Source organism: Anolis carolinensis, chromosome 3 (assembly GCF_035594765.1).
Source record: "Anolis carolinensis isolate JA03-04 chromosome 3, rAnoCar3.1.pri, whole genome shotgun sequence".
Lineage (NCBI taxonomy): Eukaryota > Metazoa > Chordata > Lepidosauria > Squamata > Dactyloidae > Anolis > Anolis carolinensis.
Genome location: NC_085843.1, coordinates 223,358,553 through 223,430,641, shown reverse-complemented (window position 1 = coordinate 223,430,641; position 72,089 = coordinate 223,358,553). Strand labels below are relative to the sequence as shown.

General features: G+C 41.1%; 1 long non-coding RNA gene across 1 annotated transcript; it reads left to right on the top strand.

The window, feature by feature from the left end:
- The first annotated feature begins 17,339 nt into the window (after positions 1-17,339).
- LOC134297765 (uncharacterized) lies at positions 17,340-57,232 on the top strand. The gene is made up of 3 exons (XR_010004636.1): positions 17,340-18,373; positions 28,760-28,962; positions 57,027-57,232. It is a non-coding gene; the product is annotated as an uncharacterized LOC134297765 (long non-coding RNA).
- The last annotated feature ends 14,857 nt before the right edge of the window (positions 57,233-72,089 follow it).

The following is a 72,089-nucleotide window of genomic DNA, read 5'->3' as shown; positions in this document are numbered from 1 at the left end:
TCAGTATTGTGCAGACATTAGCCAGAAGTCATGTCAGAGCCCTTCCATACAGTCATATAACCCAAAATATCAAAGCAGATCCACAATATCTTCTTTGAACTGGATTATCTGAGTCCACACTGTCAAATAATCCAGTTCAATGTTAATTTTATATAGCTGTGTGGAAGGAGCCTTAGGGTACTTAGAGATTCTTCAAAAGAACATATTCATCAAATCTGTGATAATAACATCCACAAAAGTTAAAGCATTCAAATGCGGAGGACTGACTATAATTAAAGGTGGACATGATAAAGATTTTAAAAACCAAACATCATGTAGAAGCAGATCTGTGGACTCCTATTTTTGACCCGCATGTTCTCCCACAGTGAGGACATCTGTTTCCAGGTGGAAGGCGGTCCTGGTCAGGGTTGGCCTGACATGCCTTCCTCTTGGCACGTTTCACCCTTTCACCCTCCATTCATGCCTCTTTGAATTCCACAGCACTACTGGTCACAGCTGACCTCCAGCTGGAATGTTCAAGGGCCAGGGCTTCCCAGTACTCAGTGTCTATGCCACAGTTTTTGAGGTTAGCTTTAAGCCTATCTTTAGATCTCTTTTCCTGTCCACCAACATTCCATTTTCCGTTCTTGAGTTGGGAGTATTGTAACTGCTTTGGGAGACAATGATCAGGCATTCGGACAACATGGCCAGTCCAGTGGAGTTGATGGCACAGGAGTATCGCTTCAATGCTGGTGGTCTTTGCTTCTTCCAGCACACTGACATTTGTCTGCCTGTCTTCCCAAGAGATTTGCAGGGTTTTTCAAAGGCAGAACTGATGGAATCATTCCAGGAGTTGAGTGTGACGTTTGTAGACAGTCCACATTTTGCAGGCATATAACAGAGTTGGGAGGACAATAGCTTTATAAACAAGCACCTTGGTATCCCTATGGATGTTTCGATCCTCAAACACTCTCTGCTTCATTCGGAAGTATGCTGCACTCGCAGAGCTCAGTCTGTGTTGTATTTCAATGTCAATGTTGACTTTTGTGGAGAGGTGAATGCCAAGGTAGCAGAAATGGTCAACATTTTCTAAACATTATTTCTGAGATAACATGCCAAAATCCTTCAGCCAGTTACACTGGTGATTGGAGGATAGTTGGCCGCCCACTCCTCCCACACACACCAAACAAAGCTTCCATGTTTTTGGACTGACCTGACATTACCTTGCCTGTATTGACCTTCCAGATGTGTTTTGCTGAGATGCTAGAATGGGCAAGATAAAACAGGTCCTTGAGGTAATGGTCACTGGAGCTAAGAAGAGATGGTGCTCATTCCTGTGCACCTTTGTGTGGACTGTCTGCCTCTCTGCCCAATTCCAAAGCACATTAGCTGGTACCATGATGTTTGCTTTTGCTGCTGTGGTTTTGTCTCCCTTTAATACAATGAATTGGGTTAAAACTGCACTTTCAGGCCTGTATATGGAACATCAACTCTTTCTCCTGTGCCTGCCTGCCAATAGTTCGACAGTGGTTATTAGCTCTTTCAAATCACTCAGGAAAGAGAGTCACCTTTCAATAAGACCCTTTACTTAATCAACAGCTGCTTACCTTCTACTTTCTAATGGCTATGCATGGAGGATGCAGCTTTTCTGTTCCTGAGGTCCATTTGGATTTTTAAAGTACACGTATTGTGGTAAGAGATGCTGTGCTTTGGTGGCAAAATAAAAGAGCACTAGGCACCACAGGCAACTGCCTGCTCTGGCTGAAAAACGTCATTGTTATTGTCGTTCTCCCCTACCCAGTTACTGTGATGGGTTGGTAGACCAGCCACATTGCTGAATTATAGCAGTTTGACACCACATTAACTTCCATGGTTCCATCCTATAGAAACCTGACATTTGTAGTATATTATGACCCCAGAGCTCTCTGACAGAGAAGAATAGATATCTCACAAAACTACAAATCTGAGAATTCCATAGTATTGAGCCATGGCAGTTATTGCTGTGTTAAACTGCTATAACGCTGCAGTATGGATTCAGCCTGGGATTCTGGCGATCCAGATTAATACCCATGATGAGTCATGAACCAAACATGGGCCAAGAGATATTATGTTTTTCATCGTATGTGAGTTTACCTGTCTGAGGACACTATCACTTGGCACTCTTAGAGTACTGTAATTTTACCTTAAGTGTAATGGCAACATCATACAAAATCCTGTGATTTGCAGTTTAGGGAAAGGCATTTAGAATTCTCAGACAGAGGTCTCTTCGTTCTTATTAAGCTATAAACCTCAGAAATCCATAGAATGTTTCCATGGCAGTGAAAGTGGAATAACGGTGCAGTGTAATAAGGCCCTGAACTACTTATTTCACTTCTTCCCCTCTAAAATAACAGCATAATGGAGCATTGTTTGCTAGCCCCCAGTTATGGCATATATATTTCAGATGAAAATGGTTTGCAAAATACTTTTTGCTGATGTGTACCATGCTGTACCACCTTTTCTACAGTATTGAAGGAATCACACTGCTGCCTTGGCTGGATGAAAATGCAGCTGTCACCCCATGGTTTAAGCAGAGCAGTGAAAACTTGACAGGCCAGGTGAAACTGGCCACAAAGTGACATCCATTTCTTTTGATGAGAGAAGATAAATGTCACAGAAGTTCAGGCATCAGGGTTTATATAGAGCATACTTTTCTCATTTTTATTTCCTACACTCCTCAACCTCTGTTTTATATGTGTATGAAGAAGGAGAAAGAAGAGAACTAAAACTGAAGGAAGTCTCACGCAGGGTTTCTGCCCACCCTGTCATTTTTTCCTGCTAATGTACAGGTGAAGTTACAGGGAACGTAAGCATCAAAGGCTAAAGTGCTGTATCTTGGGCTCCTGTTAAAGAGGAAGGAATTGGCCTGAGCCAGTAACAGAGCTGGTGGCCTTACCATCAGAGCATAGAAAAGCAGGCATGCTGGCTGAGGGAGTCATAGAATCAAAGAACTATAGAGTCGGCAGAGACCACAAGGGCTATCAAGTCCAACCCCCTGCTATGCAGTAACAAACAATCAAAGCATCCCTAACAGATGACCATCGAGCCTCTGCTTAAAATCTCCAGAGAAAAAGACTCCACCACATTCCCAAGCAGCATATTCCACTTCTGAATAGCTCTTACCATCAAGCTCTTACCATTTTCCTAATGTTGCTTAGGTGGGATTTTCTCCCCCTGCAATTTGAATCCATTTGTCACACCTCAGCCTTGAGTTCACCTTGCTACAGCACACAAACCCCACAACAGGTTTAAGTCTTTATAGTTTATTAAAAATAGATGGAAGAAAGTTCTTCAAAAAGCAAAGTCAGGCACCAAAAGTCAGTTACAAATATTATCTTGTAGTATAAGTCCAGAGCTTACCAGGAATAAACAATATCCAAGAAGAGCATGACAAAAATCCAAGAAACATGAATACATGGCAACAGGGTAACCCAAAGCACAGCAAGGAACACTGGAGCTGCTTCTCCCATAGCAAGAAAGTTGCTTTGACAACCGCTTCTCCCCAAAGCATCCCTTTTAACAATCACTGCAAAACATGAAAGCATTTCTCTGTACCTGCACCTCCTCCTGTTTGTTTGAAATCCTACCACTACGCCGAACCCTTAATTCAAAACGTTGAGCCCTATCTAAAGAGCCCATGCTATCAAGGTCAGCTTGCTCATTATTTTTCTGTGGCTCATTATTCATCTGGGAATCGTCTAACCTCCTTTCTCCCATTCCCATGTCAGTATGCACCTGGCTGGCTTCCGTGGGTTCAGGGCCATCCAGTCCAACCCTATCTGTGGGGAAGTGAACTTGCATCTTCTGTTGCTCCTCTTCCTAAACAGCAGGCCTTTCAGGCCGATTCTGAGCCTGAACCTGTCTTTCCTTATCAGAGTCAATCCTAGAACCAGACCGAGTCACAACACCATTGCACAATGGCCTGTGACCTCATTACACAGGGCTTTTTTTTAGCATCCTAGGATGCTTACCCACCAGTCTAGCTATGGATAGGCATGCTGCCCATAATACAACATCATTGAACTTCTGGCAGAGGCCCCACACACAACTGGAGCCAACACTGATCTGCGCTGCTTCAGCAATTTGTCCCTCATAAGAATCATCCCTCATGCCTGCTGTTTCGCCTCAGAGGATGGTGAAAGGGCGCTGGGGTGGGGTCCACCGTGTGATAAGGTCACTAGTCTCCAGTGCAACAGAAAACAAGCTTGTCCCCTCCTCAATATGACAACCTTTCAAATATTTAAACACAGCTATCATGTCACCTCTCTTCCATCTTTTCTCCAAGCTAAACATACCAAGCTCCCTAAGTTATTCCTCATAGACCTTGGCTTTCAAAACATTAAAATTTTTGGTGGCCCTTCTCTGGACATGTTCCAGCATGTCAATATCCTTCTTGAATTCTGGTGTCCAGAGCTGGACACAGTATTCCAGGTGAGTTCTGATCAAAGCAGAATAGAGTCTCGGAGTCATAGTCCATAAAAAGTACGGTCAACTGTCTCTATCTACAGCTAAACTATCTATGACTTGGGGAAAAAATAATTCCAAAAAGTATCATTCTGGGAAGGGAAAAGGTTGCATTTTAAATCTATGTTTTAGTTGTATTCCTGTGTATGTGACACGTGTAAGCCCCATCCATTCCTGAGCGCGGGAAGAAACCAATTCCTAGATCATCTTCTTATCCCAGATTATATGGCAGTATCCTCCTCCTCCTCCTCCTCCTCCTCCTCCTCCTCCTCCTCCTCCTCCTCCTCCTCCTCCTCCTCCTCCTCCTCCTCCATTTGCAAGATCAGGCTGGATCTACACTGGCCTATATCCCAGGATCTTATCCCAGATTATATGGCTGCAGTGGGGACATATATTTTTCTCCTCCTCCTCCTCCTCCTCCTCCTCCTCCTCCTCCTCCTCCTCATTTGAAAGATCAGGCTGGATCTACACTGGCCTATATCCCAGGATCTTATCCCAGATTATCTGATTTAAACTGGATTATATGAGTGACGGATCTTGGCACACAGCTGGGGGAGTATTGGGAGGGCTGACCCAAGACTTTTGAGAATTGTAGCTCACCCATACACTTTCTCATGGGAGCATTCATAAAAAACAAAAGACTGAGGTTTTAAGCCTCATAGAAAGAAACAGTGACCCCTTGTTGGGACAGCATGGTGGAGTGGAGTGGTTTGCGAGTTGACTACGATTGTGGCTTCATTCCCCACTCAGCCATGGAAACCCACTTGGGCAAGTCACACACTCTCAGCCCCAGAAAACCCAATGAAACAGTTTCAAACCAGGAACAGATTTCTTATTCAGAGGCTGATGGTCATCTGTCAGGAGTGATTTGATGGTGTACTATGATTTCTGTTCCTGGGTGATAAATGTCATCTCCTAATTGGTTCTGTCATAGAAACATGGCAAATTTTTATTACACTGCAAAAAAATTATTTGCGCAAGGGACATGTTGCTATGATAGCACATATGGTTTCCTGGGACATTGTCCACCAATTTAACAAAGTTTCAGCCACAAAAACAAAGTTTCTGAAGTATAACAATGACTGTCAAAGTAAAGACAACCCAATGAAACAGGAAATAAGACTTTCAAACCAGGAACAGATTTCTTCAATTATTAAAAAATTGTTTATTATAAAAGCTATGAAAATTCTCCAAAAATCAGAGGATAAGGGAAATGTTCTGAAATTTGGTGAGCTAACAGTGGTCAATGTGTTCTACCACTTTCGCAAATTTCATTATGATAGCTCAAAAAATGAGGTAGAGAGAGGCCCCTCAATTTTCCCCATTGACGATAATGTTTTCCTTTATGCGCATGTGCATAACTAAGTACATACAAAGTTTCGGAAGTTTCTGAAAGTTTTGAATTTTTTTGCTTCAAAATTCGGAAATGACTTTAGAAATGAAGCGCCAGTATTGAACCATTTTTTTCATGGATCGCACATGCCTAGTAAACAGTGAAATTATGTCTGATTTGGACAGGTCTGCTGTACATATGGGACACCACTGCCATCACTCTTTCCTTTAGTTACCACCTCATCACACAGAGAGAGGGAAGCGTTCTAGCATGCTGCCAGGATGCTTCCTCCACAAAGTCTGCAAGATGCCATCACACGACATAAGGATAGTTCCAGCACGACTGTAGAGGAAGCATCCTGGTAGCATGCTAAGACACTTCCCTGAGAACATGGAGGCTTCCCGTGTTCCATAGAGAAGAACAGAGGGAAGCCGAGCAGCAACGTTTCCCCCCATGGGATAGGGTAAGGGATGCAGTGGTCAATGTGGGGTTGGGGCAATGGTCCAACTGCACTAATTCTGGACCCCAAGTCAAAGCCTTCTTCTGATTTCTTGATTACAATCTTCATTTTGATTTATGATTGAGCCAAGCCATAGAAAATATTTAATTCTTTCAGTGTCCCCCTTCATCTACTTTGAAAATATATGAATAATCTGATGTCACTATTTTCTACCTAGCTCTACCTGGTATCCATTTAATTTGTATGTTTGGTTCATATTAAAGTCAGCTGCCACTCTTTAGAAAAATCTATTCCTTATTCTTATGCACTCAGAGAGAACACCCCCTATGCCTTATTCTGAAAGCAAATGAATATGCAAAGGCAATTAATACTATCAGCTCAGATTATAGAAGGGAGGTAGATAGGCTGACAGTGCTGAGCTAATTTCTACTCCTGCCCCCCAAGTGTAAGAATGAAGGTTAACCCCAAGAAAAAGATGTGGATGTTGTTGGAAACAACTTACTCCCCTACCCACACAAAACTGTCAGTCAGTTTAACCTCAGTAGCGGAAAACAAATTACTGTAAAACTGGTTAATTCATTTTAAACAACAGAGGCCAGGATAATATTTACCCTTGTTTATTTTCATCCAGTTCTCTGTGCGGCAAATTACAGAGGAGGGAAGAGAAATGGGTTGGTAAGCAACCCACAAAGAGAGGTGTGTTTGAATACCAGCCAAATTCTAATTGAACAGATTCCCCTGTGTGGCTTCAATTCGATGTGCTTGTCTTCTCAAAAACTGCTGGTTTTTTGCTACCATGCGTTGTTAAGCAATTGGCATCAGTGAAAGTGAAGTGGGGGTTTTTTCTTGCAGGGTTTATTATATATTACATATGGGATCATTTTTTTAGCCATGCATGGGACAAGCACGTTAATTGTACAATTTACAAATTGCAAAAAGTAGGCTCCTGAGTGTTGTTTTGTTTGATTTGGTTGCCATTGTTGTTGTTAGCTATTTGTAAAACAAGCAGGTGGCACAATGGCAATTCAATTCAAACTTGATGCCAAAGTATGTAGGAAAATTGGATTTAGGTCAAATATTGAGATTTTATCGCTTTTGAACCTGAACCCCTAAATTATGCTCTACCCTGAATATTCTAAATTAAAAAGTCTTCATGGTTTATCCTGCTTGCATATATTAGAATCATAAAATTGTAGAATTGGAAGAGACCACATGGGCCATCTAGTCCTACCCCCCTGCCATGCAGGAAAAGCACAGTCAATGAACCCCTGACCTACAGTATTTCCATCCAACCTCTGTTTAAAAGCCTCCAAGGAGGGAGCTTCCACCACACTCCAAGGCAGAGAATTCCACTCTTTAACAGCTCGTATGGTCAGGAAGTTCTTCCTAATGTTCAGGTGACTAATAATAATAATAATAATAATAATAATAATAATAATAATAATAATAATAATAATAATAATAATTCCAGGCACTTGATGATCCAGGTGTGTCGGAGTGAGTCAAAGGGCTTTTTGTAGTCAATCCACATCATGTGAAGATTAGCTTATCAGCTTTTACAGTTCTCCAGAATCATTTTGTCAATTAATAACTGGTCTTTTGTGCCTCTGTTTTCCGTTTGTTGCCTTTCTGTTCATCTAGCAAGATGTTTTTTTTCTTCAAGATAGTCTTGAATTCTGTCAGCTATGCTGCCAGTCAGTAGTTTAAACATAGTTTAAACATAGGCAGACATGTTATTGGCCTGTAGTTTCCTGGTGCTGCTCTTTTTGCTGGATCCTTTTGTATCAGAAATTTTCTCCCAGTTGTTAACCATTCACTGATAGGGTTGTTGTATGTTTTTCGGGCTGTGTGGCCATGTTCCAGAAGTATTCTCTCCTGACGTTTCGCCCATATCTATGGCAGGCATCCTCAGAGGCTGTGAGGCATGGATAAACTAGGCAAGGAAAGGAAAATATATATATATCTGTGGAGAGTCCAGGGTGTGGCAAGAGTCCTTTGTCACTGGGAAGCCAGCATTAATGTTTCAGTTAATCACCCTAATTAGCATTGGAAAGGTTTTGTCTCTTGCCTGGAGGGCATCCTTTGTTCAGTCATTAGCCATCCTTGGGGGCTCCTCTGCCCTCAGAGTGTTGGTTCCCATCTACTGTTTTGATTTTAGAGTTTTTCAATACTGGTAGCCAGATTTTGTTCATTTTCATGGTTTCCTCCTTTCTGTTGAAGTTGTCCACATGCTTGTAGATTTCTTTTTTTTGTATATATTTTTATTGGAGTGTATAATAAAGAAATAACAACGAAAGAGTGAGAACAATAATTTTGACAGAAAGTGAAGAAAAAGAAGGAGAAAAAAAGAGAAAAAGTAAGAAGAAGAAAAAGTAAAATTTAAAAGAAAAAATAATAATAAAAAAATAATTTAAAAAAGTATAAAAATATAAAAAAGACTTCCATCTTCGCCTTAGCGGTTTCCAGTCCATATAGTTGAGTGAGGGTAATACAATAGAAACTATATTGAATTAACCTCTTTATCTGAAGTAAAGAACGAACCCTACCAAAAGGGAGGGATATTGTCCTTATTTATTAGCTTAGTCATTCCTTCTTTACCTTACTATACACTTACAACAAGTGTCACAGAAATGATTCATCCTTCTTCTTCTTCATCGTTTAACCTTTAATTTCTTTTTCTTACATATTCTTCCACTTTCGACCAATCTGTAAATCTTATCGGGGTCCCCGTGTTTTTCTTTAGTAACACATGCTTGTAGATTTCAATGGCTTCTCTGTGTAGTCTGACATGATAGTTGTTGGAGTGGTCCAGCATTTCTGTGTTCTCAAATAATATACTGTGTCTAGGCTGGTTCATCAAGTGCTCTGCTATGGCTGATTTCTCTGGTTGAATTAGTCTGCAGTGCCTTTCATGTTCTTTGACTCTTGTTTGGGCGCTGCATTTGGTGGTCCCTATGTATACTTGTCCACAACTGCATGGTATCCGATAGACTCCTGCAGAGATGAGAGGATCCCTCTTGTCTTTCGCTGACCGTAGCATTTGTTGGATTTTCTTTGTGGGTCTGTAGATAGTTTGTAGGTTGTGCTTCTTCATCAGTTTGCCTATGCGGTCAGTGGTTCCCTTGATGTATGGTAAGAACACCTTTCCTCTGGGTGGATCTTTGTCTTGACTCTCATGGCTTGTTCTTGGCCTTGCAGCTCTTCTGATGTCTGTGGTAATGTATCCATTCACTGATACTTCCTTTTTACAGCATCTCATTGAATTGTTGGGCCATTTTTCCATGTAAACTAATCAGATATTTCAGCCAAAATCCATGCAGTTGATCACTACCAGGTGATGTCCAGTTCTTGACTTTTTGCACTCGTTTGCTGATCATTTCAGTTGTTATTTCCATCTGTTCCATTTTGTTCTGTGATAATTTTCCTTCAGGATTTAATTTAACATTTGGAAAATGTTCTCTGGAGTATTAGCTATCCCTCCTAATTTGGTGTCATCTGAAAACTTGATAAGCATGCCCTCTAAACCTTCATCCAAGTCAGTGTGGTCCAACCATTACTTACCCGAGGGCCAATCAAACTTTAGTATAGGAATGTGAGGGCCAGAGACATTCCAGAAAAAAAAAACCTGAATTCTTAAAAACTTAAAGCAGTAAGAAGGGTAAATGATTTTTTTCCAAATATTAAATTAAAATATTTTTCCAGTAAGAAGGGCAAGGGCCAACAAAAATGAATTGATGGGCCGCATACCGCCCATGGGCTATGGGTTGGACCACACTGATCTAAGTCATTAATAAAGATGTTGAACAGTACTGGGCTTAGGTCTGAACCCTCTGGCACTCCACTAGTCACTACTTTTCAGGATGAAGTGGAACCATTGGTGAGCACCCATTCCATTGGGTTATTGTTTCTACTCAGTATGGAAGTCATCTTTCCAGGAGTGGATTGTACCTCCATTATGGAACCTGGTATGAGGAAGACAGGGGTTCTAAAGCCCCTCAAGACACCACAAGACTACACCACCCCATGTAATAATATCTCAAAATTGGACTACCTTCATAGTTGATCCTCCTCAGGAATTATCAATTAGAAGAGAACTAAATTATCAAGCACTAAGAAATATTGAGACAGCTAATGTCATGGGCCCTTCTAAGAACAATAAAGGCTGCAATAAATCTCTCTTTGGGGGTATGCTACACTGAACACATGGTAGACTCTTCTAAGGACATACTGTGCTTGGAAGAGTCTTCATCTTTAAGGATGTTTCAGTGATAATGGATGGGGAAGTAATTTGCCCTTCTGCTGCCAGTACCTGCAAACACACAAAAATAATAATAATCTGCCTGCCCATATTGAGCCTCTCTAATAATAATAATAATAATAATAATAATAATAATAATAATAATAACGACGACTACTACTACTACCACTACTTTATTCTTTTATCCCACCCCATCTCCCCAAAGGGACTCAGGATGGCATACATGGGGACCAAACCCAGCAATACACAATAAAATACAATCATGTAAATACATTTAAAACATATAAACACAAAATCATAAAACATATAATACATTAAAACATACTCAAGCAATAACTAATAGTGAGGCACAGTGAACATATTTCACTGGGGCAAGGCAAATGTTGTCTGTATACAATACCTTATAAACCTCTACTGAGTGAACTGGAAGAAGTGCCGTAACTGGGTCTAGGTGGAGATAAAGGACAGTTGTCAATTTATGCCAATTTAATCAAAACCTGGCTATTTAAAGCCAGGTTTTCAGATGTTTACGGAATGTGGCCAGGGTGTAGGCTAGTCATAAAAAAACAGTGGGCATTCCTAGTCTTAATAGACATTTATTGGTAAAGGAAGCACACTGGCAGCAACTAGCTCTTCTGATGTTGGGGAAAACAGTGGTTGTCCTATACCAGGCAAGTGAGGGTAATGGGAGGGTAAACCGCTCTTTTTTGTTGCTGCTGAATTGCAGCTGGATGCTACCTGGACACCTTCCTGCCCTCCTATAGCCATTAACCACTAGCCCCACCATCTGCCAGCTGATATATATAGTTGTGTGGCCATGCACAATTGTCTCTAAAACACATACATTCAAATATATGTACCAGTGGGATTCTAGTCTATATAATTTTGACTCCAAACCAGATGTGATCTGTCTGCTAATCTATGCTGATTCACTATTGCTTTTTTGCATTCGTTTCCCTTTGTATCCTGTTCATATAATGGGGAACGAAAGAATGAAGTCCATCCTCACAGTTTTCATTTTTATTCACCCTTGTTCCATTTTCCATTGCAAGTCGCAATATCACACATTGATTTTGTTGTTTGTTGTTTTAAAAAGATACACACCTTTTCTCTTTTCAGTGTGGAAGGTTTCTGAGCCCCAATCTCAAATCTTCATGGGTAGCCCCTGAATTAGTCTATGTAAAGTGCCTGAGCAGGTGGAAACAATCTTTTGACTACTTGTCTGAATGCTCTCTTCATGTGAACAGTGGAGAAAAATCAGTGAAAATTCGAATAAGCTTCCATAGGTTGTGCTCTCCAAAAATGGAAATATCTGCTCACAGAAGCTGAGTTAGATTTCTAACTGATGCAGAGTGACCTCTCCTCACTTACCTAGAGGCAAGTTTGTCTTGATTACTATACCACAGCAACATAAAGTTGGAAGGAAAGGACATATAATTAAATCCCTAGCTGACGTATAATTAATTCCCAATCTTCCAGCCCAGTATGCAAACCTTTGGAATCTTGCCCTCATCGAAAACAGATGGTACAGGGGTACACTTCTACCACATGGCTTGAAGCCGCATCCAAGCAAGACTAATTTCTAGAACTAAACTGAATCCCCCCTATCTCTCTCTCTCTCAATCTCTCTCTCTCTCTCTCTCTCTCTCACACACACACACACACACACACACACACACACACACACACGCGTACACATGTGTAAACACTCTTCAGTATTTCATACTGAAGTACTGTAGTCAGCTGATGCCTAATATGTAGCAAATGTTTGCTCTTTTGGTGCCAGTATTAGACCTCTATGAAGTTTGCTTTCAATATGCAGTATTTGATTTCAATATTTGACCAGATCTGACCTAAAACTGCATTGATGGGATTTGATTGCTGGCATGCATTTGACTGCATTCTTGCTCACATGTGGAGAGATTGAATATTTCAAAGTTGGCATGCACTGGTTGTTAACTCAAGTGAATTCACTATTGAGAGTGGAACAGGAAGGCTGGGTAGGGAAGCAGGGCACATTCAGGACTGCTGTTTCAGCGGTGACTGTACACACGTTCCTAAGAGGGTGAAGGATGGATATTCCATTGAGCATCACTGTAACCCCTTTCTACATGGCTCTAATAACTCTTTCGCTGGAAGAGTATGACATACTTTCTTAAATAGCTGCTATAATTCAGCAAGTTAGGAGTTTCAAAAAAAGGGCACCATATTCTGAGATAGAGGCTTTGAAAACAATGCACCACAATTAGGCTTTGAAGCCCCTGATTGATTGATTGATTTTGGTGGGATCTTCTTCTCTGGATGTTTTAAAACAAAGGTTGGATGGCCATCTGTCAGGAGTAAATTCATTCATGGCAGAAATGGGCAGGATGGTTTTTGTAGTCTCTTCCAAGTCTATGATTTTATTATTATACTAGCTTGGGTACCTGGCGTTTTCTGGGTTATTTGAAAAAGTCAATTTCAACTGTACAGAATGCATAAGGTTGTGGATTAGCTACAACTAACATCATGCCAGGTTAACCCCAAGAAACTTCATCAGTACTTAAAGGTTGTTACGTTGAGCAAGTTTGCTCTAGATGCATCATGGGTGGGGTTCAGTGTGCTCCCTGGCTGTAGGTTAAACTACAACTCCCACTATGCTGAGTCAGTCCTTTCAAACCCCTCCAGTAGGTTGAGTTAGTCATGGAAGTTCTGTGTGCCAAGTTTGGACCAGATCCATCATCGGTGGAGGTCATGGTCTCTCTGGTTGTGGGTGAACTATAACTCCCAAAATGGAAGGTCAGTTCCCACCAAACCAGTAATCCAATTTTGGCATATCAGGTATGTGTTACAAGTTTGGTCCAGATTCATACAGCATTGAATGTTTGCCATATATGTATGTTCTGTGGTCCGCTCTGAGTCCCCTTTGGGATGAGAAGGACGGAATATAAATACTGTAAAGAATAAATCCATCAGTGTTTGGGTTCACAGTGCCCTCTTGATGTAGGTGAACTACAACCACACCACACCCCCAAATCAAGGTGAATTTTCCCCAAAGACCTCCAGTTTTTTTGCTGGTCATGGGGGCTCTGTGTGCCAAGTTAGTTCCAGGTCCATCATTGGTGGAGTTCAGAGTCCTCATTGATTGCAAGTGAACTATACATTCCAGTACCTACATCTCCAGAATGTCCAGGTCAATTCCCCTTAAAACCCACCAGTATTCAAATTTGGGCATATCGGGTATGCATGCCAAATTTGGTCCAGATCCATCATTGTTTGGTTTCATAGTGCACACTGGATGTAGAAGAACTACAACTCCTGTACATCCCTCCAAAGACCAACATTAAAAAAGTATTTTTGTTGGTCATGGGGGTTTTGTGTGCCAAGTTGGTTCCAGGTCCATCATTGGTGGAGCTCAGAGTACTCTTAGATTGCAGGTGAACTATACATCCCAGTACCTGCAACTCCTATAAATCATGGCAAATTTTCCCCAAACCTCTCTAGAGTGTTCAGTTGCTGATCAATTCCTCTGTTTGCTGTGTGCCATAGATAATAATAGGAAAGGGTTATGGGAGAGGCAGTGGGTGGGGTCATGCAAATTCCATACCAATGGAGAGAGTCAGAACCACTGGGATGTCTGTAGTAGAGGAAAAACAAAAAATCTAGGATGAAATTGTCCTCAAATGAAAGCCTTCACTTGAGTGGTGGGCAGTATGGTGTTTGTGGAGGACATAGCAGAGGTTGGCGGCTCTTGCACATGTTCATGGCGCGCTCTCTATGACCTGCAATGTCATTGAATGGAGGGCCATTGGTGTCTCCTGAGTAGTGGGAGCTATAACTATTTGTGGAAGTGGGAGCTGGTTTGTGTTAGTGGGCACCCCAGCCGCACACTAGCTTATTGGGGGGAGGAGGAGGATCCACACTTTCTGAAATTTATTCTGACTCAGTTAATGGAAATCTATCTCAGCCTTGTGGATCTGCTGCAAATTGTCTTATGCTTCTAATATTTTGTTGCTTACTATTACTTAATTTATTAGTTAAATGTGTCTTAAATGTTACATTTATATATTTAAATTTTTAATCTTTTTACTTTGGGCTACTTTAGAATTATATTTTGATGTTGTTTATTTATTGTTTATGATTTGATCTGTCTTGTTATGTTTTATTGGCTTTGAATGTTTGCCATTTTTCTGTTGTACACTGCCCTGAGTCCCCTTGGGGAGATAGGGAGGGATAAAACCAAATTATTATTATTATTATTATTATTATTATTATTATTATTATTATTAATAATAATAATAAAAGGCTGACAAGGAGAAGAGCTGGCTATGGCTCACGAATGGGACCCTGAAGAAGGAGACAGAAGGCCTGATCCTTGCAGCCCAGGAGCAAGCCATCAGAACAAATGCAATTAAGGCCAAGATCGAAAAATCAGCTGATGACCCAAAATGCAGACTGTGCAAGGAAGCTGACAAAACCATTGATCATATCCTCAGCTGCTGTAAGAAAATCGCACAGACAGACTACAAACAGAGGCACAACTATGTGGCCCAAATGATTCATTGGAACTTATGCCTCAAGTCACACCTCCCAGCAGCAAAGAACTGGTGGGATCACAAACCTGCAAAAGTATTGGAAAATGAGCATGCAAAGATACTGTGGTACTTCCGAATCCAGACTGACAAAGTTCTGGAACACAACACACCAGACATCACAGTTGTGGAAAAGAAAAGGGTTTGGATCATTGATGTTGCCATCCCAGGTGACAGTCGCATTGATGAAAAACAACAGGAAAAACTCAGCCGCTATCAGGACCTCAAGATTGAACTTCAAAGACTCTGGCAGAAACCAGTGCAGGTGGTCCCGGTGGTGATCGGCACATTGGGTGCCATGCCAAAAGATCTCAGCTGGCATTTGGAAACAATAAGCATTGACAAAATTACGATCTGCCACCTGCAAAAGGCCACCCTACTGGGATCTGCACGCATCATCCGAAAATACATCACACAGTCCTAGACACTTGGGAAGTGTTCGACTTGTGATTTTGTGATACGAAATTCATCATATCTATCTTGTTTGCTGTGTCATACAACAACAACAACAACAACAACAATAATAATAATAATCAATTAAAATCTGATTCACACAGCTAAAACATTTTATACAATCCCCTGTCTCAATCTTAAAACCATTCTTCTTCAAGGACCTTATCAGACAGGCCCGGCCCAACACGGGACGCTAGCCACGCCCCCGCGTTGGGCGCCATGTTCCCAGGGGCGCTATCGAGCCCCTGGGAGGCGTGGCCACACTTGGCCCCGCCTCCGGTGCCCTGGCCCTGCCTCCCGCTCTGTGGGAGGCATGGCCGCGTGACGCGGGAGGCGTGGTCAAGTCTGGCCCTGCCTCCTGCGGCGCCTGCCATAGGGACAGGGTGCCCGCCGCGGGAAGCGGGGCTGGCCACGCCTCCCGCGGCGGGCACCCTGTCCCAGCCAAGCTGCAGCGGGCGTGTGCTGTGGGAGGCGTGGCCGGCCACGCCTCCCGCAGCACACACCCACTGCAGCTTGGCTGGGACAGGGTGCCCACTGCGGGAGGCGTGGCCAGCCCTGCTTCCCGCGGCGGGCACCCTGTCCCAGCCAAGCCGCAGCACACGCCCACTGCAGCTTGGCTGGGACAGGGTGCCCGCCGAGGGAGGCGTGGCCAGCCCCGCTTCCCGCTGTGGGGGGCGGGGTCAGGGCACCCGCACGCAGCGTAGGAGGCGGGGCCAGGTCTGGCCCCGCCTCCTGCGATGCCCCACGCCGTGGGGGCGGGGTCAGGGCACCCACGCGTGGTTTGGGAGGCGGGGCCAGATCTGACCATGCCTCCCGCGGCGTGGTGGGGGGGGGCGCAAAATTTTTTTTGCGTACCCCTGAAGATTCCCTTGGGCCGGTCCTGTTATCAGATGGCAGTATTGAGAGGCATCGTTGTTAAGTAAAGAAAGGAATTGGAAGCTGATCATACCTTCCAGTCCTCCCTTGCTCATTTACATTTATTCTCCTCTCATCAGACTTATAGTGCTTCTCTGTAGGCACCCACTATCTTCCTCATCACACATAGGAAATGTCTCCATCCCCAGCTTTTTTTCTTCATGCAAATCTGATAGAATCGCTTTCCATGGGATGCAAAACTGTAGTTCTGCATCTAAACCCATTGGACCCTTGAGACAGGGATGCTGCTTTAAACCATTGCTTTCCTTGGGATCCAGTTGTTTTTCATCAAAACCCATTGGACCTTAAAACAGGGATGCTGTCAGACCACTTCTTTCCATAGGAAGGAGTAATCATGCATTTCTATGAACTGGGATTACAGTTTTTTGCAAAGTACAGTATTATAATTGGAACAAACCAGCAAAGGAAAACCGCCTGCTCTCTGTTCTACAATGCTTCTATTACACTATATCTATCATTAATACTTTTTAAAAAATAAATTTGCGAAGTGAAGGGGTTATTATGTACATTTATAAACAGGGATGACAGCTCGCTGCTAAGGACAGATCACTGCTAAAGACTGCCCATCGGAATGCCTGTTTTCACCATGGTAAGCTCTGAAACAAAACAGAGACTGTGATTGACGCCACCACATTTTGTTTTGAGACAAAATAATGAGTCCTAACACTATTTTGGCCATGTTCACGATATCTCTCCACGATTACCAATCTGCCCAATTTCACGATTGCTCTGTAGTTTTGTGACCACCGGGGGGGGGGGGGGGGGGAGGGGAACGACCAGAAGTCTCTGATAGTAGCCATACTCCCAGTAAATGTATGGTGGCTGCCCGTAAAATGGGGGGAGGGGCGGACTGTAAGTGTGATTAAGTGATGAAAGCCTGCCTGAAAAGAAATATTTTTTATCATCGGCTAGAGGAGAGCAGGGAGTGGGACATTCTGACTTCTGTCTCCTCCAGCACAATAATAAATAATAATAATACTTTATTTTTCTATCCCGCCACCATCTCCCCGAAGGGACTCAGGGCATCTAACATGGGACCAAGCCTAAAACAGAACAAAACAAGTTAAAACAAGTATCAATAACTAAAAACAATGTCAACACAGCAATCAAATAAAATAAACAATTAAATAATTCAATTGCAATTAAAACACAAAATACAATATGCAACCATCATTACTATATGAAATTGAGGTAGTAAAACAAGCATCACCACTGATGGATAAAATGGGGGCAGTTGTATAAAAGTGCATAATTTCAAGACCATTTAAATAAAGTGCATGGACATGAGTCAGAGGATTTCCTGAGAAGATTTGGGATAGAATGGATAGGGAGGAAAATAAAGTGTGAGGAAGCAGCAGATGTTGACCATAGGGTTGCACTGGAGGACCTCTCATATAAGAAAAATAGCAACTCCAGTAAATGTAGAGGACTGATTCAAGTTGCATTCACCATGTGTTAGAGTCAGCTGTCATGGAGGTCTGAATTATTATATCCAAAGCAAATTAGTGGTCTGGAGGCAAATAGAGGAACAAGAGAGAAACATTTTAAGGAGGCGAAGCTGTGTTCCAGTTTCCTGATGTCAAAATGATTAAGTTAGGTAAATCAGGAGGCTACAGCTGCATTTACTGAATATACACAGAAACCTATTTGATCAATCCTTTACACCTGGATTAAATGAGTGCAACATTTCAGCTGACTTAGCATGATACAATTGGCAATCTCTGCACCTTTTCAAACTGTTACTTACAAACACCATCAAATTCTCCTCTCCTGGCTTCAGCACATTCTAACAACTCCATTCCTCCATAGCTCCCTGTTTTCTGCTTCCTACAGGCGGGAGGGCTGATAAACCAGCCCAGGCTCCCGTTCAACAAATTAAGGTCAGTGGAAGTGATATTGCTTTCTCATTTACTATTGCTTTTCCCTTCCTCATTGGCCTGGACATCGCTGTAATTTACAAGAACAATTTGCCAGAGCACTCTGCTTGGTCACCCAGAATTATGAGGCTTAAAGCTACAACTTGCTGATCTGATTTGACAATTCTTTCTCTACATGTGTTGGGCAACAAGAAGTAAACGATAAGATTGATAGTTCCCATTCTCCTGCATGCAAATATACTTTCTTTGGTACAGCAGATGAAAGGTGGTAGGAATGAGATCAATAGCATAAGAAATAGTATGTCACTTTACCAGTTAAATGCTCATTACTCCCTTTTCAGTTGCTTATTTATCAAAATCCACACCCACCATCTTGAACTATATTACTATATGTGGAGTATAGGTTGTCCTTGAAATTACTTCAACATTGAGATGAGAAATTGTGTTTACCTCCACAGGACTGTGTGTGTGCCTTCAAGTCACTTGTTAACTTACAGACCCATTATTTTTTTCCTCTGGTTTTCTTAGGCAGGTATTACTCAGGGGTAGTTTTGTCAGTTCTACAACTCCAATTATTGTCTGCATTAGTGCAGTATTTAGAGCATCAGCAAGTGCTTTGTCTTCTGCTTCTATTTCTGTGTATTGTCTTTATTGCATTTTATCTAACATTGGTATTCTGTTGTTTTAGAAAATATATCCAGAAGTAGCTGGCCTGGCCATGCAGCAAAATCCCAAAAACACAGGCTTCTTTGTGGGTGTTAAAAGTCATTACTGCAGTGGTTCTCAACCTGGTGTTTCCAGATATTTTTGGCCTACAACTCGCAGAAATCCTAGCCAGTTTACCAGTTGTTAGGATTTCTGGGAGTTAATGCAAAACATCTGACGACCCCAGGTTGAGAACCACTGCTCTAGTGGGTTGCAGAGATGTCTTTCTTGAGATTCACAGATTTACTGGTTAGGGATTATGTAAACTGGTGTTCCATAATATCTAAAGAGTATCTTTCCAACCCTGCTTTAAATGAAAAGCTGTCAGCTGAGATAACTGGCCTGCTTAGTTTGGCATTTTCTACTCAACTGGAAACAGCTCTCCAGGGTTTCTGATAGCAGTTTCAGCCATGAGTTCAGACCTACCAAGAAATACCAGTGTTTACACACAGATTGCTGAGACCTTCCCTGAATTAATTCTAAACACGACACAGCTAAGGCAGTGCAATTCACATCATGTGTACAGCCTCTTTATTGCTCCTAATGGGATGTTCCTGCATTCCATTACAAGCATATTTGGTGTTCCTTCCAGCAGACCCATTTTCAGACTAGACACAAAATTGGCTCATTTCTGGTGTGATCTCAGTTCAGTCCAGATGAAATATAAAATGAGAGGTTTCCTGAGATCGAGTATGTCCTAGGGAGATCCTCTGGGATAATAAGACCTCACCACACATTCTGCAAAGTTACAAGCACAGTGGCATCTATTGACTGCAGAGTTTTACCATTGATAGTTATTTCAGAATTACTGTGACAGAGTCTGTTTGTCTGGGGCATATAATTCAAGATATAACATTTCTTCTGTTCATCCCTAGTGGAGCATCAGCTCTGTTATTTCATCTTACTTCTATATAGCTCTCTCAAAATAAAACATAGGAGCAGCCCCTTCTAACAGATTTTATGTGGTTACTTAAAAAAATACTGATAGTTTTGAGCCTTCCATAACTGAGCTTTGGGACATCATCCCATTGTTGCTCAGTTATGGACAGCTTCAGCATATTTTTTTTCAAACTTTGCTTTGTAATAGAGAATGATACTAGTGGTTAAGACTGATAACAAGGGATTAATATTCTGATCTTAGATACCACACTGACAAACCTGACTAGATGGTTATTCAGAAGCCACTTGCATGGTTCAGAGCTACTCCTTTTTTCAGGGAAGGAGTGGGACTATACACACACACACACACACACACACACACACATCAACTTCCAAATTTTCTGTTTATGTAAAACAGACATAAAAATGTACATGTTCATCTCCATGTGAAGGGAGCATTTTTATGTAGGGAATGTTTATTGAAATACTGATCTGATCTTCTTTAGTAATTGAATTTGCTATGTATTCATCTTCTTTCAAGGTCTAGTTAAAAAGCCAAGATTTGCAACATCTGATCATTCCCAGATATAGATTGCTTCCAGCCCATGTGCAAGGGTCACATTGAGACTATTCCTCCGATTTCTCTGAATTTCAGTCTACATTTCTGTTGATCACAAGTTTATTGTTAAGAGGTAGAAGATAAACACTTCTCTGTACCTACAGATTAAATAATCAATGGCTTGAAAATATTACATGTCCTCCCCCCCCCCAAAAAAAGTGCTTTGGTCATTGTATATGTGTGTATGTGTGTGTGTGTGTGTGTGTGTGTGTGTGTGTGTGTGTGTGTGTAGTGTATACCGGGGGCCTGCTGTACAAAACATAATGCTAGCCTACAAGCACTCATAAGTTGTTGTCTAAGGTTTCTAAATTGCAGGAGTTATGTAGGATGTGGTAAGGTGTCAACAGTATATTTCCTCTCACCTGAATGACAAACGTACTTCCATTTGGTGCTTCTTTGCCATTTTATAGCAGTATGGCCACTGCTTTTTCCCACCAATAACATTCTGTAATTTTCTGGCTCTTTTGCAGGGTTTTTTTAAAAAAAACATTGCATTTTGCTTCCCTAATGCTGGAACATGTATCTACTCTGGCTCTGGGTAAGGATCAATACACTGATCCTTCACAGCAATGCTATTCTCCCATGCCTTATATGAGTTGGGCAGCATAGTGTTATTTTTGTATTCAGTCTTGTTGCCAGAAAATGTGAGGCCATAGGGACATGCACCTGTTATTTAGAGAAATCCTTGAAAAACAAAACACACTTATTATATCTTTCACTTGTTTGGTTTCAGCCTGCTGTCCTTCATCTAATACAGTGCCCACATACACAGATAGCTTGCCTTCCTTGCAGTTGCCTGGATATTAGAATCTCCTTCCCTGCCGCTACTCCTCAAAGGCTCATCTGTCCCTATTGCTACCTCTCACCATGCAATTTAATTCAGCATGTCTTGCTTCCTTCTACTCACCAGGAACTTTCCGATCTCATGCATGATGCTGTTCAAGCAATTACCTTCTCCTTGTTTGCTCTTTGGCTATGTATCTACACTCCACCCTCAGTGCTGATACTAGTGTTGATCTGTTTTCGGCAGAATGACAATGAACTTGATCTCAACTGACCTGATATGAATGACAGGGCATTCTAGCCAGTCCCCATTTAATATACCAAACAGTGTGTGTGTGAAGTGTAGTGTAGTGTTGTTTTAACAAAGGGCATGCGGTTTCAACTATGGGGACCATACCTGGTCATTCCTATATACAGAGATTTACTTGCTGGGATTTATCTCATAATAACAATATAACAATTGCAAGAAGATGACATAACACCTGGAGACCAGGTTTCATGAGTGGTGAATCATCCTGGGCCCCATTTGAGGTGATGGATGCTACCATTACCTGAGGATCTCGGTTAATTCAAATTGCTGTGTTCGGCTATGTTCTTTCCATCTCTGTCATTCATTATAACCCCTCTCTGGAGCCATGTTGCCAAGGCTACAAGTTTTGTATACAAGCACCCAACTGTTCCTCTTCTACCACATATTGTATAATCCTTCTGGTGCAGTAGCCCTGCTTCTTTGGCATTGCACACAGTCAATTATCTTTGCCCACCCATTGCCCAAGCACTCAGTAATCCCATAAGACAAATATCCCCCCTTCTATACTCGGTAATCCATCTGTATTGCATGTTTTGTGTCCCCCTCCATTGCATGCTGAGATCTTCCTCATCTAGTTTCCTCATATTCATTGCTTCCTCCCACCACATTGAGCCTAACCATGTTTTTTTTGCCCTTTTATTGCACCTGGTCAATTTATTATATCTTTTTCATTCTGAGTTGAGGTCTTTGCTGTGAGGGCGAGAACTTTTCCAAGTCACAGTATCCACCTAATGTTCTTTCAGTATGATGACTACTTTCTTGACACCTTGCTGTGAATCTATTTTGACAATAATTTCTCAGAAATAGGGAACTGAAACACAACCCAGTAGGAACACTGATTGAAGCTCAGTTTTAAGTTACTTATTCAGACATCTCCAGTGTCCATTTCTTTAAAGTCTCTTGCCTTATGCTGGCATACAAGAACGAACAGAGACTTTTACTGCACTGAGAGGCAGCCTAGGAAGAAAATTGTGGCCTTTGCACACACACACACACACAAAACCAGGAGATAGCAAATCCCCTTTACAAGGAGCTGAGCCTTGGGCAAAAAGCCAGCCCCTGATTGTTTTACAGGGGAAACCTACTTTTAAGCACATTAATAATTTCAGCCTTTCTCTCCACATTTAACCAAATTGATTTTTGAACTGCTAGCAGTCATCTTGCAATAAATATTGTTGGAAATCCATTGCACATAATAGTTTGTAAATTGTGGACCATAACTCAGCAAGCATCTTGAAGACTTTTCCTCTATCCTCTCTCACGCCATCGCATTCATCCACCCACCATGTTTTCTGTAGTCCATACTGTCCATATCATTTTCCACTAGTGTAATAAATTGGGAATAACTGACACTCTCCTAACTAAATTTGCCTTGTCAGTTTTGAGATGTCATGTTGTGTGTTAAGTTCTTGAAAATAATACAGAGTAAAAGAGACTGTTAGTCCCAGTTCATTATTTCCAGCATGAAAAAGGTATTTTTGCTTGCCTACTGCAAAGCAAAGCATTTGGATTCAAATCTTCATAGAAAAAGCAGTTTCCTTCATTATAATTAATATAAAACCTGATTGTTCTGGTTCTCACTACTGTGCCTATCCATATATTCATGATGATAACAACTCATTTTATCCTATTTGCAGGTTTTTGATGAAAAGAAGGACAGTGAGGGTCTAGTTCCTAATTCCAAAGAGGAGCACATAAATCCCTGTATCAAGGGTGCTTCTAAACAGATAGGTTCTAGCACTGCCAATCAAATGATATTGGAGAATTATTCCATCATTCCCTCCTAAACAGATGTGTGCACAAAAAAAGTTTGAAATGAATTAGAGAAGTGAAAGGAGAGATTGGTCAAATGTTGCCTGGTGGGTTTTGCTCAGGGATTTGAATCCTGGTCTCCCATAGTCCCTGTTTTCAAGGATGAATAGTAGGAATTTAAAATGTTCAGTAATCTCATTCTCAATAGAAGCAATGAATATTTTCTTCCTACTGCAAAAAAGATCTTCAACAATTATGTGTTTAGGAAGATTATTCAGTTTGGAATTTATTTTGCACAAAGTTAACACTTTTGTACAGAACATAGCATTTTCTTTTTAGGAAGCAAGATTTTCTGTGAAGGAAATCATATTAGTCAAGAGCATTACTTCTTATACAAAAATGCTGTTTCCTACCAAGAAAATGCACACACGAATATATGAATTTTGTGGAGAATAAGATTCAAACACCAAAGATTCTCGTTGGTCCAAGATTTTCCACTTCTTGGGAAATATGTGTTTGATTTTTTGTGGAAATCTGCATATACGTATAGTTTCTTTGCCCTGTGTTTTGTTTTTTGAGGCTATAAACATATCCTGGTTCACTTCCTCCTACCTGATCGACTGGGGAACCCAATCACATCTGTGAAGAAATACAGATGTCATTGTGAGCCTGGAGACTAATGGAGGGGATTTTTTTTTTTGGGAGAAAGAACAAATCCAAGGTTTCCCAAAGCAATTTACATATTTTCCTCCTAGGGTGCTCCCATCTCTCTCTGTCAGTGAATCAAATCATTCTCCCCAGTTAAAAGTCACACACTGGAATCCTATATCATCCTTTATTTAATGTATGTTACGTATAGCTTACCTAAGTAGCAGAGGCATAAGAAACTCTGTTACTAAATTGCAAAGATTCATATCAAGACATGATAAGAGTTCTGAATGCACAGCACTGCACAATGCACATCAGTGTTGGATCAGAGTGTGATGTGCATCAGGAGCACAATGTGCATCAGTGTGCAATTGACCACTTTGAAGGCTCTACTAGTAGTAATATGCCACCTTATTCTACTGGATATGAACTTTACGAAACTGTCCACTTGTAATTTCCAAAGATGTAAATCTTCCTATATGAAGACACAAGCTTGCAACAAGATTCTAGGCAACAATTGCAGCTTGCTCTATTGTGAAAACTATGGGATCAAAATTCCTTTTGATGTCAGCCTTACAGATGTTCACATCTTTGCACCACTTCCCAATCCAACAACAGCTCACCAATAAATATACCAAGAAAGCTGAAAAATGAACCAATGCATGGTGCTAAGTATGCCTGAACTCTGAATCTACTTACTCTGGAGTAAAGCCTATTAAAGTATCCAGCACAAGAGAGAATGTAGCTGTTAAAGCAATTTCAGACAAAACCTGAGGAGGTGCTCAAGCCTTGACACAAAATGATTCCTTACTTTATGAATTTGTCACTGAGAAGAAAGGGACTGTACCAGAAGCAGCTGGCAAGTATCTTGTGAAGATAAAATGTATATGTTTTTGAAATTCATATCCCATCTTTCTTCCAATATGGAGCACAAAAGGACTTATAGTACAGTGGTTGCCAATCACCTTAAACTCTTTGGAATAAAGATGGCATATTAATTAAATTTTTAAGATCCCTACAAGTATCTGTTCTGAGGGAAATGTAAGTTCCTCAAAGGATGACCCCATTCCCATATATTTGGTTTAGAATCACATCCCTCATGGACAACAGGGTGTATGAGATATATTCTGTTAATCTCTATTCTTGCAGAAATAAGACACCAATAAGTTGAGGACTTACATCCAGGGTAAGCCTCTTTGGTAGCCATGGTTAACATTCTTCCCCATTCCATATCCCAGTAGTACTGCTATCAAGATTGCACTTGGCCGAAGACAGAGAAGGGTGGCAGTACAGGAATTTGTAACAAGCTGCCATAATAACAAGAATGCAAAGATCCATGTTATCATAGTGTTGATGGCAGGGAGGAAGGTTCAAAATATGGCAAAGTATTAGTAAAGTAAGGTGCTCTTAGAAAGGATGTCAGTTGGGGGGCAGAAGGAACAAACTGAAGATGGGAGAACAATTAAGGATGCAGAGACAATGCACATGGTGGATAAAGTATCATGACAGATGCATTATGTTCCTCCTCGCACTCACCTGGTGTATAGAAATGACACTTCAGGAGATGGGGGGGGGGGAGCTGAGGAGGCTCCACTCCCGTTTTTCCTGGCATGTCATTTTCTCACACCAGGAGGGTACGAGTACCCTCTCAGTTCTTCTTCAAGCCCAAAAACTGAGATGGCTGTGTGGATTGGGCCCTGGGATTCTGTGATGTGGTCCCTGGACCCAATTTACACAGGGTCCACACCTGGTAAGACCCAGATCATACCTAAGATCTAGATCTTACCTGGTGTTTAATGAATTTGGAACAAAACAGGGAAACCATACTTTGTTCTGAATTAATTCAGTTTGACTTGGAGGCATCATTTGGACACCTCCAGTAAAACCGAGACAAGTCCTTGTTTTTGGACCTGTCTGGATGAGCAGTGACTCTCCGATCCTGGTTCCAGTTTGAATTAAACACAACACATGTGCCACGAGAGGAGACAAACCAGGGGCACAGAATAAGGCTTTGTATAGATTGGACCCCTGGTTTCAGAAGAGTGAATTAATCTTACTTGGGAGTGTGTTGCACTGAACACCATGAGAGTTACTTCTAAGTGGGTCTATAAATGATGGCATTGCTCATTATCTCATTCACAAAGAAGAAATGTCTTCTCCAGAAGATATGTTCATAAAAATGAAATGCTTTCAGCAAATAAATGAGACCTTTGTAGATTTTTTAAAATATATTTTAGCAATATCATGATTAACCTTTTTTCCCTTGTTCTATCATGGGACTTCTGGAATGGTGCCTTCATGTACCAGCTGTAGAGCAAAACATGAGCTTGGCCAAGAGTTTTATCTGGGAGGTTATTCCATCTGCCTTGCTGTTGGACTACAAGGTGAAACCGTCCTTGTAATCAGGAGTGAGATATGGCCATACTGCTTGGCCTAGGGTCAGTGCCAGAAGCCAGGAGGAGACTTCAGCAAAAGAGCGACAGCTGAAAAGGAGCCAAAATATCCTGGAAGAGAAGATTAGAAATAGACTAAGTATGGGCAAAAGCAAAAAGAATTAGCAAAGTTAGAGTCGTCAAAATTACGAAGAAAAGCATAACACAGGAACTTGGAAGAGCTGCGAGGCTGAGCTCATAATGAGCTCTCTAAGCAGTAAATGTTTCAGTTTGCACAAGATCTACATCTGTTCTTGAAAACACTTCTATCCAATGGGGGGAAAGCAGCTTCTATTTTAAGAAACTAGAGCCAAATGGGCCTTGGGGGTCTCAAAACCAAAAAGGATGTTTTTAGATATTTTTAAAAGTTGAAAAATAATTGGGAAAGGGGTAAAGATGTGGCCCTAGCTATGATTTAAACCATAATCACACACCCATTTACCCAAGAGGAAGCTTTTTTCAACTCTGTGGAATTGACATCTGAGTAAACATGTATTGCCTTTTTAAAATTCTTGACACAGCAATCCCTTTCTGCTATCTTTCTATTATACCTGCAGCTTTCACCTTCCCTAGCTGTATTCAGATGGGATGAAAAGTGATTGAAATATAAAATTAAAATCCAGAATTAACTGTTGGGACAAGACAGATCACAACTTGACAAAACCAAAAAAAAAGCAAAGTTGTCAGAGCAGATGAGACTACAATATAAGTTCGTCAAATGAAATGCAAGCAGCCCAAGCTGTAGGTATGTCAGTTTTTATCTCACTAGGGCAAATGCCATGTCAAAACATCATTTTTCCTCTGACAGCAAAGTGCATTATTTTGAGAAATCATCTTCCTCATAAGGAAGCGATGAGGATTTTTAAAAAATAGCTCTGATAGTACATACAGAAAATGGTGGTTCACCAGATGTTGCATTATCAAATCTAGAATGCCATTTTTCCTGGCTCTACCTTTAAGTGGAATGAGGTGGCATTATCAGATTTGTTATTATTGAATTCTTCCTGTCAGTGCAAAGGAAGATTCCTCATTTATTCTCCAGCATGTCCAGTGGTAGCAAAAGTATTTCATTTGCAGCACTAGGAATTTTCCTAACTATCCCTTTATTGAATGACAGAGATGTATACACTGCCCCCTCTCCCCCCCAAAAAACTGCAGTTCCCTACAGCAGGCTGCCTAAACTACCATGCAACCTTCCATGTGGTAGAAGAAACTATTTGATCACCAGTACTGAAGTGAGATTAAGCTGCCAATCCAGACAGTGTCTGTGCATGAATTGAAAAGGGGATTGTGAGCTTGTCTATGTGGACTTAATAGCCCTCATTTACCATGTATGCACTCCTTTCCTGCTCCATGACATTCTGGAATTTCTTATACATATTTCAAGTTAAACCAAGTTAACACAATTTATCTCATATTAACAGCTTCATCAGATGGGCTGCCAAAATCACCACACATCATGGCGAATCCGTCAGTGCCCATCAGTGGGCATGGGGAACCCATTGTCCCATGTCCCACATCACCTGATTTGTGGCACTATCCCACACAGGGGAAGCATCAGGCTCCAGCTTCTTCCCATTGATCCAATACAACACAGCCTCCCATGTTGCCGACATTGCAGCATGCACTGATTCATATATAGTTTTGTGACAGAGCCCTGCCGGAAGTAGTTCTGTGTCGTGGGATGGGAGCCAGCAGGCTCCATCGCGAAAGTATAGACAATGCAACACATGTCACCAAAAAGTAACCTGTCTGATGAGTTCATTAGAGAAGTCATAAGATACTCAGGAATTTGGCTGAAACTCTGGAGTATCCCATAGTTTGGACATAATGCGGACAATGGACCACTATCCACGTGGGCTACCACCACTGCCATCACCTTTTCCAGGCACCTATCAAGTAAAAGGGAATGGATCAAACCTGTGTCACCACTGTTTATTCATGTGGGTACCTCTGCTGATGTCAGTACAAGGGGAAACCCTGATGGCCAGGAGCTCTCACTGAGCTCTGCAACCATCTAATTGCAGGAAAAGGGATGATAAGGTGATGGTCTAGCCAGACTAAGCCACCACCAAAGGTTGGGGACAAAGTGTGAGGCCACATCCAAGGCTTCCAGTATGGTCAGTGTTGGTGAACCCTGCCTTTCAAACCCTACCTCTGGCAGTAAAATGTCTTGGACAAGTCCTCTCCATCTGTATTTCTCTATAACTTCTCCTACTTGGTTTCTCTTACTAATGCAACCAACATTTCTAACTATATAGACAAAAATTGAGAATGGGAAGAATGGAACAGCTATACAAGGCCCTTTCAACTGGCAACATGAGGAATTATCTGTTAGGATGCACCTCATTTCAGTGGAGGATGGTTCATATGTTGGATGCAAGGTACTTCAGGGGATTGCAAGATGAAACAATCAGACTTTCCTCACCTTCTTTGTCACTTCTTCCAAAGGGGAACTGTGTTGGTAAGTTGCCATATTCATGCCATAATTATTGTAGGAGGGAGAGAAATAATCTAAGGGAAATTTAAGTTAGGATGTATCTAAGTACAAAAACTCTGAAGCTGGTGCTAACAGTCTTCACAGAGCACACTTCTGATAAAAATCTGGGCCTTTCAGCCCTTAATTCAACCTTGCTACTCAGCAAGCAAACTCGGGATATCCCAGAGGTTGCAAGAAACTCAAGAGTATTCTCAGGGTTTGTCCTGTCTGGACAGCTGGATTGGGTTCCATTTGTCCTGATCCATCGTCCGCATGCACACCATTTCCCTTCAGAGGGTCATCCTTGAGCGGCTGCTACTGGTCCTCATCAACCATGGAGCTCTCTGGAAGAGCCTGGCATCATGGTCATGTCTGGTGTGTTCAGAATGGGGTGCCTGTGTGAGCAACAAGAAGGAATGGATCACATACTTTACCTCATCCACAGGTGTCTCATTGTGACCCCAGAAGACATGACCATGATGACTAGCTCTCACAGGGAGTTCCATGACTGCAGTGACATGAGGATAAGGGAATAGGCCAAATGGACTCAATGCACTCTTAACCTGGTGGATTGTCTGGACACATGCAGTATTGCAGAAGATTTGGCTCAGTGCATGCATTTGCCATCATGGTTGATTTGTGTCCCTAATGCTCTGGACTGGCTCCAAATTAAGTGGTCAGTGTAGACACAGATTTAGATGCTGTGTAGCAGTGTTTCTCAAACTCTGCTCTTGCAGGTGTTTTGGACTTCAGCTCCCAGAAATCCCAGCTAGCTTTACCAGCTGCTAAGAATTGTGGGAACTGAAGTCCAAAACACCTGGAGGAGCAGAGTTCGAGAAGAACTGCTGTATAGGATCATTGTATGCTGTCAATCTGTTAACTTTCCATGATCCCTTCTTATGTCAGAATGTGCAAATTACTCAACATTTCTTGAAGAGCTAATTGAATCAATGTCTCAGGATTAATCAAAAGTTTCGTGTAATTGGGGTGTGGTAGCTGAGTGCTGAGACTGTTGAATATAAGTTTTTAGTAACCCTGTGTTGATTTGCTGAGGGTTGGAGGCTAGTAGATGAAAATAGGAAAGGGAGGGAGGGAGTTTGTTTGTACATACTGTAAATACTGTGTTAGTATTTGTACTATTTCTGCAACTTAAGAAAGAAAAGCCTTCTAGTTGGAACAAACAGCTTTGGATATGTGTGTTGTTTTTGTTCCTGAAGAGACCATTCCATTGCAATAAGGTGTTTGGTTCCCTAACAAGAGCAAAGAGTCCCTTCCACTATACAACATGAAATTTCGTGCTGATTTGAACCATGGAATTTGAAGAGGCACAAATGGAGGGCAAAAGGGAGAAACATGCCAAGAGGAAGGCACATCAAGTCAATCCGGACCAGGACCACCTTCCACCTGGAAAACAATGTCCTCACTGTGGAAGAACATGGAGGTCATGAAAAAGGCTCCATGGTCACCTATGTATCCAACACCAAGACACTACACTTAGAAGGCCATCATACTCGGACAATGAGGGATCACTTGAGACGGTGGTGGGAGCGCGAGAAGAGCCTCCCCAGATGTGATGAACCATGGGCCTTGTAGTCCTGCTCAGGACATTGTAATTCCTGATGAAGATGAAAACTTGGGTTTTTTACCTTCCCAGTCTGAACTGGATTCCTCTCAGCCAGATCTTTCCCAGGCAGATCTGGGAACCTTGCACCTGCAAGAAAGTTGTGCCCCAGAAGTATGTCAAACAACCCCAGAGCCTACTTCTCCCGTGTTCTTGCGCCGGGAGTTTTGTAAACAACAGAGAAGTTTGGATTCAGCTTCGCGCAGGAGTGCGAGGATAGCAGCTAAGAATGTTGCCAATTAACACTGGTTCTCGTGAGAATCTTTAAGGAGTTTAACATCTGGTCTCAGAGTTTAGCTTTCGTTTCTGATTCCCAGAGAACCGCTTTGGTGAGAAAGTTGGACTCTATATAGGTGTTTTGCCCGCGTAGCAACTTCGCGGAGTCAATTCGTCAGCCTACGGAGCGAGTCGTGTCTGGACAGCGCGTTCCGATTCAAGCCTCGCTCTTGCTCAAGCCTTGCCTTGCTATCCAGCCTTCGCCTTGCTTCCCAGCCTTGTTTACCTGCGGACCTTGCCTTGTTTCCCAGGACTAATCCTTGCCTTGTTTCACGGATTTTACCAAGTTATTCCACGGACCTTGTTCTTGTTCTTAGTTACCTTGTTCCACGTTCAAGCCTTGTTTCAAGTATCAAGTTATTTCCTAGCCACGCTCAAGTTTTATGGACTAAAGGACCTTGTCATCTCCCCTCACTTTGCTTGGCAAAGTGAGTGTTTCGGTTATTGGATTACAACTTTGGACCTTAATATTTCACATTGGACATTATTTCCTTGGACTAATTTTGACCTTTCCTGAAAGGTCTGCTTCTGGACTATCTTTTACATTTGCTTTTACTAACTTTATATATTTCCTTAATAAAGATATTAGATAGATTCTGGCTTCTGCGTATGGTTATTGGTGCTCTGTAGCCTGGGTCGTGACACCAGAAGATCTCAAGGTCCGCACTGGTTCATAGGAGGAGATGCGATCACGGAGATAGGTAGGGCCCAAGCAATTTTATCTTGTAAATCGCCTAGAGCATCGTGGATGGAGGGCGATTAATAAGTAATTAAACGATGATGATGATAATGATGATGATGATGATGATGATGATGATGATGATGATGATGATGATGATGCTGGTTTGAACCCCTGACATACCTGACTCACACAGGTATGTCACATGAAAAGCAATGCAGGGAGGAGATATCAGAATGCCACTGATTCTGTTCCTATTCTATAATGTGTAGCTACTACTAGAATTTTGTATTTTGATAGCATTTTCATGTGTTCTATACCCTTCAACCATGTTGATTAAGTAAAGCAATTTATCCTTTAATATTGTCCTTGGCAAATTGATTAACTTTGAAGGTTATTGATACTTCTGTTGATCAATTTATCAGGAAATAAATTGAACATTATAAAAATAACAGAATACTATGTTTGACTACAGAAAGTTATGTATAATTATTAGTATTATCTGAAAATATCGTTGGTAGAGCCTGGGGGTTCCTTGTACAAAACGTCAAATATTTGAAGATTCCAACTTAACAGATAGTGACACATGCAGACAATTTGTTAAACTTAATAAGCATTGCTTATTTCCCCTTCTCTGGGGTTCTTTTTTAAATGAATACAATCACAATGATTAAACTATGTCTGTTTGCACTCTGGAAATGCATGTTGATATGAACTGCTAAAATCTATACACATAATAAAAGTGAAAATATGTATGTGTGTATGTGGCCACTTAAACAGATAAGTTCCCACTTCCACAAACAGTTATAGCTCCCACAGCTCAGGAAACACCAATGGCCCTCCCTCCAATGACATTGCAGGTTATAGAGAGTTCCTCAAACATGTCCAAGAGACCTGCCAATGTCCTCCACAAACACCATACTGCCCACCAATCAAATTAAGGCTTTCATATGGGGACAATTTCATCCTAGATTTTCTGTTTTTCCTCCACCACAGACATTGCAGAGTTATTTACTCTAACCATTGGAGTGGGATTTGCATGACCCTGCCCACTGCCTGTCCCTCAACCCTTTCCTGTTATTTTCTATGGCATGCAGCAAACAAAGCAATTGATCAGCAACAGAACATACTGGAGAGGTTTGGGGAGAATTCACCATGATTTATAGGAGCTATAGATACTGAGATATACAATTCACCTGCTATCTAAGAGCAATCTGAACACCACCACTAATGGAACTGAAACTAACTTGGTGCACAGAACCCCCATGACCAACAAAAATTACTGGAGGTCTTTGAGGGGATTTATAGGAGTTGTAGTTCACCTACATCCAGAGTACACTATGAATCCAAACAATGATGGTTCTAGACCAAACTTGGCATGCATACCCGATATGCCAAAATTTGAATACTGGCAGGTCATTTACCTAGCCCACACTTTAAACTTTAGACTTGGGTAACCCTAAGTCTGAAATGACTTGAAGGCACACAACAACAAGAACTATTGTAAATAACTTGACTATCTCATCAGCCAAAATCAGGGCGACACTTCCCATTGAAATACTGTACTGGTAAGTTTATGTTGATTAAAATAGTTCTTCATTTTAAATATTGTATTATTCTTTCATGCTTTCTTGCACTACAAATAAGATATCTTCAGTGTGCATAGGAATTTGTTCATGTTTTTTCCAACTATAGCCCACCCTCTCCCCCACAAACAGTCTGAGGGACCATGAACTGTCCCTTTGTTTAAAACGTCTGAGGACCCTTGATGTGGAGCAATAGCAAACAGCACCTACACCATACACATCTAGTCTGTGACTCTGGCTGCCATATTTCCTTGGATTTTTTAAGTGCACTGTTGTTGGAATTATTCAAGCCACTCTTACATTACTTTAGGGAGCTGAAAAAGTCATACAAGATAGCACTTACCCTGTTTCCCAAAAAATAAGATCTACCCTGAAAATAAAACCTATCATGATTTTTAGCATTTCAAAAATAAGCCCTGGATATAGTTGATTTAGAAAGTCAATTTGGAAAAATAAGACTGCTCCCAAAAACAAGCCCTAATGCATCTTTTGGAGCAAAAATTAATATAAGACTCTGTCTTATTTTAGGGGAAACAGGATAGTGGTCTCACTGGTCATAGTGCGGAACTACTGTGAAGGACAGGCCCTAGAGAAAAATATATTGTTTCTGCATCCTCAAGGTCTATGTCTTCAGGACTGCATTTGGTGTCTGCCAGGAGCCTAGATCTCTCTCTGTGTGTGAATGTACATACCTATATGCATGTATGTGTGTTCCTCTTTATTTCTCCATGAGCATTCACAAAACATCTCCCATATCTGCATGCACTGGAACTAGAAGAAGCCATTCAGGAGATGGACAAGGAACCAAAGACATGGGCTTCATAATCCTGATATCATCCTATTCTGCTCAGGACAAAAAAGTTAGTAACTACTTGGGAATCATCATAGTGTAATGGTTCAAGTGTTTGACTATGACCCTTGTGACTCAGAGTTCAATTCCCTACACAGCTATGGAAACCCACTGAGATGACCTTGGAAAAATCATGCATGTTCAACTCCAGGAATCTACATGATAAGATCGCTTTAGGGTCACTATAAGTCAGAAATTACTTAAAGGCATACAACAAAATGACACAAATATTTGCCTTCTCCTCTGTTACTGAGGCAAGGTATTTTGAGGGAATTCTATGCTCCTTACAAGATAGATCAAGCCAAAATTGATAGCTTTGAGTAGATGGCCAATTTATCTTTAGAAGTCAATGTAATCCTTCATGAACACACCCTCCTTGGTGTTCTTAGCATCAGCCCAAAAGTCTTTCTTTGTTCCCTGCTCTCTTGCTTACTGCAAAACCTGTCATTGATGAAAGCACTTGCAAAGAAACCCAAATGTTTCACCTTTCACCTTTGAAATTTCCTCTGGGCAAAAAGAATGAGTGTGAAGAAGAACAGCAAAAAAAAAATCCATATTTTCCATAGATTTGTTATCCACAGCATAAAATGTAGAACAGATATTTTTAAAGCATAAGCTACTAAATGATCTAAACAGGCCCTTTCTCCTCATACTTAAACGATGCAATGTGACACTTTATACTTTAACTATATTCCTCCTGGACTTGTTAACTATAAACTGTCACTTTCTATTTGTGGCAAAAGGATATGAAAATTGGCAATTTTAAACTCATGGATCCATTGTTTCTTAGGCCGCTTGCTAGAAGTTCTTAATTTTAATATCTTTTGCCTGCATTCCTAAACTCTGTGGAAAATGGATAAAATGGCCTATTACCTGAACCAATGGCAAAGTTTGGGATAAAGTTTGGAACAAATGAAGAGCCTTACCAACTTTGTGACTTCTACAATCAATAACAACATAGGAAATGTACATGTCCTTTTCCTGGATATTCTTCCCAGTACTGAAGAAAGTGAAATTCCTACCACTGTGAACACATGAGGAACTGTGGCAAACTTTAAGCCACAATATGAAGATATAGCTGTAGTTTGCATGAAATAATGGGTAATGCTAAAAGATTACTGATGTTTGAAGGACATGATTTAAGCATGGATACTTAGTATATGTAAAAAATATTAATTGACTCTAATTTTAAGAGCTACCTACTAAAAAATACACTATGCATAGTATGGAAAAATGGCAAACCAAGACTCTACTTAAAAATACCTCTCTGGACCTCTACCAAAGAAGCCTTCTATCGGACAGAGATGGAGAGGTATCAATGAATCATCTATAACTCGTATTAATTGAGCAACAAAATGAAGTTCATCTAAAAAACGGAAGCCAACTACAATAAGAGGGCATGCAATTTTCATGCTTTCAGTATAGACAACTACAAAAAAGGTACCAAATGGATAAGAAGATAAGCATTGATTGGAAAGTTAATGAAAAAGATAATATTTTTTCCAGTCTAAGGAAAAACAATTTGTTAAAATCTATAAAATATTATTCAAAAAAGACACAGAAGCACCTCTAATCAAAGATTGTATGATTCAATGGTCAAAGAATGTGGGCCATAATATCCACTCAGATAAATGGGAATAGATGTAGAAAACAAAGATTTAATTCACAAGATATTATGGACTAAGAGAAAATTTATGGTACATGACCTAGAAAAAATAACAAAAATGGAACCAAATTTTTAAAATGTTTATTGGAAATGTCATCAAAAAGAAGGAACTTTTTACCATATGTGGTGGACATGTCCTAAAGCAAAAAAAAAAACCCAAAAAACAAAAAACAAAAACATGGATTATGATTCATAAGGACATTGAAAACATTTTAAAATTAAATTACTATTAGAGCCAGAAGCTTTCTTGTTGGGACTTACAAATTCAACATTACTAAAATACTCTTTGTATCCATAGTGACTACAGCAAGGTTTGTTTATGCTTACTATTGGAAACAAGAAGAAATGCCCACCCAAGGTTAATGAATTACAAAAATGTTGGCTATGGCAGAGATGTACAAACTGACTAGGTTTATACAATCACCAGATCCTTTTATTGACCATTTAAAAGAAGAAAATAAAATAAAAATATTGGGGGGGGGGGGTTTACCAACATTTAGAAGAAATTAGTAGTAAAAGGATGCAGAAATAACAACAGAAGAAAAAATGAGAATTGGTGTCAAAAATAACAAGATCCCTAATGATATCCAAGGGATCCTTGAAAGTTAATCTACCAGAGATAAGAAGATTTATGACAAAAATCATAGATGTTTTGATTATGAAGAAGACAGCAGAGACAGGATAGGAAGGGTTAGTTAGGGCTTTCGATTTTCCATTTCTCAACTTTTTTATCTTCTTAGTTTCAAAACACTGTACACCCATTTTTCAAACCTTCTGTTTTAGATTAGAAAAAAAATGTTCTCTCTTTTTCTACATCATAGAAACTTTTGGAAGAAAATGAAAATGTAAGATGCTAAAAATGCCCCTGTTCTATATCCACTCTTGTACTCTTCCCCATTCGACATATTTTTGTAATTAAAAATATACAGTATATATATACACTTATTGCGGGGGTTACATTCCAGGTCCACCCGTAATAAGTGAAAATCCATGAATTATGGATGCTAGACTTTTCCTTAGGAAGGAAGTATAAAGAGGGAGGGAGGGAGGGAGGGAGGGAAGAAAGCAGCAGGGGAACATGGCGCTGCCTCCTTCTCCTATCGTTGCCATTTGGGCTCATTCTCTACCTCGCCACCCACACCCGACTGAGACCACCACCACTGTAAATCATAAGTTTTTATTATTAATAATATTATTTATTGAATATTAAAAACTGTGAAACAGCGAGGGCGTGAAAAGCGAACCGCGAAGTAGCGAGGGAACACTATTGGGGGGTGGGGGGGGGGGGGAGAGAGAACTATGGCAAGTATTCAGTATTGCAGTTACAAATTTGTAATCAAGAGTTAAAAATCTATAACTGATCTGTATTTGGTAAGGTCTCTTCTACACTGTATTATATGGTCAGTGTAGATGGGGCCTTAGGACCTCATCACCTTGGGGTCCTCACGCCCGGGGAAAATGGGGGCATCCATGGGGCAGCAGAACAACTGGTGAGCAGCAAGGGAAGCCATCATCCCATACCCTGTCACATATTGCCCCCTTCCCACATTGCCCTCTTCCCCATCCCCCTGGGGAAAATCATCACTGCCCAGCTTCCCCTTGTACTTTCCCTGACTTACATTATGAGAACAGAGGAAGCTTCTTGTATTCTCAGGGCTCCATCCTAGGATGTTTCCAGGATGGTGCCAGGAAAGAGCCCTGTCTAAAGTAGCTGTGAGTTATGTGATGAGCTCTGGCGGGTTCCATCCTGGCTTTGTCCAGGAAGCATCCTAGCACAGAGCCCAGGCCCTGTGTGATGAGGTCCTAAGGCTATGTAATGTTACAGGAAACCTACATGAATGCCACCCCAGTCCACCTGAAATGCCAGTTGCCAGATCTAACAAAGGAAGTCCATTCAGCTAGATTGTATCTCTCTGAATTAGCCATCCCCATCTCTGAGATCGGAAGAGACCCTTTCAGACTTGGAAATTATTTATTTATTTATTATTTAAAACATTTATATTCTGCTCTTCTCATCCCAAAGGGGACTCAGAGTGGATCACAACATATATACAGCAAACATTCAATGCTGGAACATAAAATAAACAATAAATATACATAAACACTAAAATCAGTTAACTTCACATTAAAACAATTATTTAAAATGATTACAAGTCAGCCACACCGTATCCGGTCAGCAGGGTGAAATTTCCTATTGCTGCCGTTATTGCAATGCCCCAAAAGTGTGGTCCCACAGCCAGGTCTTTATTATCTTTCTAAAGGACAGGAGGGAGGGGGCTGATCTAATCTCACCAGGGAGAGAGTTCCATAGCTGAGGGGCAATCCCTAAGAAGTCCCTGTCTCTCATCCCCATCAAATGAGCCTGTGACAGTGGCAGGACCGAGAGCAGGGCCTTCCCAGAAGATCTTGATCTCTGCGGTGGTTCATAATCTCATTGGGATAGGAGATAACTATCAAGCAAGGCTAGACCAAGGTTTTCTTGCCTGAGACAATAATCCTTGTGTGTTCCATGTTCAGAAACCAATAGCATTAAAGACAGTTAACCAAATAGAGTCCCTCTCTACACCTGAAACAATTCAGGTAGTAAAAGTCGTTATGACACATTCACCTCTAACACCAAGAGGAACAAACAACAGAAGAACCCCACACCTGAGGAAGTTGTCCTCTCTACAAATTGATCGGGCAATCTCTGATGCCTAATCTCAAGGCACTAAAAGCAAAGAATATAGAGAATAACTCTTAGGGTGCATCCATAGAATTAATGCAATGTGACACCACTATTAGAGTCATAGATCAATGGTATGAAATCATGAGAGCTGTAGTTTTACAAGGTTTAGCCTTTTCTACCAAAAAGTGCTGGTGCTTCACCAAACTACAGTTCCCATGATTCTATAGCTTTGAACCATGGGAGTTAAAGTTGTATCAAACTGCATTAATACTATGTGTAGATGCATATTTAGTACCCCATATCTTAGCATTATGTTTTGCATTCTTTTATGGAGGAGAGGCAGTTCTTGCTTTCTTATAGATTACACTGCCCGAGAGTCTCCTTTCACTGTTTTTACAGCCATCCCTTTGGTTCTAAGTGCCTAATTTGATATCTATCAGCTCTGTGTTGCTGACGAAGGCAAAAGCCAAAAGGTTTATCTAAATAACTTAAAGCTTATCTATGTTTTGTTTGTCACCCTCTTGCCTATAATTTCTGTGATTGACTACATATTGCTAGGGATCTAGATCTCATTGGAAGGCAATGCTATTTCATTGTTTTCCAGATCATTTGTTTTATATATATGATGAGCTTATGTATGTATTTATTGTGATTGCTGTAGAGGCTGGCACAAGTCGTAACTATGTCAGTGACTTAGAAAGACCACAAGATATATTATACCCAATGGCCAGATGATATCATGATTCCAAGAGAGGTCTTGCTGGTTTTTCTCCTCTTTAAAAGCAGCAGTGGAGCTGTAATGGAAAGTGTCATCAACAAATGAAGAATATCATAATTACAAAGATGCCTTGTTGTAGGATTAGTAGGGCAGCCTGAACTGGCTTCCTGGAAGTGAACATGTCAGGATGTTGCATGGATATTGTGCATTGAATATGCATAATTAGAATTCCCAAGTGATAACTAACCAAGCATGGAAAGAGAATATCTCATCTCGAATGCATAAGACACAGCAGCTGCCACCAAAGTGATCTTAGTTTCATCTTCACAATAAGATATAGATGCTCAATCAGACGTGAGAGAGATACACAGGAACAGATTTACATTGCACTAAGCTTAAGATTTATCTCTTTTAAAAAGCTCAAAACATTAAGGCTGATATCTATTAATCCTGACAATGCAACATAAATCTGCATCAGAATAGTTACATCATTTTTCAAGGATGGAGGCCACTTCCACTTCCTCCACAAGTGGAAAAGAGCACCTGGGGTGGGGGGTTCCTGGGTGCAGCTCCATCCACCCAAACTTCAGGAGTGTACCCAGGTATATTCTGAAGAAGCACCCAATGTAAGTCTGTTCCTTCTTTCCCAGATGCCCAAGGGCAAGAAGGCTGACTTATACTGGTGTAATAAGGGGTTATGCCAGCATGGAATTCTAGCCAATCATTGTTCTTCCATCATAAACTATATACTGGGAAACAAAAAAAAATCAAGGAAGGGAATATGTTGCCTATAAATCATGCCTGCACAACCTGTGGCCCTCCAGGTGTTTTGGACTTCAGCTTCCAGAATTCCTGAGCATGCTTGTTATGTTTCATGGTTCACTCAGTGTCAAGGGCTGAGGTTTATTCAAACAAATACAAAATAATCCATGACCCTAGAGACTTATAAAGAAAACTAAAACCTTGGGTCTTCAAAGGTCTGGCTGACAAAACAGAATTGCAGCACATACCCGGTGTAACAATGAACACAAGCCAAGGTCAAAAGTCAAAGTAATGAAGGCAAGTCAAGTACTACTTAGCCAGTTCAGGAGCAACAATAATCAATAACTAAAGTTACAGTCCAATAGTCAGATGCGAGTAGCTCACTGATCAGAGTTCTTAGAATAACATTCAATTATTCAAGAGTACAAACTGAAATCAGAGTTCCAAAGTAAGTCAGATAGTCAGGGATCAAACTGATACCCAAGTTCATAAATCAAAGTCAGGAAATTAACCCAGAATTTAGAGTCATGAATTCAGGATACACCAGGGTCCAGAACAGGATTACAGGAACAAGGTCAGAGTCCAGAATTCTAACTCATGAGCAGCACAGCCATTCCAGACAGGTTTACAATCTGAGACTGTCTCAGGTTTGCCTGAGGCATCCAAATGACACCTCAGGTAAACCCAAATTAATCTGAATTTATACCCCACCTGAAAAGATTCAGACCTTAATGTAAGATCTGGATCTTTCCAGATGTGGGCCATATGGGGATTAACTCCCTCTTCCGCAATCCTGGAGGTCAATCGCCACAGCAATCCAGGTTCTTTAGGCTCCCTCCCAACCTCCCAACTTGTCATTTTGACATGCCAGGAGCTTTCTACAGAGAGGTATAATTATAATACAATGATAATAATAACCTCTGGTTGACCCAGCAGGGCATGGGGCCACCTCCCCAGGGAAAGCCTGGGGTTTGAGGGAGGTTTGGGGCCTCAATCCCGGGAGGAACTGGGATAAAATATCCCAGTTCCTACTGTGATTAAAGCATGTGTGGAAGGGCCCATAGCGACCTGCCCCCATCAGCAGCCAAGCCTGGTCAGACAAGCTGCTGGCCATGAAAAAGCTGGCTGAGGCTTCTGGGAGTTGGAGTCCCAAACACCTGGAGGTGTGTAGGCCCATTTTAGACAATGCTGGACTGAAACCTTGATTGTTCTTCCCAGCTAATACACATTCTCCAGCCTGATATATGCTACTCACTTCTGGCCATGCTTAGATCCCAAGAACAGAAACTATATGTGCTCCCACCGAAATTTGTGCAGATGTCTTTACTGATATTTCCAAAAGCATCCAGTAACAGTCAAGGATTCTCCAGAGCTCTGCAGCCACTGTTGCAGCAACTAACAACAACAAAGGTTGCATTATGAAAATGTAAATCAGACAAGTTAGGATCAGACCGGCTGTTCATACACACTTTGAAGATCAGAAGCTCTGAAGCATTCCCTGACTTCCACTAGCATAGGATAAAATTGTGTTCATAAGTTTCATCTTGTGTTAGGGCCCAAACGTCTCTGGGCACCTTCTGAATTTCCAGGAGCAACTTCTGTCTGAATTTGGGGTTTGTGATCCATGTAGCTGGGCCTGTAATGTCATAACCTTTAATTACGTGCTTCTCTGTCACTAATAATATTCGGCCCCATGTTATTTTTAAAATATCAACATGAAATTCTGGCTATTAGACCTTATTTAGGCCAACTGAAGTACCTAATTTCAGTTTCTCAATCTGATGGAATCAACTGTGAAGTGAAACCAAGACTGAAGTCAAATGATTAAATTCAGTAAAATAACAATTAAATAATATGTGCTTTGACAAATGAAATTTGACTATAAATCTCAATCTATTAAGAGGAAATTTGTGCTACTCCAGTACTCTTCTGAGGCTTCTGCTGCTAATGAATGTAGAAGGCATTCAGATCATTCATGTTTGCCTATAATAACTGTTCTAAAGTCTAACATGATAGTTATTTCAAATCAACATAATTAGTGATCTGTTGCACAGTGGCTTAGGCAGCGGTTCTCAACCTGGGGGTTGCAATCCCTTTTGGGGTAGCCCCACCATTTCAGAGGGGTTGCCTTTACTATGGGAAGAGGCAGGTAGCGGGGCTTCTAGGTCAGTGTTTCCCAAACTTTGGTCTCTCCCCAGAATCACAGGGAGGGAGGAAAGGAAGGGTGAGGAAGTGATGCCACTGCCTTCTGCCCGCCTTCTGTGAACTCAGCTCTGCCTGAGAGGCAGTGCTGTCTCTCTGCAGTGTGGGCCAAATGCAGAAGCAGAGAAGAGAAGGAAGTGAAGCTGAGGGCCATGAGGGAAAGAGGGCGAAGGATGGTGGGAGCTGCACGCTTCACATGCCCTGCAATCTCTCGGCTGTCCCTTCTGCTGCGGCAGAAAAGTGAGCAGGAAGAGGAAAGGAGAGAGCCTCAAGCGCTCGTGCCTTTCCTTTCTTTCCCACATGAACTGGCTCTGATTGAGGACCCTGGTCTTGCCTTTTCCAAATCCCTTTGATTTGTAACATTTTCTTCCCTCATATAGTGCTCCAGGTCTTCTTTCCATGGGATCCTATTGTTCTGCACCAGACCCATAGGTTACAAGAGATAGTGAGCCAGGTTAAAACCGCTTCTTTCCTTGGGATCCTATTGTTCTGCACCAAAGCCCATAGGATACAAAAGACAGTGCTCCAGGTTAAAACCACTTCTTTACATGGGATCCTATTGTTCTTCACCAAACCCCATAGGATACAAGAGATAGTGCTCCAGATTAAAACCACTTCTTTACATGAATCCTATTGTTCTTCACCAAACCCCATAGGATACAAGAGATAGTGAGCCAGGTTAAAACCACTTCTTTCTGTAGAATCCTATTGTTCTACCCCAAACTCCATAGATAAAAGAGACAGTGAGCCAGGTTAAAACCATTGCTTTCCATAGGATTCATGTTACACCACGCTTCAAAACAAAACTTCATTTATTTGTAATTAGAATAAACATTTCACAATATATAATTACATACTGTTCTTGTGAGTAATCACTATGCTTTAATTATATTCAATTTGTAACAATGAAAATACATTCTGCATATCAGATATTTACATTACGATTCATAACAGTAGCAAAATTACAATTATGAAGTAGCAACAAAAATAATTTCATGGCTGGGGGTCGCCACAACATGAGGAACTGTATTAAGGGGTCATAGCTTTAGGAAAATTGAGAACCACTGGGCTAAAGGATAAGACTTTTCATCTGCAGTCCCAATATTTTCTCCCAGGCTCCATCTATACTGTCATATAAAATTCAGATTTTTTGCTTTCAACTGGATTATATGGCAGTGAGATCTATCCCCCGTATATTTTGTAAGTGCCCTTGTGTCTCAGTATGCTACAGGCTCATCTTCCCTCCAACAACAATAAGTACAATACATTTGAAACCTACAAGCAAAACTATTTACTGTATATACTCAAAGATAAGCCGGGTTTTTCCACCCTTTTTATGAACTGGCTTATAATGGGATCAAAACTGCACAGCGGATCCTGGAGGCCATTGCTTGCAATATTATGATATATTTCTCTCTCCTCTTACCCTCCCTTATCAGTGTTTTCTTTTCCAAAGCCTCCCTCACTCACCAAGGAAATGTTTTGAAAAGGGAAAGGAAGGGGAAATAAGCCCTTGCAAGTCAGGAAGAAGAAAATATATATATCCATTAATCTTATAAAAGCATTTTCCTCTGAAATATTTGTTAATCTCTCCTACAGAAATATAGGCATTTTCCTCTGCAAGCCTTTGCAATCTCTATATATCTGTATCTATCTCTATACATTAATTTTATATATAATTTTTTCCTCATATGTTTGCAGGTCTTTGCAAATCCTATATAAATATAGATATCTAGAGATTTCCATGTACCTGTATATCTGTATCTATATGTAACCATTATTTTTATATATGAATTTTCCCCCTCACATTTTTACAAGTCTCTGCAAATTCTATATAGATATATATATACTAGCTGTACCCGGCCATGTGTTGCTATGGCTTAGTCTGGTTAAATGGAAAATAAAGAAAAGAGAAAGAGCATGTTTGTAATATATTTCTAATATATTTAATTTCATTATGCTTGTGGGTATACAATATTTTTGTTGTTCCATTGTCTGTGCAAATGTAGAGATTGTCTGGTTTGCCAACTCTAGAAAATGTATCATATAATTGTCCATGTGAGAAGCAATCCATGTCTAGATCTAAACCGCACAATTCTAAAGATTGGTCCTGAGCTTTGTTGATAGTGATTGCAAACGTCAATTGAATAGGGAATTGCAGTCTCTTAAATTGAAATGGCATATCTGTTGGAATCATAGGAATGCAAGGAATGAGGACATCTTCACCTTTGAAAGGTCCTGTGAAGATTGTTGTTTCTAAGATGTTGCTCATTATTTTCTATAGTGCAAGCTGCATGCCATTGCAAAGCTTTGGCTGGTTGATATTTCGCAACATAATAATTGGTACACTGATTTTCAAATGAAGTATGTGTGGTGGCATCCCTGGCAAATCGAGTAAATTCCAAAATTCTGTTGGATAATTAACCACTATATCTGCTTCCTCAACAGTGTTGACAGACTTGTATGTGACTGCCTTGCTTTGAATGGTAGACTGAATAATATTGTTAAATTCTTTGCTGTAAGAATAGCTCATTCATTCAGCCATTCATGTTTCTTATAATTGGTTTGAATATTGAGAAATAGTTATTCAACCAATTCTTCTTTTGACGTCACTAAATTGCAGAAGTTATGAGGCAATGAAATTCATTCTGAGGTCAGATCAACTGGCAGCAATTTCCAGCAATTGATGTGAGAATATCTCAGCTGATAGATCATTTTGTAGATGGACATGCATATTTGTAGTTAATTTTAATGTCTTTACATGTCAACACAAAGTAGAGCATTTCAAGCAAGCATTGATTTCATCTGCTGGTGTCGATTGAGGAATTACAGGTAATGTTTGTCTGAAATATCCTGCAAGTAATATTAATGTGTTCCCAAATGGTCAACAGATGTCACTGTTTTTCAGAAAAAGCATATTTTTATGTTCCGTCCCCCAGGACGATGGTTTGCCTTACCTATTGGTCGTTTGTTTGTTTTCCCTCCTTTACATTTTGTTTGAGCCTCTGGCTGCAAAAGCCTAGGAAAAGTGGCTTGGAATCTGCAAGAGCTGGCTGCAGTTTTCTTTGCAGTGATTGGTCAAAGAATGCAACATCTTAGGACCGCCCTTTTTACCAGGGTCTAGTCTCCATTTTGGAGCTTCATTCTGGCTATAGTCTTCCAACGTGCTGGAGCTGTGCAAGGCTAACTGGGACAAATCATCCTCAAAACCAGGCTAATCTAAGCCTATCCAAATTAGATAAGTATTGAATTATATTGATCTGGAATAGGAAATCTAGTTAGAGGAGCAGGGTTATTCTGTCGCTTCTAGAACTAATCTTTGCTGTAAAGATAGGGAAGGAAAGAGTTTCTCCTTCTAATATAGGCAGCGTGATTAGGGTATAGTGGTTTTATAATCACCTTTGCTTTCTGGAACCAGGGATAATTCTGTACCTAAAACCTATAGAAATTTGTTTCATTTTCTGCAACTTTAAGATCTGTGCCAGGTTTACAACCTTGTATGAATAAACATCCTTTTTGAAGTTATCCAGACTCAGTCGTTCAATATCTATAGGACAGCTTATAGGGATTTGCAGTTCGCCCGGATAAAGGACAGCACGTTTCAGTTTTATAGTTTTTTATTGTCCGGCGGACGGCACAGTTTTGAGGACGATCAGTGGTTTTTCCGCTTCAGCTAGCTTGCACGGCCATAGAGACTTTGATTTTGTGGTCTGTTGCAGTGAAAGCTTGCTGCCAGGCCGAAAGGCAAGTGAGAGAGTGGGGCTCCATTTCTTCAGCCTCTGCAGTATCCTGCTCTTCAGCTTGCGTGTGTGCGCGTAGCCCTGCGGCTGTCTCTGCAATTGCACGGCTGTGCAAAACCCAGCAATCTACCCCGAGCTCCTTCGGTGGCAGGTATCGAGCCGCGGAGCTCCAGCAGCAGTCTTTGGGCTCACACAGAGGTGGTGAGTCCAGAAGCACCAGGCCGGGACCCAGATAAGCCTGGCAACTCCAAAAGAAAGTTCTGGCTGAGTCTTCACAGTGGCTAGGATCTCGGCCGGGACAGTCGCCCGGCGGTGGTGACCTGTCTCATCATCCTGCGGTGGTGACCTGCCTCATCGCCTGGCGGTGGTGACCTGCCTCATCGTCCTGCGGTGGTGACCTGCCTCATCGTCCTGCGGTGGTGACCTGCCTCATCGTCCTGCGGTGGTGACCTGCCTCATCGTCCTGCGGTGGTGACCTGCTTCATCGTCCTGCGGTGGTGACCTGTTTCATCGACCTGCGGTGGTGACCTCCCTTCACAGCGGGGAGGAGGCGTCTTTTCTCTCCTCCTTTCCAAAGCCAGCCTCGGTGCTCCTTCGGCGGCAGGCCTCGAGCCGCAGAGCACGAGGTGCTTGAAAATTTGGCGAAGTCGCCATTTTGGCAGTTTACGTCACTCGGGCAAGGGAGGTATCAAGTGGCAAGTTGCTGTCAGTTGGCATTTTGCAGCTTGCCCACTAAAATCTGGCGCCAAAGGTCACAATCTTTGTAAAGTATAGTTACTTAGTGATATATATTGCTATGGTTAAGTGTTGTGCATTGTATTATATATTGCATTTGCTTTTATTGTAAATTTACTTGCTGGTATGTTGTATTTGCTTTTGTTGTAAATTTACTTGCTATTAAGAATACATAATGTCTATGCAATTTCAAGATGATACAGATGGTATACCTCCTTCTGAGGCTGAAAGTAGGAATGAAAGGCCCCAAAGGATAAAGCACCCTTCAGCCAAGATGCTAGCCCATCTAATAGATGAAAAGGAGCTCCTCCATGTGAGGTTAGGTTCGGCATGGGAGCGAATTGTAACATTGATGGACAGAATTGAGAGCTTGGGTATTACAAGGGTGCCATCCATATTACAGACCGACCTTGAAGAGACCTTCGGTCTCTGGAGGGGTTTGGTGTCTAAGATAGTCCAGGTCCTCGAGCGCATTAACGCCAAGGATTCAGAGTTAGAAATAGTGAGTGTCTTAGCTGACACTAATGAGAAAGAAAATAAGGTGAGGGCAATTCTAGATGCCTTGGAATTTAGTTCTCCACCTGTTAATCTAAGGTCTGAGCCAAAAGGAAATCAGTCTTCCTTATGCAGCCATGAGACCAATCTTTTAAAATCACCTGCTGTGGCACTTAGTCTTAAGTCCAACCGCTCTAGCCAGGTATCTAAACTAAGGGAGTGTGCATCATCTAAACATAGCCACTCTAGCAAGTCTTCTGCTGCTGGGAGTGCCATCTCTTCCCTAGCTGCCTTGCACATTAAGGAGGCTGCACGTCTGGAGCTAAAGAGCAAGGTAGCGGGGGCGGAGGCTGATGCTAAGGCAGCTGATCTCACCCTTCCCTTTAAAGAAGAAGAGCAACGACTGCAAAGCAAAATGCAAATAGAACAGGCCCAAAGGCAATGTGAAATAGAAATGCTTAGAATAAAGATGGATGCCGCAGCCAAAAGGGTAAGGGCTGAGACTTTGGCCAAGGCCCTAATTGAGCCACTCACAGAAGAAAATGTAAGTCAGTTGCCGAAGCAGGACCCTTCTTCCAAGGTGCTTGTGCATCTTAATAGCTTAAACAGCCAGTTTTCGGATGAGGAACAGGAAGACTTCTCTCCTTACCCAGAGCAGGGCCCCAAAGTCACTTTTGAGTTTCCTGCAGAGCAGAGCGTCATAGCGGGGAGCTCACCCTTGCCCGAGCTACCTGTGCCTCCTGCTAAATCCCTAGGTCAGTCAATCAGGGCCTCAAGGCCAAGTGCTAGTTGGCCCTTACAGACAGCTGCACAGGGAGCCACCGATTCGTCAGTGGTCGATGTCATCCCTCCAAGAGGCCAAAGGTTGACGCAAGGTGCACGGTGGGAGTCCACTCCACAACAGCAAACTCCTCAATTGTTCCCTTCGACGCCAGAGTCCCAGCTTGTCTCCATCATCAGAAGCCCCAGAAGAGATCTTAAGGACAAGGGTGTCGAAAAGTTTTCGGACAAGCCTGAGGAATTTCTTCTCTGGAAGGCCACCTTCCAGAGAGCAATCAGAGACTTAAAGTTATTGCCTGAGGAAGAACTGACTCTTCTGGCTGCATGGTTGGGCCCAGCCTCATCCTCACAAGTTAAGAAGATCTACGCAGCCCACGTAGCCGATCCCGACAAAGCCCTGGAAAAGGCCTGGGCCAGGTTGCAGCAGAGGTATGGGGCCAGCACAGAGATTGAAGCATCTCTTATGGACAAGCTCCAAAGGTTCCCAGCTTTGAAACTCAAAGACTTCAAACTCTTGTGGGACCTCAGCGATCTCCTTACGGAATTAGAGTCGGCCAAGGAGAATCCAGAACTGCCCGGTTTGAAGTGCCTCGATCAGCACCTGTCCCAGAGGCAGATCTTGACCAAGCTGCCCTTCACTTTGCAAGAACGCTGGGGACAGGAGGTCTTCAACTACAAGGAGGCCCACTCCCAGGCATACCCTCCATTTTCTCATTTGGTCCAGTTCATCACCAGGGCGGCCAGAGAAAGGAATGATCCGCAGACGGGCCTCCCCACCTTATACCAAGGGACCCAGCCAGAGAAGGCACCTAAAGTGGAGAAAAAACCATCCAGAGAGGCCAAAAGACCGGTTAGTGTTAAGGCTGTTGAAACTCAGCACAGGGCCAACGAATCCAAGTCAGAGGTGAAGGAGGTGCTCTGCCCCATTCACCAAAAGCCTCACAGTTTGGCCAACTGCCGGGAATTTGGCAAGAAGCCTTATAAAGAAAGACAACAGATTGTACAGAAGCTGGGCATATGTTTTAGGTGCTGTGGAGCAACTCCTCACTTTGCATCCAACTGCAAAGAGGACGTCAAATGTGCAAGGTGTAACAGCCTTAAGCATTGCACCGCGATGCACAACTCTGACGCTGTCTCCCGCGCCAAAGGGGACACGTCTTCCAAAGAAGGGTCATCTACTGAAGCCACCAACATGCAGACCGCGTCACGGATGCAGGAGGATGCCCCATCGGTCGCCTGTACTGAACTATGCTCTGACGTGCACCAGTTCAGAGTCTGCCATCCCATCTGCCTAGCAGATGTATATCCAGCCAGAAGACCTTGGCTTAAAAAGAGACTTTACGTGGCTTTGGATTCACAAAGCGACGCCTCCCTGGCGACTCCAGAGTTTTTCCAACTGTTTGACATAAAAACCCAGACGGTCGACTACACCATGGAAGAAGAAGTTGCAGGGTCGCATAGCATCCGGCTTTGTTGTCTCCTCTTGTGACCAGAAGAGACTGTTCGAGTTACCAGACCTCATTGAGTGTTCCTCTATTCCCCGGAACAAAAGGCAGATTGTAACTAGAGAAGTTGTGGAGGCTCATCCACACTTGCGAAGGCTGAAGAACGCCTTACCTGCTTTCCGTCCAGATGTGGACATTGCCCTTCTGCTTGGTGCGGACTGTCCGAACTTGTTCTATGTGAACGACCAAGTTAAGGGACCTCCAGGGGCGCCCATTGCTCAGCTGCTACCACTAGGCTGGACAGTTACAGGCCCAGTGTGCATAAATAGGATGCACCCTCCATCGTCGGTGGGCACTCGTCAAGCGCATGTGCTTCAAGGTAGTCGCCCCACACTAATGCATAGCTGTTTGAGTCATATCTCGGTCTATTGTCAGGGGATAACACCAGAGTATTCTTCCATCTTTGAAGTCTCCGAAAGGGATGAAACTACAGCGCTTTCCAAAGATGAACAGAGGTTTTTAGAGATCATGAACTCTCAAGTTTCCCGGAGTCCCGAGGGAAATTGGATAGCCCCTCTGCCTTTTAAAGCAGAAAAACCCACTTTGCCAAACAACAGGCATGTGGCAGAAAATAGACTCTGGTCACTGAAGAAGAAGATGCAGAAAGACCCCAAGGTAAAAGAGCAAATCGTTGGCTTTATGGAAGACATGTTCCAAAGTAACTACGCCGAAGTCAATTTTCCATCAGCCTTTTCTCCCACCGAAAATACAGAATTGCCCGAGTCCGTTCCAGAGGTGAAAGTTTGCAAGATGACCACAGAAATCAAGATGGGCCAAAGATCTTGCCTGGAACCACACCGTTTTGAATGTTTTTCGGAGTGGCACAGTCTTCTTAGAGCAGTTGCTAGGCTTATACATCGTTTAGCTTGCAAAGATAGTGAGCCTTTACAGGTCCAGGATATGATAAAGGCTAAGAGCGTCATATTCAAGTCAGTACAGAGATCTGCTTTCAAGCAGGAAATAGCTAGGCTAGAGCAAGGGCTCAACATCCCTAATCAAAGTCTTCTAAATGAGTTAAACCCATTTCTAGACAAGGAGGGTATTTTGAGAGTTGGAGGAAGGTTAGCCAAGGCTAAACTCAAGGTGTGCGTAAAAAACCCCATCATCATACCCCCTAATAGTCACACTGCATTGCTGCTCGTTCGGCATCACCATGAAAGGATCCATCATCAGGGTAGAACTCTAACTGAGGCAGCCCTTAGAAATGAAGGTCTGTGGGTAGTTAATGCCAAAAGGTTGGTCAACAGTTGTATTTTCAAATGTGTTAAATGCAGGCGCCTTAGGCGAAACTGTCAAAGTCAGTTGATGGCAGAACTACCTCAGGATAGGACTTTGAGAGACCCACCCTTTTCCCATGTGGGAATCGATGTGTTTGGTCCTTGGGAGGTTGTCACTAGGAAAACCAGGGGTGGTGTTGTAAATAACAAGAGGTGGGCAGTTTTGTTTACTTGTTTAGTAATACGAGCTGTCCATATAGAAGTCATAGAAGGGATGGACACTTCATCATTTTTAAACGCATTAAAAAGGTTCATAGCCCTCAGAGGGCCAATTAAGTCAATTCGGTCGGACTGTGGCACCAATTTTGTAGGTGCGACCAAAGAACTCAATTGTGTGTCTAGGTTTGGGAGAGACCCAAAGGTTCAGAACTTTACGAATACTGAACAAATTATGTGGACTTTCAATGTTCCTCACGCCTCCCATATGGGTGGTGTTTGGGAGAGGATGATTGGTATTAGTCGCAAAATCCTTAATGCCATGTTTTTGAGTCATAGGTCATTGACGCATGATGTTTTGGTGACACTTATGGCGGAAGTTACCGCAATTATCAACAACCGGCCGCTGGTTCCCCTTACCAGTGACCCTGAGAACTTACAACCACTGACTCCTGCACTTATTTTGACACAAAAGGTGCCAGGATGGAAGGACGTCATGTTGCCAGTTCCGGACGGAACTCACCGTGCCCTGTGGAAACAGGTGCAGTCCTTGGCCAACCACTTTTGGAAAAGGTGGAAAGCTGAGTACTTAAGCCAGCTTCAAGCTAGAAGAATCTGGCAAAGCCCACAGGACAACATTGAGGTTAACAACGTTGTGTTGTTAAAGGACAAAGACTTGCCCCGCCATGCGTGGCCCATGGGCATTGTATTAAAGACCTTTCCTTGCCCGGACGGTAAGGTCAGGAAAGTTCAATTAAAGACTTGCAACAGAGGCAAAGTGTCCATTTTGGACAGACCAATTAGTGACCTCGTGTTGCTTATTGGAGATGTTTAAAGTTCTAGTGTTTGTATTGTTGTGTATACAAAGGTGTTTGTATGTTTTTGATTGGTAAATTCCCACATCCTGGGAATTTAGCGGGGAGTGTTCCGTCCCCCAGGACGATGGTTTGCCTTACCTATTGGTCGTTTGTTTGTTTTCCCTCCTTTACATTTTGTTTGAGCCTCTGGCTGCAAAAGCCTAGGAAAAGTGGCTTGGAATCTGCAAGAGCTGGCTGCAGTTTTCTTTGCAGTGATTGGTCAAAGAATGCAACATCTTAGGACCGCCCTTTTTACCAGGGTCTAGTCTCCATTTTGGAGCTTCATTCTGGCTATAGTCTTCCAACGTGCTGGAGCTGTGCAAGGCTAACTGGGACAAATCATCCTCAAAACCAGGCCAATCTAAGCCTATCCAAATTAGATAAGTATTGAATTATATTGATCTGGAATAGGAAATCTAGTTAGAGGAGCAGGGTTATTCTGTCGCTTCTAGAACTAATCTTTGCTGTAAAGATAGGGAAGGAAAGAGTTTCTCCTTCTAATATAGGCAGCGTGATTAGGGTATAGTGGTTTTATAATCACCTTTGCTTTCTGGAACCAGGGATAATTCTGTACCTAAAACCTATAGAAATTTGTTTCATTTTCTGCAACTTTAAGATCTGTGCCAGGTTTACAACCTTGTATGAATAAACATCCTTTTTGAAGTTATCCAGACTCAGTCGTTCAATATCTATAGGACAGCTTATAGGGATTTGCAGTTCGCCCGGATAAAGGACAGCACGTTTCAGTTTTATAGTTTTTTATTGTCCGGCGGACGGCACATTTTACCTGTCACAGGTGTGACATCTATATTATATGTGTATAAAAACATGCACGTAGTCAAATGCAATATTGTGTCAAAATTTCCAAGCAATTGGTGAAGTATTTTCAGAGATTTAGATTTTGAACAAACAAACATTTACATTTTTATTTATATAGACAGAGAGATGTCTAGATAGATATACAGTACATGAATATAGATAAATAATTCATATACTGTATATCTATCTAGACATCTCTAGATTGCAAATATGACGGGGGAAATGCACACACAAATATAGATAGACATGTCTTGATAGATATGAATATATATATATATATATATATATATATATATATATATCAGGGGAAATGCACAAACACACACACACACACATATATATAGAAAGATGTCTAGATAAATATAAACATAGATATATAGGGCTTGCAAATATTGCAGGAGGGAAATGCACATATATAGAGAGAGGATTTATAAATGTTTCAGAGGGTAATGCATATGTGAAATTAGTATATATAATTATAGATCTATATTGAAACTAAACTATGAATCACCGTTAAAGAGGATCCCGCCTGGTGAGTCCAGTTAACCACCAGAATTCCCAAACAGAGTAAGACCCACCAGCATGAAGACAAGCGACAGAGGCTTTAATATGATTTGCAGAAAGAATGCAATGTACAACAAAAGATGCCCAAAATGTACAAGCATAACCATAGTGTTCTTTGCGTGCATTTTTATACAGTAAAAACCCATTTGCTAATATTGTCTTTGCTTAATTCTCTGCCTGTGATTGGCTGGTGCTGAGATGATGTTGCTGCTTTCATGCATTAACCCAACCCTGAGAGTCCAGGAAATTCCTTGGTTAATGGGAAAGCTTGTGACTATCTTTGGCAGAGATCATATTTTTAACACATTTTGGCAATATATATATAAAGAAGGATAAGAAAGGATATTAAAGATAAAGATATAATATGGGCAAATACAATGCAGGTAGAGGCAGTGAGGAAAGATCCTATTAAAAGGTTGCAGAGCTTTTGCCTTTGCAAGAAACTCACTGCTGCAGATCTGGTCTGTACCTGTTGTAATACAAATCTTATATATATATATATAGAGAGAGAGAGAGAGGGGTGGGGAGGGGAGAGGGAAGGGGAGGGGGAGGGGGGGGAGAGAGAGAGATGTATCTTAAAGGGAGGCTTGCTGCTGGTGCTCCATCATGGGGAGTCACCAAAACTACACGGAAAAGGGGAAAGACGTTTCTTCATCTTACTTTGCTTAAGTGTCCTTGGTGAACTATAAATTCTTGGGACGGGGGTGCATTGTTCAACAATATGGGGATAAAATGTGTTTGGTGTCATAAACCCATATTGTTGATATTTTAATGGTTTAAAAAGTAATCATTACTATATTATTGTTGAGTGCAAGAGTCTTTATTATCATTAACTGTTTATACTCTATGTTTTCCCTCAAACTGGGGCTGAAATGTTTGAGAAATGGGAGAGTGAAGTTTACTTTCAGAAATTCAGCTGTAATCAGACACCTAAAAGTCATTCTTTTTTAATAAACGAGTTCTTTTAAAGGATAACTTTCCCCATTTGGTGCTATTATTGCTATCAGGGTGAGATCTTTTTTGCTCTGTGTATTTTCTAGTACTAAAGGAACATCTCATGTGTTTGGTGGTCAAAACCAATCACCGCGTTGTGTGCCTTACATCACTGCCAAATGTCATTCCCATGTCATGGATTTGTGTGAAAGGAGCTGTAGGGCTTGTTCCAGTGTCTAATGGGACCTCAAGCACATTACAAAAGACACTGGGACAATAGGAACTAAATACTATCTTTGTTGGAAGCCTCAGGGGAGACATGAGACAGAATGTGCATGGCAAATAGACCACCCGGGCACCTCTCCGAGGTCAGGGCTGTGACCCTTTAGGGAGGTCACTCTGTGAATCTTATGAACTGCTGATACCAATGATTGTGTTCTTTGGTGAAGGTAGCCCATGCTGTCAAACCTTTCACTTAATATCCAAAAAGAAAGAAATAAAATAACAAAGCTGCAAAAAAAACATGAACCAATGGGAAGCAGGGAGAAGAGTTGTTGGTTTTTATTAAAGTGAAACTCCAGGGAGAAACAATTGTAAAAATGCATGTCATCCCCAAACCTATACTTCTATTTTTCTGATTGATATATGTTCTTGTAATCCAATAAAGTCACTTCTTCAGGGTTTTTGTTGATTTACCTTGGTCATCTTCATTTTTTTTAATGAAGAAAAGTTCCAATTTTATTAAATATGCCAACTGTAAAGTACAAAGCATTCAAAGCATGTACTCTTTACTACTGAGCTATGGGCCAGCCCAAAAGAAGGTTCATTTCTCTTAGCACACAACTTATTATAATCAGTTGCTGAACTTGAACTTTTTCATAATGGCTCATTATGAAGAAGCCATTTACATAATTAATCAGGAATTTGTAGTTAACATTTTCAATTCCTTTGCAGCAAGGCTGGAATGAACCAGTCACAAGCCATAATCTCCTCTAACAAATCTCAATCAATAAGATTCATGCACATTTTTGACTTTGTTAAGGACAGAAATGAATGTAACCTTAGGAGTTTTGTACTTTATAGTTGGTGTGTTTAATAAAAAGTGGAAGTGAAGACCACAATAAAACAGAGAAAGATCCCTGCCTATGAACTGGACAGAATATATACAAGTTACTTTTTGTATAGTCTAAAACTTCAAATTCCTCTTACTCCATACTGGAAAGATTTGAAGGTGCTTAGATGCTTAGACAATTCGTTCTTCAGCTTTTGCTCAAATCACAGCATCTTCTCTATTCGCCTCCATTTGTATCTATTTTGAGCATGAGTTGACCAGTGTATCATTGCACAAACATGTTCATCTCTCACATTATGCACCATACAGAATGAATCAGACCATCAGGTGAGAGGACGACCAAGAGATCTCATCTATCCCCACGAGTACCATGTTGTTGGGGCATTGCTCCAGCACCCATCTATTCTGCACATCATGTGGCATGCAAAGCCATGTTTGAGTTGACCAATATGATGTAGAGGACCCTTCACTTTTGATATTTTTCAAACATTCTCATTGTGCAGTCCATGTTCTCTCTGCGTTCAGAGAGACATCCCAACAAACCGTCTTTCAAAGTGAGGCATGCACAAACCATAATTGTTCCGAGAAAGCCTTTGTCGTTGTGCATGTCTCTGCACCATAGCATAGGGCACGTGGCATGGTCTAGTCAAACAATTGAGCTCATAGAAATGCATTTCCAGTCGAGCCCGCAGCAGCTTTAATAAAAATTATAAGCGGCCCATTCTGCTTTTCTGCATCTGTTCAACTCCAGCTTCAGTACATTCCTTGATGTTAACAGCCTTCCGAAGTAGATGTACTCTTCTACATTTTTAAGGTAGACACCATCTACTGTCACTGCAGGACCATCTGTGAAATTGTTTAGGAGTACCTTTGTCTTTCGCATGTTCATCTTTAATCCAATTGACTGACATCTGCTACAAAGCTTGCTAAGCATGCTGGAGGCTTCCAAGGCTATATGCGTGATTAAAACTACATTTTGGCGAAGCCCAGGTGATTAAGCCTGCACCCATCGATGAGTATACCTTTGTCTGACCAATTACAGCCTCCTATTACACTTTCCAGAGCAACAGAAAAAAGGTTGCATGAAATTGGATCAGCTTGGCATATGCCTTTTTCTACAGGTATAAAAAGGCATTAGCATTGTGGTACATCTGCTATAGCATGCTTGGATTATGTTGATGTATTCTGCCTCTACTCCTTGCTCTCTCAGACTGTTCCATACCTATTCTGGTTCCATGCCTTCTCGTAGTTGACAAAAGTGAGGACATGTGTCATCTAGTATTCGTGGACAGCTTCCAATATTCTATCAACAGTCAGGATGTCATCAATGGTAGAGAATGAGCAATTGAATCCAGCTTGTTCAATAATCTGTGCCTCCTCCAGTATTCTCTTGATGCAGGCTAAAATACACCTGGTGTGGAATTTATAAATAACTGGCAGGAGAGTTATTGGGTGGTAGCTCCTCAAATCTTCTTTGTCTCCTTTCTAAAATAAGAGGACCATTTGGTACACAGCTGTCTGTTGGATAATGGAAGAAGCGGCAGGCAAATTCTTTGTAAAGAGGAGGTTTTCATGCTTTTAAATGTTCTGAGGTGATACCGTCTTGACCTGGAGCCGTTCCAACTGGCATGTTTTCGATGGTCCTATGAACTTCAGACATGAGGAAGGAAAGGGTGGTGAAAGTCTGAAAGTATAGTTAATAAAAATAAGTTTTCTCAGTCCTGCTTTGAAATAGGATGCATGGCCACCCGTTTCTCTACCCTGAGCTCTCAGCAACATTTTGAAATACCAATTCATTTTATTTCCCAGATGAGCTGCTGAGATCCTTTAAGAACAAAACAATACAAAAAGAAGCAGAAGCCAGGCTCCCTACAGCTAAAAATAAAGGTTAAAAATTGAAATTGAAGCCAACATCAGTTTAGACAACATGAACAAGAAACCAAGATGAATATAAACAACTGTCCAGGCTAGATAATCAGTTGTTGAAACATGCCTGCTGGTTTAATTATAAAGCAAAATGAAATCAGGTTTGAATTTGAATTAATTGGTTGCCCTCTTATCCTTCCTATCTATCTTTTTTCTCCCCAGCCCTTCTGGACAAGCATGATGGAAAGAAACAGAACAAAACGGAATCTCATCTATTTCAGGAGGCATTCATGCTCCTCGACCCAACATTTTCCCCAGAGGACTGTGGCCTGTAATCCCTTTAAACTATTCCAGCAAGCACAAACAATATTGCTCTACTAAAGTCTATCCCTTGCCCCACTCTACCAATAATTATAATCATAATCATACTTTATTTTTGTATCTCGCCTCCATCTTCCTGAAGGGACTCAGGGTGTCTTACATGGGGACAAGCCCAATCAGACATAGATTAAAAATACAATGTAATAAAATTTATAAACAACATCATAACAACATAGAAGCAACATCATAAAACAACTAATAGCCTGAAGGGTAATAAATGCCGAACTCGGAGGGTAGAAGCTTGTGCAAAAGAATTTCAAGACAGGGCTGGTGGAAAAAGTGCAGAAGCCAATAATAAATTAGGGCTTGAAGGGCAATGTCATTTAGAAATGCTAGATCTCTAGGGCAGGGGACAGTGATAAAGTACATGAGCTAATAATAAGTTATAGTTAGGGAGCAATTATCTGGGGAACTGTTTAGTCAAAGGCACAGTGGAACATCCACGTTTTTAGATCTTTACGAAAAGTGGACAGGGTGGGTGCCAGTCTAATCTCCCTGGGGAGAGAGTTGCAGAGCTGGGAGGGGGGCACTACCAAGAAGGCGCTCTCCCTCGTCCCCACCCAGGCCCGTAGCCAGGATTTTGATTCGGGGGTGCTGGGATTTTGCTTCGGGGGGGGGGGCTGAGTCTGGGTGGGAGAGGATCTACCCTAGCAAACCTTTGGTTTGCCTGTCCCCACCAACCATGCTTGAAATAGAGGTGGGGCAAGAGAAGGGTCTCCTCAGAGGATCTTAGAGCCTGCATGGGTTCGTAGGGGCAGATGCAGTCATGAAAATAGGAAGGTCCCAAACCGTTTAGAGCTTTGTAAGTGATAATTTGCACTATGAATTGGGACCAGAAACTTATTGACAGCCAGTGGAACTGTTTAAACAGGGGAGTTGACTGCTCCCTGTAGTTTGTTTCAGTTAATAACCTGGCTGCCGACCTTTGTGCCAACTGCAATTTCTGGGTCATCTTCAAAGGCAGCCCCACATAGAGTGCATTACAGAAATCCAGTCTAGAGGTAACTAAGGCGCGGACCACCATGTCCAAATCAGACTTCACGAGGTACGATCGCAGCTGGCACACAAGCTTTAATTGTGCAAAGGCCCTCCTGGCCACCGACAACATCTGAACATCAAGTGTCAATGCTGAGTCCAGGAGGAACCCCAGTCTGTGGACCTGCGTCCTTAGGGGAAGCATGACCCCATCGAGCACAGGTTACCACCTACAGTGTTCCCTCACTTATCGCTGGGGTTAGGTTCCAGGACCACCCGCAATAAGTGAAAATCTGCGAAGTAGGGATACTATATTTATTTTAATATTTATACATTATTTTAGTACAGTAGAGTCTCACTTATCCAACACTCGCTTATCCAACGTTCTGGATTATCCAACGCATTTTTGTAGTCAACGTTTTCCATACATTGTGATATTTTGGTGCTAAATTCGTAAATACCGTAATTACTACATAGCATTACTGCGTATTGAACTACTTTTTCTGTCAAATTTGTTGCATAACATTATGTTTTGATGCTTAATTTGTAAAATCATAACCTAATTTGATGTTTAATAGGCTTTTCCTTAATCCCTCCTTAGTATCCAACATATTCGCTTATCCAATGTTCTGTCGGCCCATTTATGTTGGATAAGTGAGACTCTACTGTAGTTATATACTATTTTAAGCCTTTATCAATCAATTGTGTGTTGATAAATCACCTCCTTCTCCTCCCGTTGCCACTTGGGGTCCTTTTCTCTCCCTTCAGATTTTCCCTCCTCCCTTCCTTAGGCTGTAAATTGTAATTTTTTATGGTTTATAATAGTCTTTTAGAGTTTATTGAAAAACCGCAAAACAGCAAATCTGCGAAAAGTGAACCGCGAAGTAAGAGGGAACACTGTATACCCCTTTGCCCACCCTCCCTTTCTCAGCCTTGTTTTGTTATAGGATGAGAATGATCTAACCATTTTAAGAGGTCATCATTGTCTTCATCCCATGTGTGCAAAAGAGAACAACATTAGAGTACCAAAAAACCAGTAATGTGCTACAATTTTTACTGTAGCTTAGATAAGCTACTAGAGGTGTGAACAATGCTCAAAAACTGTCCCATTTTTGGTTCCATTTTTGGCAATCTCCCCCCCCCCCCCCAACCGCATTCCATTTTCAGGAAATTCCCAAAATCGGGAGGGGGTGATGTTTTCATCCCAGTAAGATTGGGTCCATTGGGGTCAATTGGGAAACTTTAGAGGCTAATTTCTCTGTCATTTTTAGACCTATCACGATGAAACTTGCCTAATTTGTAGGCCAAGTTTCAGAACATTTCACCAATCCACTGATTTATTGGAAATTTAAAAAAGTTTTTACCATTTAAAAAAAATAAGAAAAACCCCAAGTCCCAACTAGCACACGCCACAAGAGGGGAGGAGAATTGACACAGTCAACGAGGCCTCTGATTTGCTGAGAAAGAAACGTGAGAAACACACAGAGAGAAAAACCTCAACTCCCATCATTCCCTTGGAGGGAGCCCAGAGGCTCCTTCAATGTCTGTGCTACACAAAGTGCTGCTGGGAATGTGAGTTCCTGGTGGGGCCCTCTATGGAGGAGAGGAGAGGCCTAGGGAAGTTTTTCCTTCCTCTCTCTCTCTCTCTCTCTCTTTCCAGCTTTATTTGCTTCAAATGGGAACTCTGCTGGGGGGGGGGGACCTTTGAGAAGGAATGGAAAAAGCTGTTGGGGAAGAAAGAAGAAGTACCACCAGCACGCTCGGTCTTGCCTGATTTGCGAGGCCACCCTCACACCCTGACCTCCACCTGAGGTAGAGTGCCACTCAGCCCCATCGCCATCATTAGCCAAAAAATCTGGCTGATTGTGATCTATTCTGGCTGAGCCTTCAACTGCCCCCCACCTGGTCCATAATTGGCAGTCTGGCTGCCAGATCACCAAATTTCCCCTTAAACCTGTATCGTGAAATGGAATTGTGCACATTATGTTTTGGAGCAACCGCTCCCGCCTTTACCTACCCAATATGGAGAACGCTTGTAGTGCTGCTCTGGAAAAGTAACATTTCTGAGGCAAACAGACCATGCAAAGTTTTGATCTAAAGCACCACTTCGTAAAATTTATGAACAAATATGATCAGGTGATGAAAACATTGCAAGAGACGGTACTACCATAATATGTATTGTTTTCATAACAGTATGTTTTCCATATTCCCCTTATAGAATCCGGGGAATCTTAGTTAACTATGTTTGTTGTGAATTGTGTCAGAGATTTCTAAGTCCACTTCACAGAACTACAATTTGAGTTCCCCTAGAGAAAAAGAAATGTGTAGAAGGCCAATTTTCATCTTTTATATCAATGGCCCTTGTGGGAAAATATCTTTTTATGCCTCTGAATACTTAAGTTTGGCTTTCCAAATAGGTAAAATAATTTGGCCAGCCATCAAAATGATCCCATGGGTTCATAGCAATTGTTCTGTACTGTAGTCAACTAAAGTTTACCTCTTAAACAAAGTGGTTGTGTGTTTGCATCTTGCCATTATCACTGCTAGCAATCATTTCTTTGACATTTTAAATGTATATTCTAAAATACTTTCTTAACAATAGTTTTGTACTAAAAGAGAGATCATATTTGTCCCATTCCCCCCATCCCCCCCCCATGGTGTATATATGTTGTGACCACAGCATTTGTCTTGCTGCATTTAAAATTTAAATGCCTACCTAGGCCATAAGCCACATAAACCAGCATGCAAGCAATAATCCAGCAGGACTTCTTTTTATGCAAAATCGAAAAGCATAATTCCTGTTTTAATCTACCCCCTTAAGAAAAGCCTGACTGAACAGATAGACTACAATATGCCTTGGAGGTTAAATGTGTCAAAGGGAGTCGGGAGTCTGGGAGCTCCAGGGAAATTATATGTTGCAAACAAAAGATTTTCCTTCTGCTCTTCCTGCAACATGTTATCCAGCTGATCATAACTATAAAGAAAAGAAAATACCCAACCAGAGGAAAATTGATATATCACTCCAGTGATAAAAGATATTGCTGCTGCTGCTTCTCTCCTCTATTAATATCTAATATGTCAATTTCAGGATGTAATGTCACTGCCCTGTGAATTTCTCTTCCCCTACCAACTATGCCAAAATCAGGCCCACACTCCAGTGGAATTTAAAATGCAATCCTTCTCTTGTTAGTTTTTCATAAAGAGGGAAAACTCACAACATATGACTTTATTGTATATATTTTATTGTAGTAGATGCTCCTGGATTACAAAGTGCAAGACTCCTTGGGTCCTTTGACAACAACCACATGGATGATGCTCCAATAGGATTCTCCCATCTTAGGAGAAAGGCAGGATATAAAATTCAATAAGTTCATCTATACACAAAATAAAAGTGAAAATATGTATATATGTGTGTGATTGGGGTGTCCACTTACACAACTTTATTGAGCACTTTATTTATATTCCATCCTTCTCCCTGTGGGGACTCAGAGATGATTACAGTGTAAACAGATACAGGCAAACATTCAATGCCTTTTACCATACAATGAGACACATATACAATATGCAATACAAATACATATACAATATACGATATACAATACAAAGGCAAAGGATTCTCCTTTCATTTCCAGCTTTGGAGGCGATGCTGATCTCTGGTTCTGAGGGAAGCACGCTTCTGTATTTTCAAGCTGAGGAGCCTCCTGGTTGGACCAGCATGACTGCTTTGGAGCATCTGTATCCCTTTCCCGCCAAAGCGGTACCTATTTATCTACTCATGTTTTGCATGTTGTAACTGCTAGGTTGGCAGGAGCTAGGGCTAACAGTGGGAGCTCACCCTGTCCCACAGATTTGAACTGCCAACCTTCAGGTCAGCAGTTCAGCAGCACAAGGATTTAACCCATTGCATCACCGTGGATCACAAAACAATGAACACAAAATACATTTTAAAGAATAGTAGATGTTACTTCACTAGGAAATAATAATTCTACTTTGCTTTCTACTTGTTTTTAGATGCAAATTACCTTCCAAAGTTTCCTGTTAATACTGGTGTGGTGTTAAAATGATTAATATTAGGCACCAAAAATCAGACTCGGTCTAAGTGTTAATATGTTCCAGATAATATCTGCAAATACGGTTCTGTAATATCTGCGAAGATTTACCTTTTTTTTTTTTCCTTCCTGGCACATCATCTGACAATTACAAAAAGGGAGCTGTGGTACTTTTTATTTTAGAAATTATTAAGCAAGGACAGATGCATTTTAAAAATAGCAGGCATGGTTTTAGGGAAGAACACACGCTTCATACTCCATCAAGCTGCAGACTGTAACTGACGTCTATATTTTCATCTCTCATCTCCTTGGCTATGTACAATCTTAGATGTCCAGCAGTTACCAGCAATAACTGATATCCTGTTGTGTTTTGCCAAGAAAGCAGATGAAAATCAAATATGTTTGAGAAATGCAATAAGGAAGTGAGACTTTAAAATTCTGAAATAACTGGCAGGCACAGAAACAATCCACGTGACGTAATTGATAGGTGAAAGCGAAAGATGTGCATCATTGCTGGAGAACTTTACTTGAAAGCAAAATGTGGAGTTTTCTTTAATGTGATATTTTAAAACTACCTTATTCATACCTTGCCTGGATGTAGTCAATTAGTAGTAATAACGTTGGCTATACTTGAATCTGGATCCAAAACTCACTCTTTTCTTAGAACTTATTTCACTTTTATTCAAACAAATTCTGTAACCATCAGTCTCCAAGCATCTGTGGCAGGGGTCCCCAAACTAAGGCTCGCGGGTCAGATGCAGGTCATTTACCCAACCCCCACCCTAAACTTTAGATTTAGGGTTGGTCTACGTCTGAAATGACTTGAAGGCACACAACAACAACAATCCTAATTCACTTGAGTATCTCATCAGCCAAAACCAGGCCCACACCTCCCATTGAAATACTGGTAAGTTTATGTTAGTACGTTTATGTTAGCTTTACCCCTGGTGGCGCAGCAGATTAAACCGCTGAGCTACTGAACCTGCTGACCGAAAGGTTGCCGGTTTAAATTCAGAGAGTGGAGTGAGCTCCCGCTATTATAGCCCCAGCTTCTGCTAACCTAGCAGTTCGAAAACATGCAAATGTGAGTAGATCAATAGGTACCGTTTCTGAGGGAAGGTAACAGTGCCTTGGAGATGTCTACAGACAATGCCGACTCTTCAGCATAGAAATTGAGATGAGCACCAATCCCCAGAGACAGACATGACTAGACTTAACATCAGGGGAAACCTTTACCTTTATCTTTTTATGTTAGAATTATTCTTCATTTTAAATATTGTATTGTTCTTTCATGTTTTCTTGCACTACGAATAAGATATGTGCACAACAAATAAGTGTACATAGAAATTCATTCATATTATTTTCAAATTATAGTCCGGCCCCACAACAATCTTAGGGACTGAAACTGGTGCTCTGCTTAAAAAGTCCTCTTGCTGGCCAATCAGGGAAGGGAGCAAGTGGCGTGGGAAGCTTTGAAAGGTTGTCAAATGTATAAAGTCTTGCATCTTCTGATCTATGTTATGTGTGTATTTTTGTGCTAGCCTTACACGGGTCTGACCAGATTGTGAATAAATATCTGTTGCTGTTTTCAGCCTTGGTGAGTGTGCTTTTGATTGGAAAAGAATCTAGTTTAGCGTAATGCTCACCGGGCTGGGCCCTCTATCCAAGGTATTGGCTCTTCTCTTTTCTCCAGATAGTTCTACATAAAGAATTGGCTCCTCTCTTGTCTTGAGATAGTCCAGGGACGTTAGAAAAATTAGGCAAACCCTGACCTAAATTGCTTCCTAGTCCTATTACTTGATTTCTGTCCTGTTTTAGTTGTTTATGGGGTCTTTTCTGGAGGCAGACTCACATTCTTCATCCACAAGTGGCTGGGCATCACAAACCTTGAATTAATGTGTTTGCTTAACTTTATTTACATATTTATAACTATTTTTAACAGTCAAATTGAAAAGCTAGACTTTTTCTTTTAAAGCTTTGTTCCTTAATACTGCTCATTCTCACTCATAAAACATAATAGATACCCCTATTTCCATTGTTTGTAGAGGAACTAGCTCAGTAGTTTTCAACCTGGAGTCCCCAGATGTTTTTGGCCTTCAACTCCCAGAAATCCTAACAGCTGGTAGACTGGCTGGGACTTCTGGGAGTTGTAGGCCAAAAACATTTGGGGACCCAGGTTGAGAACCACTGAATTAGCTAGAGGTTTTCCTCTTTTAACCAGCCAACAGCACCTAACTTTCTAAATGCTACAGACACAGATATATCCCAGTTTACTGGGACATTACCCACCTAGCTACTTAAGCATTTATGAAATAACCAGTAATTTCTACTGTATTTCACAGAAATCCATAACATGTCAGAATTGAAACAGCTGTTCAAGGCACTTTTGGTTGAATATTAGTAGAAAATGAGGGAAAGAGACACATCTAGTATAATGCTTGATCAGTAAGGACTTTTATATTTTTCTCTTATATCATGGGTAGGATAGTTCTTGGACTGTAATTCGCATTGTCTCCCACTATGCCAAAAAGAGCTAATGGGAATTATAAATGAAAACCTCTCTTTCCAAACATTTCATGTTGGTGACATGCTTTATAGACATTGAATGCGATTTCCTGCTTCTTGGCAGGGGGTTGGACTGGATGGCCCATGAGGTCTCTTCCAACTCTACTATTCTATGATTCTATGATTCTATGACATGCATCATTTTGTGACACAGTAATTCAGTTTTACTTGCAACCCCTTACAAGAGATACGAACATATGCATAAGTAATAATGAAATGTATGAGAACATATATCATTTATTTATTTATTTCGTGTCAAAAGCATTGCACGACAAATACATTTCAAAATGATGGGGGAAAAAGGAAATCACAAGCAACTAAATAGTTTTGGACCAAAAGCGGGCAACAGCAACCGCATTGTCCGTAGCTTTAAACAACTCCTCCTCCGTACATGAGGCAGGGCATTGTGGGCAAGCATACATATGTGGAGTTGTTTGTTCTGCTCCACAGTCACACAAGGTGGAGGATTCCTCCAGGTAGTGCCACCTTGCCAGATTGTCTTTAGGTCTGCCCACTCCGCTTCTCAGTCTGTTTAGGGACTTCCAAGTTGCCCATTCTTGGTTTGCCCCTGGAGGAAGATCCTCATGGGGGGCCATCCAGTTGGAATTGCCAGGTTTAGCTGCCCAGAGAGACACCCTTGCTGCTTCTGGAGCATTGGATGAATGGATGAACATATATCATGAAAACCTTTCATTGATATATTTAAAAACAGAATTTATTTCATATTTCAAATAGACTCAGAGGTTTCTTGTTACATTCATGTGACACCCCTCCACACTGCAACCGACACACTAAAGAGTATTTAACTCATTTTCACAGAGAGCCACATCAGCCTTATGATTGCCTACAATGAACCATTTGTAAGACTGTATCAGTGCAACTATGATGCCCTGACATTGAACGCCACATAAAATAATGTAGTGGGACGGATTTGGACCATGGGTCTTGTGTTTGATACATGTGTACTAATGTATCACAACACACAATTTGGAAAACTGCCTAACAGTTGCCCAGCTTTATACAACCTTGACTTAGCTAAACTCCTAGTGTCTATTCCATAAGAACTTCCTATGATTTAGGAAAATTTGCTGTTAGTAAGGTCAACATAATCATTCTACATGTCTATATGTCTATTTCTTTATGAAATAGCTAATTAAATGCTATCACTTTCATGAAGAAATTGAGTTTTCTTATTAATGATTGAAATAGCAGCTGTCCTATTAGCTTGGTTCTCATAGCTATGAACCTTATAGCTATGCTTCTTACCATAGCAGTTCATTCTGTTTCATTTATAAGGAAGATGGACAATATATTCACCCCATCACATGAAATGTACTTTTGTCCATTTGTACTGTAATCCTCCGCATTCTAAGCTATCACATGGGCAAGTGTAGTCCCCACCCTTTCCACATTCTTCTATTTTGAAGAAAATTTTGCAAATGCGGAAGTCTGAAATTTAGGTCTAAAAAAGGGGAAAATATAGCCACAGCAAAGTGGTAATATATCTAAATTGTGCAATTCCTGAAGAATAAATTGTTTTTTAAAATATCTTGTTTCATGCAAGAGGATTACTGATGAGAAAAGGAGCATCAAGGCTCATTCCGACACCGCCCACAGGAATACCCACATTAAAGAGTGGATATTCTATAATGTTGTTGTTTTAGTGACATTGGTCACTAAAACAATCTAACACAGGGGAATCGGACATTTCCTATCCCACGTGTAAATATGCACCTTTACTTGTTTCTGTGCGAATTGGGAGCTCTGAAGACGATTGCTACCTGACCCCTAAAACCTCAATTTCTACACATTTTAAGCACATTTTAAAGATGGAGTCCCACTTGGAATGGCGGAAGCAGTTTTATGTCATATGATGACTCCATAGGATTCCATCTTTGAACTGTGTATAAAAACGGGGGCAGGATCCTGCATCTGATGATGTCTATAAATATGAGTTGCCCATGATTCAATTTGTAGGATTATGGAATGTGTTCTTTAACATTTTTATATAATTTTATTTGTTGATTTGATTGTTTACTTATTTGTTTGGAATGTTTTCAATAAAAATGTAAGAGATTTTTATGGGAAGGAGCATTCACAAAACATACCCTAAAGAAATACAAGGTGGTATTCAAGATGAGACTTAGATATACATAATAGTGTACAGTAAAAGTAGAATAAAGCAATTTTGTGACATCCATGTTCAGGAAGGGGCTGCCATGATATTCCTACAAAGCATAGTCAGCGGAGTGACTGTCCTGTGTAGAATTATCACGGCAACCCCTTCCAAGGTGTGTTAAGGCTGATATGTAATGGGGATTGATACATAGCAGGTAATGATGTGCACCAAAACACTTGATTTGGGATGCAAATGTTCATTGATAGCACCTGATGCACACTGTGCATTCTTGTTGGTCCCCTGATGCATGTATTCACAATTTACTATCAGAGTAAATCTTTGCTTAATATGTATAAAGTTACTTAGCACAAACTACAATTACAAGTGTAGCTACAGTCTACACTTGATGGTATTTCAGAGAGCATCTATACTGTAGAATTTGTTGCACTCTAGCACTGAAACACCTTTTCACCCAGCATCACACCATAGTCAGTAGTTCTATCTAAACATGTTTATTGAAGAAAGCAGGTAAAAAGGGCAAAACAGCAATTCCAAAAAGTCAGTAGAATAGAAAATACAAAATAGCAGTAATCCAAAAATGACAAAAGTACATAAATTCAAGAGAGCCAAAATTCACAGCAGTACTTCAAACATAAATCCATAAACATGAAAACAGGAAATTTTCCAAGGTAAATCCTTCAAGGAAACAAAGGCATGAACCAGAACAGGAAATTTAAGACTACTTGAATCATGAACTTGAGAGCAGACACAAGAGAGCCATCTCCTATGGCAATGTTTGAGAAGTCCTTTGAGAAGTGTGAAGCCCAGACCACTTAATTTAAACCCATCCAGGTACCCATGAAATCATGCTGAACCCCCTGGGCCTTCAAGATCTTATCTCAGATTCTCTGAGAATATCTTGTTTGTCTATTTTTCACTCCTTTCATTCTCAGGCCTAATCTAGTTTCCCGAGAAAACTCCCTATCGGCCCAAGGCCACTTCACAAGGGATCTTGAACTTTCACTTTTCCCACTTTCCCCTGTTGCCTGAGAATGAGCACTGGAATCCAAAATATTGGCCTCATCTGCCTGCAATTCTCTCCAATCACTCACAGACTCCTTACTTTGAAACCCATCAAACCCTCTCATACTCTGAAATGTCAGAAAAATCCTTAGTCACTTACTGAGCTACAACAGAATTAATGCAGTTTGCCTCGATGCTATAGAATCATGGGAGTTGTAGTTTGGTTAAGCACCAGCATTCCTTGGCAAAGAAAATTAAAGACCTTGTAAAACTCCCATGATTCCATAGCATTGAGTCATAGCAGTTAAAGTGGTGTCAAACTGCATTAGTTCTACAGTGTAGATCCACCCTGAATTAAATCTAAGGATAATCAACAAGACCTTGCTAACACACATATACTTTGATAATGTATATTCTTCATCAACTCTGGGCACTTCAGATGTGCTGGATACTTCCCAATATCATTGGAATTGCAATCAATAATATTTGGCAGGCAGCAAGTTGTGGAAGACTTCTTTAGTATTAAAAACCTAGATGTGCAAGAGGGCTATGGTGTGTGCAATGGGAATTATTTCTCTTGTTGTTATTAAGAGTTTCATGTTTGCAACCTTTCTGGATGGGAGGAACTCAATTTGTAGAGCTGACTTTCAATTCCCGGAATCTCTCAACCAGCATGGGCACTGGCCATACTGGATGGAATATTCTGAAAGGTGTCGTCTGAAAAAGGTATCCTTTCTGTGCTCTGCCATTTTTATTGTCAGTAGAATTCCTGCAGTCAGAAACCCAGTTTGGCAGAGCATGAATAATCCAATCTCTGCCGTCTTGTGCCTTGCCCTTTCCCTTCAGCTATATCCCTCTAATATTAACACACATTTTATTCAGTTTCACATGCACTGGATGGCCAATATTTGTGGTGGGGCAGAAAGGTTAAAAAACATTTCTGGCTACAGTTCCTAATTTTGTGTGCACAGAAGAGCTCAGAAGCCCTAGTGATCTCTCAATTATTATTTCAGATTGTCAAAATGGAACTTGCAATTGCTTTAACTTAGCAAACAATGCTGCCTCTCCCAAAGTGCACAACTGCCCAAAGCGTAAGGCACAAGGCTAACCTTTCTGTCATCCACTTCTTTCACTGTGACTTTTTCCTTTGTTTTGTTGTGGTGCTGGAATGAAGATTAGAGCCTGTTTGCCATTTGAAAAGTAGTCACTGCGGTTGGGACAATAAACCCCACAAGGCACAATCTGATAAATAAGGTGTGAGACTTGACATCTTTACTTTTATATGTCAGGTCTGTTAATCTCCGTGCTATGTTCTTTTTGTGTGTATGTGTATGCGTTCTCAGCATGAGTGTCACACCTGGTTATATTTCTCAGCAGCTTGAGAACTTGGGGCTTTTCCGAGCTCTGACAGGGCCACTTAATCCCCACATTTTAGTGTTTAGAGTGCAAAGAAATGAAGATAAAAACACCAGACTCATTCTTCGGTTGAAAGTCACCAAGAGGTTTTTATAGCAGCTGGATTGCAAGGCAGGATGTCAAGGAAAGAACCTGACTGAAATTCTAAAATGCCAGAATCTCTATGTGTGATGGAGCTGAGTCAAAGAATTCATACAACCAAAGGCATAGAACCAGGATGATCTATGGAAATATTTGGTTGGTTAGTCAAACTCTTTCATATCATCCACAAATCAACTGATAAGAGTCAGCATCACATCATAATGTGGAGCTCAAACATAGAATAATTACAGGTTCAATTCTGAGGTCTAGAACTTGGTAGGTGGACAACTGACAGCATGCATAAATTCTGCTTGGTTTCATTCGACCCATATTTTCTACACCAATTTCCATAAGTTGTCATTGGCCTGCCAATGACAAGTTTTAGCCTGGTAAGAAGTAAACTATTAGTTGCCTTGATCAATAATAATAATAATAATAATAATAATAATAATAATAATAATAATAATAATAGTGGACTTGGGGCGGCTCACAGGGGGACAAGCCCAGCATCAACATACATCAAAACACAATAATAATTTAAACCAATAAAAACCAATAAAAACAATATAAACAGCATAAAACAACATAAAACATATCAAATCTTTAAAGCCTGGGCATAGTGCAAATGTGTAGGGGTAAAAATTGTACAGACTCTGCATGAGGCTCGAGGATAGAATATAGTGCTATCAAGGAAAGCAGGAAGGTCTCATTTAAAGATTAAAATCAACAAGGGTGAGGGACATTGATAAAGTGCAATAATTGTGACAAGTTAAGTATCTAACTGGAACTATTCATTCTAAGGCACATTGAAATAGCCAGGTGTTAAGGTCCTTACAAAAGATGGACAGGGAAGGTGCCAGTCTGATCTCCCTGGGGAGGGAGTTCCAGAGTCAAAGGGCCACCACTGAGAAGGCCCTCTTCGTCGTCCCCACCAACCGTGCCTGAGACGGAGGTGGGAACAAGAGAAGGACCTCCCCAGAAGATCTCAAAGCCTGCATGGGTTCATAGGGGAGGAGGTGATCATGGAGATAAGCAGGTCCTGAATGTTCACAATTTGAACATTATCAGGACAACATTCTTTCTGTAATATCATTACATCAAGCCAAGCATAGACAAATGTCATCTAGGTAGGCATATCAGAACCAAGGAAAGTTCCTCATAGGTCCTGCTAACTTTGCCTTACATACATGCTACCACTTTCTTTTGCCAATAAGTGCCAGGTATTTAATTTAACATACTGTTTAGAAAAGGGGGTGCTTATCTCCTAAATTTTCAGTGCAAAGGATGTAAAAACCAATTATAGAGGGAGAATTTGGCCTTCCAGATCTTCTCAAGTACCATCAGGCATACTTGTTATCTTTCATGTATTTTTGGTCTGGTACAGTATTCCACCATGGTCACTCCTGGAATCTTTGTGTCATTTTAAAAGACAGTACTTGGATGTTCTTTAAAAAGAGACAATACATTGCCAACGATTTCAAATGTTAGAGTTGTGTGGCAAAATCTTGTCTCACCAATAACAGTTTGACCCATGGACTCATGCCAGATTGACTTTATGGGAGAAATTGTTTTTGAGGATTGGTAAGAAAGCATATTTATGGAAGGCATGAAAAGTAATGGGATTTTTATCTTAAATCAAAAACTTGGTGGCGGTGATGGGTTTCTACCCTTCTGAATGCTGCAAGAACAGGTTAATTTACCTCTATAGCCTACATGGCAGTATTTACAACAAAACAGTAGATAGCTGCAATCTATATTTGGCTCTGCAGCAAGTGCTTCTGAGATTTCCTTAATATTAGAAATATTAATTACTACTAACCAAGCATCTAAAATGACAATGCATATGTATCAATTCTATAATCAATCAATAAATACAAAATATGAAATTTACAATAGAGATAGAACAGAAAATCGGCTAATCTATAGTCAACTATTTTAATAAGTATTGGTTATGTCTTCTACAGTAGAAACAGCTGTTTTGGGTTTATTTCTTGGTACAACATCCTTCACTTAAAGAGTTAATTTGATCAACAAATAGTAGGAAATATGATGTTTCAAATGTTTCATTAACACGTATGTTTTGGACCCGTCCCACTGTTGCCTCATTTTGAGTGGAAGTGATTGGGTGGATAAACTTGATACTGCTCTTTAATATTTAGAGATGTATATGTTCCTTTGAATTACCGTACTTACTTGTTTCCTAGAAATTAACAATGGACCAGCAGATATGAATTTTGTACACCTTTTTGACTGCTAAATGATTGCTGCTTCAATATTAGAAAGATCTAACAGTAGGAAATCAAAGCCTAGTGTCCAAAGTTCTCATCCAATAGTCAAACCACTACAACACACTGACTTTCCCAGTCATCATACGTTGAGTTTATTTTTTTTTCAAAAATAGGATTTCCTGCTTTGTTAGTCGCAAATTGCTGTTTAAAGATCTTTCTTTTCTTCTTTTTTGCAGCATGCTGGAGCAATTCAAAAATATTGATAACAGAAACATGTGCCAGCTTCAGATAAAAACCTGCCTTGCAATGGCGATTTGGGATGAGGGAGTGGTAAAGTCCTGCCAAAGGGTGGCAGACCATAAGTGGCATGCATTTGCAGAACTTTAAACAAAAAAGGAAAATTCAAGCCAAAGAAGAAGGAATCATCAAGCAGGCAGGGAGAGAAGAA